At 40.0% G+C, this 60,948-nt stretch overlaps 1 protein-coding gene across 1 annotated transcript; it reads left to right on the top strand.

The window, feature by feature from the left end:
• Nucleotides 1–2,386: 2,386 nt before the first annotated feature.
• gabrb1 (gamma-aminobutyric acid type A receptor subunit beta1) lies at nucleotides 2,387–60,623 on the top strand. Its single transcript, XM_051383932.1, has 9 exons — nucleotides 2,387–3,116; nucleotides 3,206–3,297; nucleotides 3,440–3,507; nucleotides 28,011–28,231; nucleotides 44,057–44,139; nucleotides 50,733–50,876; nucleotides 51,838–51,990; nucleotides 53,241–53,494; nucleotides 54,476–60,623. The coding sequence occupies exons 1-9, from the start codon at nucleotides 3,037–3,039 to the stop codon at nucleotides 54,815–54,817; spliced, it is 1,437 nt and encodes a 478-aa protein (XP_051239892.1). The 5' UTR covers nucleotides 2,387–3,036; the 3' UTR covers nucleotides 54,818–60,623.
• The last annotated feature ends 325 nt before the right edge of the window (nucleotides 60,624–60,948 follow it).

Here is a 60,948-nt window from a genome sequence, read left to right on the forward strand (position 1 = left end):
CAGCGTTCGTAGACAGAGGGAGGAGCAGGAGGAGAGGAGGCAGATGGAGGGGAAAGTAGGAGCAGAAGGAGGAGTAGAGGGGGGGCCGGAGCACAGGAGGAGCAGCAGCTGGTGTTATCTGCTCATGTGGGTGACGCCCCTGGGTGCCTCACAGTGATATGGAGGACAGAATGGGAGGGGAGAGGGGGGCATGTTATACTAAAAGATGCAATGCACAATCCTCACAGGATGCCATCTATTAATAAGATGTATGTATGTCACAGAAAGAAATAATAATTACACTCTGTGGTCATCTGTCTTTCTGTGGTTGTTTTGTTCGCTAATAAATGGCATGACATCGGATGCAGCAATATAGGCTGTGTCAGAAACATTTCCAATACTGGGATCAGACATTTTCTTTACAATGTCATTTCCAATCTAGTAAAGCCTTAAATACACATCAATTAACAACTTCTGATGCCTTTAGGGTCAGGTCTGTGATGGGTTAGATCAACGACTGATTCTCACTGATATTGTCATGGAGAATTGTTTGTAGAGTGCATCAAGTCCTTTATTCTCAGTCATTTAACTACCTGTAGCCATCATATATGTGCATGTTTGCATTAGCAGTTTCCAGTTTTGCAGATACACTTTGCAACCAGCTGAAACAGCACGGGTACTATACTTTCATTAACTGCTTGACTCTTAAGGCATGGCACAGGATTCTAACAGTACCTTTTCTATGCACTGGGGAACTGTTTCACACTCATCAGAGATTCAGAAACCCCCTCTGGACGTATACCTCACCACAGCCTTGCATTCCCCCTAGTATAATGTCAGCATTGTGCAAATGTACCCAGAGATTAATTGAATGGAACCTTATTAACAGGTAAAATGAAGTCAATTGATACAGGTTTTTGCACTACAGCATACTGTAGGCTGGAAGTATGTTCCCTCCTTGCTTGAAAAGTGTTTCATACCTCAAAGGACCATGACCACAAGCATATCCATCCAGAAGAAGATATGACAGATATTGTTCAAGGTTTCTAATCTTTAAATCAACAGATGTATTTACAAACACTGCTAATCCACAAAAAACCCTCTTCCATCAAAATCATTTTTTTTACTTTAGCAGCCGGGATATTCTCTAAACAGACTGACCTCTTTACAGCATCGTTGCGGTGATTGAGGGTTTGTTTCATTCCACCATCAGAGAAACCTCTGTCCTAGACAGCATCCAAAAAAGCCAGCTGTCTTATGGGAAACTGCTGCCATCAAGCCTCCCAACAGTCAGTAGCTAACCAGGCTACTGCTGCTCAGCTTCACTCAGTCATTCGTTCTGAGCAGAGCTGCAAAAGCACTCCACTGTAAACACTATGGAAGGAGAACAGCTGAGCTAAACCAAACACCAGCACTGTGACCAGACCTACATGAAAGCAAGGACTGGATCTTATAGATCTAGTTCTAAAATTGACACTTAATGTTCCTATTAGTACCACTGATCTTTCAAATATTTTATTTTCAACCATCTGTTATCACAGCACAGAAACCTGGGAGCAGATAGTGTTCCTGGTTGTTTATGGGTCTCTGTGCATAAGGAAATTGCCACACAAAGGACAGGTGTGTGTGTGTGTGTTGGGGGGGGATCAATGGGGGCGCAACATGCACAGCCCCCTGACAGGTTCATTCTGCCATGTAAGAACACCCCTACAGTGTTTATTATTAATCAGTTGCCTGTGAATACCAGACCAGAACCTGTCAAAGCAACCACTGGGAAAAGGTCAAAGGTCAGTTGCCTGCAGTCAGTGGAGGATTGGAGAAAGATCAAGGAGGACACTTGCATGTGAGACTAGGTTACCACCTCCAATATACAACCACCTGTTATCATGTGACTGAAAGAGCCAGTGCCTGTTGTATCCTCCTTCCATCCAATGTCTCTTTCAATCAAGGGGGTTAGTGGGTATAGCCAGTGGCGGACTCGGGCTGTTTCAGGGGCAGGGGCGAATAAAGGAAAAGGGCGCCAGTGGCAGAAAGTTGTGATGCATTTATAGTAAAACAGCTCAATCAGGGTTAGAATTAGCACCTTAAAGGGCATTTTGTTGTGTTGTGTCCGCTGGAAGGGTACTTTATTGTGCCCTGGATGGGCTGGAAGAACTGCATTGGTCCTTCAGGGGGTTCCAGAGGGCTTCCTAATATAGAGATGTTTCGGGAGGAATCATTTTATTTCATTCATCGAATTGTGATTACCAAACATTGTAAAAATAAACATTATCAGAGTGCCATCATGACAACAATAATAATCCTGACAGCTAACTGTGTAACTCATGTGTTCTGACGGGTTGAATGCAGAACACTTCTTTATTCCCTTCACGCCCTGCAGTCGGAGCAGAAGCCATTTCAGCTCCCATACAGCGTGTCTTATCTCCCCTCCCATCAGCTAGTCGTGCGTTGCGTTCTCTAATGCATTTTCTGGGATTTGAAACAATTAATTAAGCCGGTGTGCAGCCCGTGACGCCAGCTCAACGAGGTCCCGCTGCCTGGCGGAGCCCCGAAAATGCGCAGCGGCTCCTCGGGATGTGCTAGTGTTGCATGACTCTCTCTCTCTCTCTCTCTCTCCCTCTCTCTCCTCTCCCTCTCTGTAAGGTGACCGGGGAGCCGCGCGCTCACTGCTCATTATTTAACGTCTTCAGATCGAGCGGCAGCAGCGGGGAGACGAGCTTTGACGCAGATCTGCTCCGGACACTGTTGTGACTGCTGGAATAAGCCGAGAGGGCTGCCGGAGGGGAGGGGGGGTCTGTGTACTGACATCTCAAGTGCCGGGAGCACTGTATGTACCGCTTCATGCGCCAACCTCCACTCTTCAGGTGAATCCTCCGCACCTATAGGCTGTGTGGGCTTTTCTTCTCTACATTTTCATCCAAATTTGCCTGCACCTCGCCGCTGACGCTTGGATGTTGGTAAAACGACGCGCATGCGTTGCTCTCGGAATAATTTTGCAGCCTAAGTTGCATCCCTGAGATCTTGTGTCAAAGTCGTCGGCGGGATCAGAGTTTAGCGATGTGGAGCACTCTGGACCGAGGGCGCTGGGGGGTCTGCTGCTTGTCCCTGCTGGCCACTGTGGTCTGCGGGGCGCAAAGGTGAGAATATCATCATGTGTCATGTCTTTATTTTCACACGGGCCCTGCGAGATTTGCTCATATCCTGACTTAAAATGTTCTGTCCTCAGTGCCAACGAGCCCAGCAACATGTCATACGTGAAAGCCACCGTGGACAAGCTGCTGAAGGGCTATGACATCCGTCTGCGGCCCGATTTTGGAGGTAAAAGCCCCCCACACACACACACACACACACACACACACACACACACACACACACACACACTGTCCGCTGTGCCCATGTTTGTGATGCTCACCGGGCTGCTGTAATGCTTGCCAAAACTCTGCTGTCATATTTTCCATAGGCGCCCCTGTGGATGTCGGCATGAGCATAGACATCGCCAGCATTGACATGGTGTCTGAAGTCAACATGGTAAGTTGTTCCCACTGTGGGCGCGATGCTGCAGTGAGTTTCTTGCCTTTTTTCAAACACATGGAGAGGAGATCCGCGTCAGTCCCGGTTCGCCTCTTTACTTGCTGCAGCGCCTCTCCTGAAGGAAACTAAAAAAGATCCCCCCTCACCCCCTCCCGTGCCCCCCCCCCCCCTTCAGCACCATGGAGAGATCCGCAATGTGTCAAATAGCCAATCCGTATGCATCGAGTACTTCCCCGCCGGTGTCACAACCGGCGCAGGCTGAGAATTAACAAGACAGAGACCGACAGCACATAGGGAATGAGATGAGGGGGGCTGCTTAGTGATTCCGCACACGCGTCTGCGGCCCCAGCATGCGCGGAGAGCCCGAGAGGCTTCAGCGGGATGGTGGTGGTGGTGGTGGTGGGGAGGGATGGATGGACACAAGGAGGAGAAGACAGGAGGAAATAAGACGTCTCTGTGCATGTTTTTGTCCGGGTTTTTTTTCCCTTTTTGGCCTGAGTGCAGTAATTACATAACGGCTGTCAGTGAGTCAACGGGAGGAAGGAGGCCCAGAGAAGCAGAGAGTCTGCAGAATATGATTTGACCGCTTAATACAGGGTATCAATGCAGCGCTGCCGAGGAGCCCGGGGAATACACACACACACACACACACACACACACACACACAGTAGCGGATGTGTGAGGTCGGCGCACGTGCAGAGAAAGTGTGTGTGAGAGATTCGGACTTTACATTAATGAACATATGCTGGTGTACTGCTGCTTTACTGCAGCCTCACATACAGCTCTGTCCCTTTATCTGCCTGTTTAAGTCTCTTATATAAAAGATATAAATAAACTTTTTACATAAATAATTCATTAAAGGGTTGACTGCAAAAACCTTTAATGAATTATTTATTTAAAAAGTTCCTGATTCAAATTGGATGAGAATGGGGCTTTTTGATAATGTTTTTGCATTTTCTGAATAGAGTTTTAAAGCTGGGTATGGGAGGAGAAAAGTAACATAATTCCTCAGACTCTATGTGGACTTTAGACTAATGGTTTATGAGCTTGATCACATATGCAGTGGTTGGAACTAATGGACGCAGATGTAGTTTTTGTTTGCCTTGTGCTTTAAGGGGTTTGTGCATCTGTTGTATTTGCATTGTGGGATATCTCCTGGAGCGTTTTCTGTGGGTGGTTTATGTCTATGTGTGGATGATGTTGATGCATTGTGCTGTTGGATGGCAGTGGGTTAATATGCCAGAATGTTTGGTTTGCTGTTAGCTAACATGTCTGACTAATCCCATGAAGGATGGGTCATGTTGTGGTTCCCAACCCTTTTCTCTAACCCTGTCTGATGAACTAAAGTACCCTTTCATCAACACCACGTTGAAACAGAGTTCATTTGACTCGATTTTGAACTGAAAGTGTCAGTTTAGACAAGTTTACATTTGTGAATACCACTTAAAGTGTTAGAAACAGAATATTCTGCCATTTCCCCATTACTTTTAGATTTTTCAATGGCTTTTAGCTGACTATTTCAACTGTTTATTCTTAACTTAAAGCCCCCTCCAGTCAAACATCAGTGTTTCTTCTTGGTCCTACAGTGTGCTGTTTGAATGCTGTCTGTGCAGTTTGACACTAGAAGGATATTTTCACATTCATCTGCTGAAAGAGGAAAGTTTCTCTGTGCTTAAAAAAAAATCTGACTTTAAGGGGCGGGGCCTACCAGCTGGATTTGTGACATCACAAATAGTTTGGAAGTCAGTCCTGGTCCAGTATCAACTTGTACAGTGTGATGTAGAAACTTGAAGCCACCAGTGCACATCCACTGAGAATGGACTTTACAGTGAAGGAGGAGACATCTTGTGTCCAGCAGCAAAACTTTACAAATCAACAACATTTGTATATTCAGATATTCTGCAAGTTTTAATGAAGTAAAAGGAGTAGATTACTTTTTAAGGATTTTTATTTATTTTTTTTGTGGAAAAAAGATATCCGACACACAGTATTGTTCCAAGCAGACTATTTGTATAGAGGGTCTTTAAAGCAATCTACATTATCCACTATTTTGGTCTTTCACAACTATTAATACATTCAGCTCACAAATTCAACCTTAAATCAATTAGTTTTAGTTATATATTGAACCATTTAGGCATTATTAGAAGTTGTGGATAAACCATTGATATATAGTCAGCTGATATTTAGCTGTCCATTTCTACTTAGTGTTCATGTGTTACAGCTGACTCAGTAAATGGATATATACACACATATTAGTTGAGCTTCTCTTCACACACAAGATGTCTCCTACTTCACTGTAAAGTCTATTCTCAGTGGATGTGCACTGGTGGCTTCAAATTTCAAACAGATGAATGGGAAAACATCCTTCTAGTGTCAAACTCTGCACATACATCATTCAAACATCACAATGAAGGGACAAGAAGAAACTGGAGGGGAACTCAGCCAGTGCAGCAAAATAATTCCAACCTGTTTCCAGCACCTTGTTTCCAGACTTTCTCACTGGTGACTTTAATCTTTGACTACAAATGGCTTTATTAAATAATACTGGCAGTCAGCAGCCTCTATCAGGACAAAGCCTGCTACATTATTTACATTCATAGCACTCATACATAAGTCATCTTTACACGAGACTGTGAATTTGCGGGAGCAAATACACACAGTGTTTGTGGAGTTAATGATGTGCTGTCATTGTGAACCCTGGTTATGAATTGTTTAGTAGCTTGACTTGGAGCTGTCAAAAGTTCCTAATGGGAAATGGACAGAGCCCAGTGCTGAGATGTGATTGGACCGTGTTATCCATGCCCGTCTTTATGGGTCACTGATTGGACCCTGGTACCCTGTCTGATTTTGCATGTCAATAAAAACAACGGCGATGGGGAGGGCTTGTTACTGCTCTGTTTGAGAGGAAACTCTTGGCAAAAGATGTTGCTTGAGTAGGTGCCAAGCTAAACCAGAAGCCTAAATGGTCTTATGACTTAGAGTATAGATGTGTATTGATTTAAGGTAAAACTCTCCTGGCCTCAGGAGAGTGTAAAAGTGAGAATTTCTTTTTAAAAGTGTGTTTGAGCTCACCCCATTCTCTTCACCACAGTAGTAGAGATATTGTAGACAGGCCCTATCATTCTAAATTAAATCTCGGTGCCAGTGGAAAATCTTCTGCACATAGAAAGTAACAAATTGAAACTTAAGAGTGAAAGTATCACTGACACAGCATTGACTGGGTGGTCCATAGAGAGAAATCCCATTCTCTGCCTCTTTACCACCAGAATGGGGTGCAGATCCATTGCAGGTGATCAGGAACTGACGAACACACAAGTCACTATAATATTAAAGTTGCACTCATCAGTATTTTTTTATATTAACAATTGATCAAAGACTGTGTGTAGTTTGAAAGGGGCTTTTCAAATCCACAGAGAATTATCACCAACTTTACCAAACATTTTAGCCTCTTTCAGCTCATTGTTTTGGTTTTAAGGGCCCGAATTCTATAGTTTTGCACCTGATTGGCCTTGATTCCAGTACATAAAAAGCTCAGATAAACACACTGTACACTACCTAGCCAGAACCAAATAGCACACAATAGACACAGTTAGAGACTAGAGCAGTGAACAGTGGAGCATTTAGTAGCTAAAAAGCCACATATTTCTTTCAGTTGGTGGGACTAATGACTGAGCTAAAAGGAGAGTGACATTTATCCGGAATGCTACTGTTTCTCTGTGTCTGCTGGATGTGTAAATAGGCAACAGTTTGCTAACACATCATAAAAACCTCTGCCATGTCAGATTTTTTAGCTTGTTGAAGAATTCTGCCCCAAATTAATAACTGATTAATGCAGCTTCAATCCTAATTCCACTAACATACAAGGACCGGAAATTTAAACTACTGTAAGAAACAACCATCATAGTAAATGTTGACTTATTTCTTCTTAAAACAACAATTACAGTTGCATATTGTGTAAAACAAAAATTGTGTGTGTTAATTGAAATGAGGACCCATTGCAAACATGAACCTCATAAATTGTTCCATCTATTAAAACTGCATAGGGTGGATTGACATTCGGGACATTTTAAAAAAGCACTAGTTAAAACAAAAACAGAAAACAATCATATGAAGTCATGAGGAACAAATTGATTGACCAAGTCATGACAACCTGGGGTCTGTGGGTACCCCAGTCTGTGTTAAGGTTAACAGCTGCATTGCATTACGTTGCACTAATTGCACGAACAGAGCCATCATTAATGTTATTAGTTCCACCTGTGTCGGTAATAATGAAACAAGATTTCCCTGATGTCAAAAGCCTCTGAAGATTCAGTTAGCAAGATTTATTGAGGAAAAAGTACATGTGAAGTACAAGATGGACAGACCTTTGGGAGGGAAGGAATGACAAACTTATGATGCTCAGTCAAATCCAAAGTATGAAGAAGTTCTTGATCTAAAAGGAGGGTTTTGTGTGGGTTTTTTGGGTAAAAACCTTGACCTTTGGGGCAAAATCAAACTTTGATTTTTCACTTGCACAACTGAAACTGATAATTAGTTTTCCTGTGCAATGAGGGATTATTAGCAACATTTCACATGTGCTCACATTAAGGCAGGGGTTTCCAAAAACGTAATGGTGTGTCAGGGGCCAAAAACAAACTGAACTGTATTGTTAAGATGTATAATGGTTCTAAGATCCCACGTTATTAGTTATCTAATTAAACGTACAATATGTTATTTCTCACATTCAAACAAGACCAAAAGACAGTAACAGTAAACCAGTAAAAACACTGAATAAAGCATATAGATACTGCTAACGTTAACTCAGCTTGTTTCTCTGACATCCGATGACAAAATTCTTCATCTGGCCAACTTTGACCCTCAGGCCTCACTTCAGGCAGCTGTGCTTGGCTGATTTATTTACAACCTGTCTGATAATCTGACTGCTCATGCTTGTAGCCCCCTCACACTTTGTTATAGTGATGTCACAGTGTTCCCAAATCTCAGAACATTAGCCATAACAAACATAATTAAATAAGGCTGAAGTTGGAATAAACCAGGGTTATTCTAAGAGGTCCCATTCATACAGACCCACGATTGTATGTAAGGTGCAATGCAGCTGACGTCTTCCGCCTCTCGTCCCTCTTAAACTGCTGATCCTCTCAGTTTATGCTTTGTCTGCCACCTCTCTCGCAGCTTCCAGCCACCATTTCTCAGTCACCTCGCATCTGCTAGGACGCACCGCCATCCCTCAAATAACTTTCTTCACACTTCTCCGCGGTGGGGTGCACTTCATTGTTCTCACCTCTGATGGGAGAAAATGTGTTTCCGTCACCGCCACACAATCTCAGTGCATCTCATTGCACCTTTATCATAAATCATGATTTAACTGACAAACTGACTCTGCCATTCTCCCCTCACTCACTTTTCTTCACAGGGCTTTCTCGCTCATACTCCGTAAGTTGACTTGAAGGTCAGACACAGTTACATGGCTCTAACAGAGTGGATTTGGTAATCCTGTAGAGGTGACAGAATACACTAGTGTCCTGGCAACAAAGTGTTCAGAAGGAATTATGTGTCCGGTTTCATTTCATTGGAATGTTAACGCTACTCTCACAGGTTATCCAAATGTCTAAACAGGTATGTCTATAGCTTACTTTTGAAAGAATCCATGGAATCTGCAGACCGCAGAGCATTCTATAGAATAAAGCTCAATCACCATGGGTCTTAAGGCAGTGCTTTTTTCTATTGTCTCAGACTTGTTGGGATTTGCACTCAGACTTGTCTCAGTCTTGGCCATTGGTCTTGCCCAATACTCTAATTGGTCTCGACCAAGTCCAGCAATATATTTATATTATATTTTTTCTAAACATATAGAAATATATTTTTTTTAAACAAAACTATTGATGAAGCACGAAAATGGGTATTGGTTTAATTCAAAATCCATCTCAGCATTGACTATGGTTTAACCATGGTTAATAGGCTCCAATCAGTGTCACTTGCAATCGTATGCTGGTTTGCAAAACTCTATTCATTTGCAATGGAAAAATGTTTTAATTTTTTTCTGCCTCTGTCTTGATTCTGTCTTTGTCTCTGTCTGAGCTCAAAATTAGCCAGCGGGCGCAAGAAGTAAACGTGGCTGCAGAGAACACTGGCAGGAAGTGAGGTTGATGGTTCAGTTGGTTTGCATAACAAACAAGATTAGACTCATACAGAAGACCAGCAAAGTCAGACACCGACCCAACCCTACCCAGAGCCAGTTTCATTAAAATGCAGCCATTCACATTATTCAAAGGGAAGGAATTAGTTGACTGTAGCACTGGATCAAAGTTCAGGAGGACATAAGACTTAGAAGGATTCATTCCACGGGGACCATGAATATCCATACCAGATTTCATGGCGGTCTGTCCGGTAGTGTGCCTTTGTTACTCTTGACCAAAGTGATCGACAGATGGACCAACATCCCCGTCAGTGTTTGTTTTCTGCTTGTTTACATATGGACAAAAAGTTAGTTGGAAGCTGCGGCCTCCTTCAGATTTCCCTGAGGACACTTCTCATGTCACATTGGGACAAATCAAGCGACCTTGTCCCTGTCATTGACACAAGGCTGGCAGACAGGGCCTGTATGCTTGTGAAGCTCTACTGAACTTGGCAGTTAGTGAACAGATTACAGGGAGATTTCAGATCATTGTCAGGCCCGTACTGGCCTTAGTCATCAGACATGCTGTATTATCAGAAGCGAAAGCAGCTGGTGAGGTAAAGCGGCAGTGACACGAGGTTTTGCTGCTCACTCGCCGAGGTCCGGCCCGTATAGACTGATCGTCTGTGGCATTGTTTCTGCCTGGGTGACGCTGTCTGTATTCACGTCTGAAGATACATTGTTATTTGTCTTGTGAATGTCAAACACTGGTGGTGCCGCTCGAGTTCGACCATTTGCTATCCCAGAATTCCTTGCAAACACAATGGGTATTCAGCATGCAACACAGCTCATGTGGATCTGTTTCTTTCTTTCAGTTTGTAGTTCATCAGCTGCACAAAGCTGGCTAATTCTTTGCTATCTCACTGCAAGTTGCTAAATATTGTTGTCCTAATTTTCTTTTTTTTATCGTAACAACAGCAAGTTACAGCTTCAAGTTACACAACTTCAGCAAAAAACTAATTGAACTTAACAGTGACAAGAACACTCTTGAGATACTGTAGGTATAGCACAGGTTTTTGTGAAAAAAAAGACGACATCGTCAAGGACCTCAGAGACATCAGTGCATGATTTTTAAAAAGATATATTTATAATTATTGTTAAAGTTATTGTTCTTGGTGTAGACAGTTCTTGATTCATAAGTCTGGAATCTTAATTGACTTAGTCAATTACTGAGTGTCTGTTATATGGGTGGTAGTGACTGATTGAAGCAGGTAGTGATAAGTCATCTAACTAACAAGGACTCAATCGCGTACATAGTGATAAAAGAATGTATGCCGGCTTCCCAATGCCAGTCTGAGCTTTTGAATCTCAATGCATCTAGGGTGCATCCATACCTCTATTTAGAGCTGTGAACTTGTAATCGGATCACCCAAGATGCATGTTGTAGCTGAACTCTAGCTTCTGTTCTGATGAGGAATAGTAGATCTGTTATCAAGGCAACCACAATGATTTGGTCTGACTCAGTGTCGCAGTGAACTTGCTTGGTGATTTTGCATGAATTGTGAGTGCTATGTATACATTGATGACACTCCTCTTGATAGGAAACACCATGCCCGAGGCTGTGGAAAGCTTGCTGCTGCCAAAATCAATCAATAGCATCAGCACACAAGCAATAAGCAGCTCATCAGCTTTTAATGAAAATGTGCACACTGCCTTCAGTCCCATCAACATCTATCTGTGCATTACGCTGACAGCCAACTAATGAGATTACATAGTAGTCTATGGATCTGATATCTTTGTCTATTAGTGGCCAATTAATCCATCTTAATAACAGCAAGTAACTAGCCTGTGATGCTTTGGTACAGACCTGGTGTTACTGCTCTCTAATGAACTCTTATTTTGTATTGGCTGATATGGTAAAATTAAACTGATGACATTTAATCCTGCAATATACATTTAGGAACTTGACAAGGCTTAAGCCATATAATACATCTTCATTTAGATTATGTGCCGATCTGTTTAAATTTCAAGTGTATTGATTTACTTGATTGACAGGTGAAACCCACCCACATTCACTGTGCTGTGCATTTAGAGAGAGTCAGGTGTTATCAGTTTATGTCCTCCTAGCAGCTGTTATCGATCGGCCCGGCAGAGTGATGCGTCCAGCACCACCTCAGGATCAGGATTTATGAGAAGCTCTGCAGACGGCACTTCATCTCTGCACTGAGAAGATATCAAGGTGCCAGGATGTGTCCTGCTTTCCAACAGCTCATTCAGGTCTGGGGTCAGCGGGGGTCACACAGCTCCTGTGCTCCACATTAGTGTGGGCAGTTTAACTTTATAGAAGCCTGCTTAGAACTGAAAAACGCCAGTGACATAGTAAGATGAGGGCAACCTACAAAAAGTTTTTTAAATAGTTTACAAAGACATCTTTTTTCAGTTCTTCTAGTGGTACTACGGACACCCTGACAGAATATTTTAAGTATTGGTGATATAATTCCAGCTTGTTCCATTGCCTCGTTTTCTTTACATTAGTTCTTTCCTAATTAATTGGCTACTATTTGGAAAATCAATTAATTGTAAATAATATATTTTTTTAATCATATGTCAGCTGTTTTGACAGGTAAATGCAATGATTTGCTTTAGTGGAAGAATCTGAGTAAATTTAATGTAAGTAGTAACATTTGTATAAAGAAGATCCATTTAAGTTAGTCTTACTTTATTCAGATAAATTCTGTTAACACGTTTTAAATAAGTTATGCTGAATATGAGTGTAATTTACTTACTAGTTTTTGAGTACACTTAACTAAATAACCTTACCTTATCAATAAATTAATTTTGTTGGCGTCAATAAATTTGAACTGTTTATGGCTTTTCCTCAAACAGTTTCAGTTGAAGTAATTCATCAGGTTTTACAGTGTAAAGCTTCACATAGACGCTTTTAGAGCATTGTCTTGGAATTGCACAGTTTTACCATAAAAGCTATGATAAAGTCACAGTACACAAAAATGCATTAAACATGTTTGTAGACCAAGGCTATTCACAGTTTGCTTCGGTCAGAAACAAGAAAAATGGAATATAATAATTATAGGTATGTTTTCATATAATCACCATTTCGTATAATCACCTGAAAAAAAAGGGGAGGGTAAAGCGAGGGAGTAACTAAACTCCAAAACTGGTCTCTGGTCCCTGTCTTTAGTTTTGTTGGTTAAAAAAAAAACCCCAACACAGTATTGACTTTAACAGATAGAACAATGACATAAACAGGAATAAACTACACAAAGACAGTTAAACAGTGACTGAAGAAGTCAAACAAACCACCAAAAAACACACAGAGCAGAGCTTGACATGGCACGTATATGAAAAACACAAATAGATGGGGGACAGTTATAATAAGTGCAATAATGATGCGGATGTAATTGGGTTACTGCAGGTAAAATGGGTCTACCAGGGGGATTAGTTATAATGATGATTGATTTATAATATTTAAAATGTAAAAGCTTTAATTTCACATTTGCTTTAATTAAAGTGTTGCTGCAGTGTTTTTCAGTCAACACAGTTTTATAGGTTTTTTTGAACTACAGCTGCCTGGCTGAAGTTGTTAAAACAAAAGAAGTAACACTTCAGCTTTCCTTTACAATGAAATGAAATGTGCCAGCTTTTAGTCTCCCATCTAGAAACAGCTTTCATGCCCGAGCCTTTTAGCCCTGACTTTCACTTGTTAGCCTGTCCAGACGGACATAGCTATTAGATAAGAGGTTAATGAAGCTCCATTTGATCACATGGTCAGAGATGGCATATCTGAAGAGAGATGAAGAGCGGGACCGACCCGAGCTGGGCAGGGAGGTCAGCCAGCTGGGCGGCAGTGAAATATGAGGCTGTGGACAACACAAGGCTGCGGTTGAAATATGAGCCTGTGGGTTTTACGATAAACGTTGTCCTGCCCTGTGTGCAAATCACACAATGGGGGAAAGAATCTGCTGCAGCCTTACAGCTCCTTCTAAGAGTTTGAATCAAAAAGAAGGAAAAAACTGTGATTGACATATTCTGCACCTCATGATTTATGTCGGGATTTCAGTGTAAATGCAGGAAGTAGTGTGCAGGAGTGGAGTTCCCACTCTGTCAAAGAACTACTGTTACTGTATCTTTCCCAAACCTTAACTTAAATATTTTATTTTCCTAACTAAGTTTATTTGCGATAAACCTAATCTTTCCCTAATATTGTAAAGACAGATTTTTTTTATTCTGACCATTAATATAATTAAGGGTTTTGCAAAATTGTCCAATAATGACGTTCTTGTCTGGGAAAACTGTAATTGATTAAAAAAAGCAATTGATGGAAACTTAATGTCAAACTTATTTTTGTCTTACTGCAAGCAATGATCAATTGTTAGATGTAGTATGTTTACATTCATCCCGTTTCTATCGAGACCACACATCCTATCTTTATCTTTTTCTTATATTCTTATACATACAGACTATATAGCCAGTTCCTTAGCTGTGTTGTTCTCAAGGGTTGAGCCTGGATGGGCAACCCTTGATGGATGCCAGAGCACATCTTGGACCGTACTGGCCCTTAACCGGGTCAGTGCCACACACGGTTAAAAGCAGGTCATAAATCAACAAACTGGCCTAAGTTCGTCATCAGCTGACACTCAACCTTCCGTTGCTCATCCTCCGTGGGTCCTGCGGGCTTGTTTCCAGAGGCTTCGGGAACAGGAAGGTTAAGAAAAGTCCACACGGTTCTCTGTGAAGGGAGGAAAATTCCTTCTCATCACGCTACACTGCATTCAAGTTCATTCTGTGGCCCTGTGGGTTTTAACCAAATGTACCCAAAATACTGTGTAATAGAACACTACTGCAATGAAGAAAATACTAACAGTAATACAAAAACAGTATTACAATCTGGTAATGTCGTAGAATGACAGTTATAATAACCTGAAATGTAAACTTTTGTTTGATTTAAATTTTACACTAACGTCTGTCAGTTTTAAGAAAGCTTTCAAACTCTATTCTTTTCTTGTTTCTTGGTGGTGGGAGTCATTCCTCTCGTCCTTGTGTTCACTCCTGCTGGAACCTTGACTTGCACTGAATTGTCACTTTCTACCTGTATGCGAGTGTATGCTGGGGTTGGCATGGAAACAAGGGGAGAGATGGGAGCATGCTGGTTGGTTTGGCAACAGCAAAAGGCCTGATTGGTCACAGAGTGTCAGCATTTGTGTTCCTTTGGACTATCATATCATCCATCATTATTATAATTATTAACACTTGAAATGTGTACCTCCCTTATGGTGCAGTAATTGTAATGTAAAAATGGGCCGTGACATTATATTGGATACAGTTTTCTGCTGAGTCAGGGGGACATTTTGTACCACATCATAACATAACAGCAAGGCAAAACCTGTGTCTGATTGGCTGAGAGGTGGCCATCAGCAAGCATTTATTAGGACACTTCAAACTAAATCTCAAAATCTAAATCAGAGTTGAAGGTATCCTGCAGGTAACCATAGCAACAATGCTGACGAATCATGTTAAATTGTCAGGTTAACACAGCCTACTTTATACCTTTAATAAGTGGCCATGGTAAAATGTGGATTTCAGTCCCAATGAAAGTGAGACCTGACATGCAGCTTTCACTCCTTTCTCACTTCCTTTCCTCCTTTCGACCCTCTTCCAAGAATAGAGTGTAAAAACAAACAGCCAGAGCAACCTATTGTTAGCTAAGCTGTGAAAGTCAAACTAACATTGGTAATACACTGATTGACTAGCTAACATTGCAAATGGTTATTTAAGATGATTAAACATTAAAAAACAAATGGTAAATATTAGGGGTGTACAAAAATGTCATATCAGGACATTTTGTTTGTCGCTTCTCAAAAACACTGTATCAGTTTTTGTGTTTGAACCCCCAACCTCTAGATAGCAGTGTTGTTAATGTAAACTGAGGGCTGTGATGTTGGATGTTACAGGCTGTGATAAATACAAATACAAATCTGGTTGCTTTTTTTACTTTATCGCAATATATCCCAAAATATTGAATTCTAACCCCAGTATTGTGATACGTATTGTATTGCCAGATTCTTGCCAATACACAGCCCTGGTAAATACTAGAGTTATGTGAAAATGAACACCACTTTTATGATTTTTAAAGTGTAAATGCGATCACCAGAAGTGAAAAGCTAATGTTAGGCTATAAACAAATTACACCACAGTCGCATGACAACATCGCCACCACTAAACTTCCAACTTTAATCTTGGAATTAAAATCTATACAAGTTGTGAAGTTTGAGTTAGAGTAGTTTGAAAGTTAAACACAATGAGGCTGTAAAAGCAGACGAGTGAGTAGATTATCTCCATGTTTGGTGTCACAGACAACCTCTGTAGTCTCATTTAGCCAGCGACTGCCTTTTTAAGACATAAAAGAGTAAAAATTCACAGGCGGGCTATTTACTGACTTACAACAAAACATAAAAATCGCTTAAGCTTGTTAACCCCTGACCTCATTTCAGGCATCAAACAAAAACCCAGTCAAAAAACCCACTGACTTTCCAGGTGAGGGATTCTCAGTTCTGGGTTTTCGGACTCATTCCTGCAGCACTATGCTAACGACTACATACTTGTAATTTATACTTAGTATATAGAGTTTTTGATCATTTAATCACCTCAGTACACAACATTACACATTGCAAGCATCAAATGATCAAAGTATTCCAATCAGTGGCCGAGTGCCGCTGCCTGCAGCTTCAGTTTTTCTTAGATCAGAAGTTGAATTAGGTTGCAGAAGGACTGCACTGCTACCCCACCCCACCCCCTTTCTTTATGATGTCTTCCAGGCTGCACCCAGAGATTGCTGTGGGTAGGGAAGAATTAGGTCAGGCAGGAGCACACTGCAGTGGGGTTAGCGTGGCATAGGTGCCCATATTCTGCTTGTTTGTTTGCTGCTGTAAAATACAGACAGACAGCGGCGGATATGGACGTAGACATATAGAGAAAGAAAGAGAAGAGGTGCAGCAGCGCCAAAAAGATCGCCTTCACACATTAACACAGACTATTGGAGGGAAACAAACCAAGGGCATTTGCTGGCCCTGTTCTGCTGTCCGCCTGGAGTGCAGTGCAGTGTGGTGCAGCAGCAGCGGTGGAGCTTTGCCTCTCCCTGCCACCGTGCTTTAGCACAGCTCATATGCATAACCGTATTCAGCTCACGTTAAGGCCATCGCTCTGCTGCGGAAACACCGAGGTACCATAACGATGATGGCGAAGTGGGTGCTGAGGGGAACAGCTGTTTCTAATAATAGTCTTTTAGAAAGTCTTCGTCCCCAATGGGACTGTAACTGTAACCCACACCCACACACACACACACACACACACACACACACACACACACACACACACAGGTTGTCCTCTTTCTTATTCCGTGTTCTAAGCTTTATGAGGCAGCAGTTTCTCACTGCTGCCTCATGAGAGGTGATGTCATCTCCAGTTTATTATTGGCTACTAACAGTTCCAGTGGCTGGCTAAATGGCTAATCCTTGTGTTTTATTACTCAGTGTCCTACCGCTGTGCTACACAGAGTGGGACAACTGCTCTTATGTTACTGTAAATACATTTTCATTCCAGCTCAGGAATTCACTATATCGACCGACGCATTGTGAATTGTTAATCTGCGAGCCAAGCACAACAACTGCACACAGCAGAAAAAATGGCCTAATGACCTTAATGATATAGAAATAAACATGACAGGAGAGATTTTTGGAAACTGAAGAGAACCGAGCTCACAGGCTGCACTTTGAAGCCAATTTGACATAGTGGCCGAACCAAGTAATGACAGCAATGGAGACAACACGTGATGCACAGTGGCACAAAAGGACTTAATCTTATAACTCCCATAAACTTAACTTGTAGAGGAACTGCTTACAACCACTGCAAAATGACTTGTTTCACCATCAGAAAATGCAGAAGATGCTGGTTATTTGTTCATCTTTCTTGGCTTCATGAGGAACTGAGCAGCTTCCACAAGAATGAACAGAGCCCTGCCTCCAACACTATATTCAGTTCTCCCATAAAGGACCAGTGTGTAGACCAGTATGACCCTTCTGGGCTACTGTAGAAACATGGCGGACTACATTGAAGGCAACCCACAGCGTCTGTGGATACAAACGGCTCCATCTACGGTAACAAAACAGTTTTTTAAAGGTTTTTTTTAAGGTGATTATACGCTAATAAAAACATACCTATGCATATTATATGATATTTCTGACAATAGATCCTCCTCAATATTACACACTTAATACATCCATCATACCTCGGAACAGTCGACCCCCTGCAAGCGGATTGACATTCTGGTGAGTAAGCTGGTAGCTAGGCAATTTAGCACTATGGTTAGCATTGAGTCAGACACTTTAATTCTATTAAATTTCCACTTTAATTACAAATTTAAACGTTTTTCCACCAACATAGGCAATCTTGCAATATTATCAGCTCTTTGTGACTACAGCATTATTCAGCTTTTTGTCTTGCACCCCTTCCCCCTCCCTGCGGCTCCAGCGCGGTACATAAATGTAGTGTTTCAATCACTCAAAGAAACGTTGTCTGAACATAATCCAGGCAGCGATTACATTGTCATGACAACCTTATTATGAAAACAATTTTGTTACACACAAACGTAATTTCGGGTAGACTGGGTTGCAAGTGGCGCTTCATTATAATGTCTTTCCCTTGTGGTAATTGTTCTTTATTTTTAAGCACATTTGTGAACTATGGACAGAGATAAATCCACTCAGATGTATTTGTGTCAGTGTATTGTTGTTAAAATGTAATATTATTAAGATGAATGTGTTTTTTTTCAAATATATTTTGGCCTTTTTATTGCCTTTAATTTATAATGACAGCTGTAGAATGACAGGAAAAGGGCAGGTTGGATTCGAACCCATGGCCACTGCAGCAAGGACTCAACCATGGGGCACCAGCTCCACCATGTGAGCTACCAGGACAAGATAATTGTGTTTTTTAAGGACATCGGAGTGAATATTAAGAACTATATGTTTTGGTGAACTCTGTAAAAGGGACCTATGAGTGGTTACCTTGCACATCTTGTGCAGGCTGTTTTTTTTATTTAGGCTGTACTTCAGAACAAACTAATTCCCCCACCTTAAATTCAGTTGGCCTACTGAATAATTCACATAGTCATATTAGGCCTGCTATTTGTATCTTTTGTTCAAATTCTCATTGGTCTGAAAGTGTGGCAGTTATATTGTGGAAAAAGATTGAATATACACAACGTGTACTGTAAATATACGCCAGGTTGTTGTTCAAATTACTAAAAGACAGTGAGACAGAAAATGAGAGAAATAATATTACAGCATGTTTTTGAATTATTTAGGGGAGGATTAAGTATGTCACGGTACTCCATTAGTCTCCTCTTATAATGTAGACAGTAGACTCCCCCATGCTAACTTTGTCAACTCAGCAAAAGTGTCAGCAAATCTTCTCATAGAGGTATTCTGAATTATTGCTGGAGATTTCATCTTAAAACTTTTATTACTGGAAAAAAAGAAAATTTTAAAAAGAATTTGCTTGACTGCTCTAACAGACTGGACTGTACCTGCAAGGAGTACAGCAACATTGCGTAAGGAAATAAGCTATTGTATGTGCACTGCAGCCCTTTTGTCTTTTTGGATAGCAACTGTAACGTGGCCTTATGTGCATCTTTTAATTAGCTGCCATATTCTTTACTACTTTGAATAATTCAAAGTGTTACTGAAGACAAGCCAAACCTTCCAGATCAAACAATGTTAAAAGTTTTACAGCTGCTTCTTCCAGACATCAAATTTCAGATGCAATTTCATCTAACAGTTGGTGAATGATGAATCAGGTTCACTGGTTATTTCTACACATTTCCATTTCCTCCTCCCTAATAAGAATGCCTTAAAATCAACCTAGGGTTGTCTGTGGGCAAGAATCTGGGGATATGATATGTATCACGATACAGGGGTTACAATTCAGTATATAGCGATATATAGCGATACTGCAACCAAGGCGATATATTGCATTACTTTTTATCACATTTTTGGGAAATGTCATAGTATAAACAATACACCAGCATTAAATCTAAGTAAATTAGTTTTCTTTTTTTTTCACTTGAGCTCTGTGCTCTGCAGGAACCAGTCTAATTACTTTGGATTCATCTATCTGTAGTAATGTTACTAGCCAGCTATAGGTTTGATAATGCTAGCTGTTTCATAGGCCTGTGTTCTGAGTGTTCTTACTTCTTCCTGTCTCAATTTACATTTTTATGTTGGAGTGGAAGAATCAAATGACTGAAGTTACATTACAACACTGATAGTGGGCTAGCGGTCGGGGTTTAAACACAAACACAAAATGAACCACTTCCACAAATCTTTGCTTGTAAACTATTAACAAAAAATCAGTGCTGACAATAACTGTACCGATCTATATACAGTATCAAAAAATCTATCACGATACTCAAGCATATCAGTATTTTCTGACATCCCTAATTGCCAGGTAAAAGTGACAATATGTGACAATTACACTTTTTTTGTACATCAATGCCAACGTTTTTTTAAATTCTAGCTTTTGACAATATCTGCTCATGGTGACTACGGCACAGTTACAGTACGACAAAGTTAGGAAATTGTAGGTCTGTGACGAGACGCAAACTGGTGTCCTGCATGAAAGTCAGACACACTACACACCTATCCACCACCCCGGCCACCACACCCTTACCTTCCTCCTTGCTACAAGGACACACTGCTTCCTGCATTGACACTGAATGTTGGCATTAAATCATAAAAAAAATAAAAAAATAAATCATGAGGTGCTGAATCATCCAATATTGAGGATACTGGGCACTGAAAATACATATTGTAAGCAAATGTCTGTATCTATCTGAAATGATTTGTCTGAATCATTTGATCCAATAAAAAAAATTATTTATCAATTTATTTTCAATTCAGTTCAATTTTATTTGTATGGCGCCAATTCATAACAGAAGTTATCTCAGGACACTTTTCAAATAGAGTAGGTCTAGACCGAACTCTTTATAATATTATTCACAGAGACCCAACAGTACCACCATGAGCAAGACCTTGGTGACAAGGGCAAGGAAAAACTGCCTGTTAAAAGGCAGAAACCTAGGACAGATCCTTCGGCTCTAGGTGGGTGCCATTCATGTGTGGGGGAAATCTGCAATTTAAAAAAAATTAAAACGTTTGTGGCGTATTTATTTAGTGAGCAAGTTTAATTAGAATAGGTGGGGTTTCAACTTGGAATGTGTTATCCATAAAACAGCCACAGTCGAATGAGAAAGTCGAATGCAAAAGATATTTTTCAAAAAACCTCAGGGTAGCTGCATAGTTAATATGCATTTTCACTGTGCAGTCCCCAAATACAAGGCTAAATCAGGGTTTCCACGTGTCCAGAAAAACCTGGAAATTTAGACACAGGCTTTCCAGTCATTGAAACATCTAGAAATTGATTAAAATGACAAAATATCCTGGAAATAACCTATGTTGTCCTGGAAAATTTTAATTGAATTTTAGCCCCTCACTCAGATCAAACTTGCAGAAATCTTTTGTACGTGCAACAAACGTGCAACAAACACTTTCTACTTTTCCTAGTGATGTATGCAATAGATAAAACTGGGGTTAAACTTTTCAATAGTAATAGTAAGTAAATTATATGATCGCTTGATAGCAAGTGCTGTCCTGTATAGTCAAGAAAATTCCATGAAAATGTCCTGGAAAATGATCTCTTAAAACGAGTGGGAACCCTGTACATGTTTGCTCTTTCATTTTGTGTTGGCCCCTATGGACAAAAGCGGTAGTGCATTTCCTGGGAACCTTCCCATTACATTAAGTGATATTAGCCTGATGGTTTTATTAGGAATCATCCTCTGGGGGTCAATAAATGTTCGTACTGTAATTCATACAGTCTCCTTACTGTCAATTGTACAATTGTATTGAAAGGCTTGTGATCCAGGGGATCTTGAGTTTAAATATTTGTTCATTAACTACCTTCAATGATGTATTTAAGTGAAGTATTTAGCAGGTTAAAGAACTAACAGTGGTTGTCCTTTGGCTTACACCATCTGTGTCTTCATCTTTGGGTACGACCACAGACTGGAAGTGTTGAGATGTGCCTCAAGTACATGCATGCCTTTTTTTCACAAAGTTTTTTCCCCCCTCCAGCTTGTTGGGAAATGCAGGCATAAGCATCTTTGCAAACTGCAACGAATGCTGGAAAGCCGAGAGAGCTGTGAGTGGAATCTTAACTGCAGCTTTGCACCTCAGATTAGCTCGATAGAAGAGCAGTGATGCAACATTCTCCTGGCAGCTTTCTCCAAAGGTTACCTGCAGTCAACTGAAGCATTCTGATGAGTGGTTCATCAGAACGCCTGCAAGGCTTTTAGGAGCGAATATAAATTACATAAATGAAGCCCCCTTATTTTTACATTATTTTTATGCCTTATTTCTTTGTGCTTTATTACCTCCGTCATGTTTTTTCTCAGTGACCTTGAGCAGATTTCGAAAACCTCCACCATCGTGCATCCTGTTAGCTAATGATCAGCCTTTTTTTATTCTGTACCTGTCCTTGTCTCTTACTCCACCCTCAGGACCAATCAATATGCAAGTGAAGGTGACCAGGGACCTTAGATTGGGTGTTTAGAATCTACCAATGACAATGATCTGGATTTTTATCACCTTTTCTTTCCACTTTTTACCAAACAAACAGCTCCATTAGTCAAACAGTATTATTGCTTTTACTCAGTAATTGTCCTATTGTCTGACTGTCTGAGTGTCCTTCCAAGATTTCCAGAGCAATATATTTCTATCACTGTTTTAATCCCTTTATTTGCATGCTTATGACACAGTTCAAAATGTCTTTGCCAAGCATGTACTATAGTGTTATTTCCACTTGGGCCACTCAAAAATGACTCAATTTGCCATGTAAATGGTACGTCTCAGCCCTTCTGGGATAGTTTTTTATGAGATAAATCATTTTACACAATTCTAAATTATTTGGGTTTTTAACCTGTCTACAGGTCTTCAATCCACCACCCACAACTAGAGAGTGACAGGACATAAGAACTAGGGTTTAACAGGACAGATAGTATTATATATTAAATTATATTACATATTATCAGAGCAAAATCTTTTATAACTTTTATTTAAAAAAAATTCTATATAATTCTCTTACTCTTGGATCCGAAGCTCAGTCATGAGGGTGTTCTGTAAATACTTTTCTAAAAAAGATAGCATCTTCCGATCAACCAATATCAATTTCAGGCTTAGATTAACAATTTCAAATAAGCCCTGCCCACTTCTGGTTTAAACACCACCCACGTCCGTCATAAGCCCTACCCACTCCGAGTGGGGTTACAAATACAGATAATTTAGTAGGTTGAACAGATACAGTTAATGGTGTGTGTGTGAATGGAACATTGCTAGCCTTAATTTGATCAAAAATGTATTAATAGTGTAGAACAACTTTTATCATTTTACTCTAAAAATAAGCCCGGGCAATTAATGGAAGTTTTACAATACTATCATTTTACTATACAGCCAGCATATTAACAAATCAAGGCAGTTTAATATGGAGAGGCCCTGTAATGTTACAATGGGCAATATGCTGTAAGGACAGTTCTACAAAAACATTTTTTAAAATGCTTTCTACTTTAAAGGATAGTTGAGAATGTCTGGAAAGAGAGAGCATGAGTGTTTTGCCTCCGTGATGCTGAGTACATGCAGGCCGTCCTAATGTGCTGTGACACGATGCATTTCACACACCGTACAGTGGTATTGTTGAAATGCAGTCTGAGAACGAGGGACAGCAGCAGAAACACATGTTCCCTGAGGCTCAGACACCACACATCAGCTCGCAGGGCAGCAAAACAACAACACTACAAAGAGACAATACAGCATGTTAAAGCTCCTGAAAATCCTCTTTTTACCCTCGTTTTGTCTCCACGTTTGGAGCCAAGCACAGGAGGCGCTACCTGACATCACCAGTCAGTCAGTATGGTACATACTGGGTATGCACTGTACCATACACTGTACACTGTCCTCCTAAGAAAAACATCACTAGTTGCTTGTTTAAATGTTTAATTTGTTTAGTTTGCAGGATTTGTTGTCCCAATTAAAATTTTAAATCTTTATGTTTAAAGATTAATAATACAAATAACAGAACCTGATAGTGGATCTGAGGCGGATACCGTATTGATTTTTGAGAGTTAATACATTTTTACGACTATATACTGGCCAGTATTGTGTTAAAAAAAACACAAAACACAAACAATGATCCCTGAAAGGAAAACTTTATGACCGCTAGGTCTATCGGTTGTTATTAAATTGTTCTATACAAAGTAACTGTTAAATTCTGAGAACATGGTGACATACAGCCAAGTCTAAAAGGGCAAGAGACACAGTTTAGTAACAGTTTATCCAGATTATTGTAAAAACTTAGTTTAGATAATATTTAAGGGTTATACATACAAAATTCACTTGTCACTGGATGTCGCACTAGAGCATTAGCATATCAATCCAAAACAATGGGCACCACGGCCCTAAAACACACTTCAAACTGGACAGATACAAAATAAAACTCACCAAAACCATCTTTGTTAGTCTTTCCATAGTCTTTCCAGCAATAAACGTGGTTTGGTCAAAATAAACCCTTAATTCATAGAGTTAGATGACAAAATAGCTCTGACAGGCTATAATGGTTGCCGTGTAATGTTAGCTAATCCATGGGGTCAGTCCACTAAAAGTTGGTGTTTTTGCCACTGACAGGCTCAGATTGTTATTCTGTGTCCGACAACATTATGGAAAGAATCCCTACAGAGACAGATCTTTTGTTTAGCCAGAAACAACCGTAATATCGTTCTCCACCACACTCCATAGACAAAAATGTCATACCATCATAACCTCATTCAAAGTGGACAGAAACCAAATAAAACTCACCAAGTCTTTCCACTGTTCCAACAATCACCAACTCTGGTTTGGTGGAAATAACTCCTTAATTCACAGCCGTAGATGATAAAAACAGCAGTTTCAGTGGCTCTATTCAGCTGAACACAGAGCAGACCGCCAATGGAAACAAACCACAGAGAGGCTGCGATAGCAACACAGGCAGAGGGAGTGTAACACTGTATCTTTACATAGGTAGTTGTTTGCTGCTATATTAATGTTTTGAATCTTATTTGTATAACCTTTAACATAACACAGTATGTTGTGTTGTATTTTTTTATGAGAGCTATGCCAATGGAAGGCTGTGTAGCTAGACAGGAGGAGACAAAAGCCTGCTGTCCATCATTCCTCCAGCCTACACAGAGTCAAAGGGTTCATTAACTAGTCAGTTGCTGTGGTGTTACATCATAACCTCATACATACAGTATATGACACTTCCAGTGTTATACAATAGAAATACAGACATTTTTTTGTGAAATCAGCAGATACAGACAGTAGCTTTGTGTTACACCGCTAATACATAAAACAAAAAACATGCATGCATGCATTGTGTTTGCATTACAATTTCTACTGCACCCTGTACCACTACAATACCTGACTTATGAGTGTTATGGGTGAGCTCCCAGCAGTACTGCTACAGGTGATGCAAATCAATATCGTGGGCTTCTATTTTTAAATGTGATGTTTGTTGAGTTCATCAGACGTAAAACTCGTTTGACCATCCAGTATTGACATTCTACAAGTCATTGTAAAGAATTATTGGGTGTTCTGTGATGTAGCATGTGGTGCAGGAGACAGCTGTCAGATTATTCAACTCAGAAAAGTGGAAGATACAAGGTTTTATTGTTGTCCTAACACTGACTGGAAAACAGACACTTATGTCAAATTACATGAGCTGTTATAACATTATGATGGGATGAAGATGCGGAGGAGCAGCAGCGGTTCCAGTGGACTTTGGGAGAGGGTGGATGTGCTGACCACAGGGCTGCAGCAGGGACAGTTGAAGGGTTGAGGCAGATGTGGTGACAGGAGCCACTCAAGGGCAGGTGAAGGAGGGAGCTCCAGCTCTCTAAGGAGTAGTGGAAAGAATAGGAGCGAGCAGGCCGGTGACTGTTCCTGCTGCTTAATAAGAACTGACGTTACACAACATAATCCACCTCAGCAGTCTGTGCTGCGGCTGGAACAAGTTATTTTTGAAAAGAAGGTACAGGCTGCATGGAAAGCTGCGGCACTCTGCCCTCTGACAGCCCGGACTGTGAATCATGGCACACAACTCAACTGTGAACAGACACTCTTTCTCTCTCACACACAAGGTCCCTACTATTGAGGCACTGTCACACAGCAACACTAATACAAACACACTGTTGTCTTACTGCTTAATACTTGTGTTGCCAAACCTTGAAACTTTCTCACTGGACTAACTCTGCTGCAGGGCTATTCAACTGGCACAAAGCTTGCCATCCAGCCTGCAGAATGCCCACTGATGAAAATATGTCAGTATATATGTATTTACAGCGTTATATAATGTCACATGCACAATGATGCAGCAACTATATAACAGCGTTGAAACCGTTTAAAGGTTATTAATATGTCTGCATTACATTTCCAGAATTACAGATTTGAACCATCAGTGGTGAAGGTCTAAGATTTTCTAGTATTCAGGTATCATTATGGATTTCACATGTTTTTTAGACTGATATAGGCTAATAAAAATAACATTAATTTTGTAAGAAAATGAAAATAATAAACATAATAAATCCTTTAATTTGATTTTATTCTTATTTGTTTTGATAGTGCCGCCCCCACAGTGTCCGCTTAGAACAATTCTTGCCCTTGGACAAATGTAGTTGAATACCCCTGCTCTACTGACTCACATCGCCTAAGCCTGATTATAATCTTAAACAACATGATATTATGGGATGGTGTATGAAAAGCATGCCACTTTTAAGATCTTTTGTATGTTGCATTTTAAGCTCTCTCTGTGCCATTTAAGGCTGTTACAGGTGCTGCATTATGAGCTCTGGAGTGCAGGAAAGGACAAAGTCAGGGGACTGTCATCATAGTGAAGTGGTAACAATAATAAACACACTTTAGGAAAAGATCATGGTTTTGGTTAAAATACCTACATCAGTTATGTTACGTACTAGTAAAGTTACGTATGTGATGTAACACGTTACGTAACTTGTCTTGTTGCCCTGTATTTGCCTCTGTGAAGGCAGCTATGTTTTTCAGGTTGTCTCTTGCAAAAGCAATACTTAAAAAACGCGTTGAGGGAATTTCTTAGAATTTGGCACAAACGTTCACTTTGAGAATTAATTGATTACATTGTATGACCATATTTCACAGTTGGTCGGACACTGAATTGGTAACGTTTATCACTCAAAGGTCAAAGGTCTTTGTGACTTCACAATAGGTTTTTGGCTAATTACAGAGCTCACTCACGTTGACTGGGACGACACAATGAGTTTCATCTCTCTATGTCATCCATTCTGCCTTTCACTCCCAGCCTCATTCTGAGCGTCATCAGAATCACGTGACTGCAAACAATATGTTAGAGTGCGACTAGTTTCACCTACAGCTCATAGAGAGGCTTTACATTTAATAACGTCAGGAGAAAAAGTACACGTCAAACCCATTTTTCCCAAAGATAGTTCCTGTCATTTTAGGTAGGTCTTATCATGCTGATGTATGTTCAAGTTTTTCTGATAAATTTGGTTTTAATTAGTTATTTGAAGCTATAAGAAAGGGGTTTTACATCATGATTGACAGCTGAGCCCTGTGCTCATGAGTATGGGCAGGACTTTGAGACTGCGGTGCCAACCCTGCGGCTGTATCTAGGATATTTTGTCCCATTTTTGTACAGTGGAAGGAAGTGGACGTACATCTTTTATATGTCGATTATCTGGGCAGACATGGATGTAAACTGATACTTGACTAGTTAGCTCAGGCATACAACCACGTTGTTGGTCCACTTGGATGGTTAGTGGCCGATTGAGACCAAACAGTTTTAGTCCTTGGTTTTCCAGTCTGTCTAGCAGTATTGTATAGTCAGTGTTGTCAAAGCCAGCAGTAAAATCCACCAGGACTATGACTGAAATCTTGCCTAGATCTGTTTCGCTATGAATATCATTCCGGACCTTAATGTCAGCAGTTTCAGCAACGTGGTAGGGACAAATTCCAACCATTAAAAGTTATTTAATACTGATACACAATTTTTGCAATAATTGTACTTATGAGAGGAAGTTTTGTTCAGTATCTGCTAATCACACATGTCACAATCTGAAGATGTGAAGCTCAAACTCAACACACAGGTCATTTCACAGGGCAGGAGAGATCTATGAGTCATTGTTCCGTTCATGTTGTTATGCTAACCTTCCCTTCAACCTGTGTCATTCCCGCAGGACTACACCATCACCATGTACTTCCAGCAGTCCTGGAGAGACAAGCGCCTCTCCTACACAGGCATTCCTCTCAACCTCACTCTGGATAACCGGGTGGCAGACCAGCTGTGGGTCCCTGACACCTACTTCATTAATGACAAGAAGTCCTTCGTCCACGGGGTGACAGTAAAGAACCGGATGATCAGACTGCACCCTGATGGAACGGTGCTCTATGGTCTCAGGTGGGAGCTGTTTCCACTATTCACTTCCCAACCCCTTTCCAACCACAAAGACTTAATAACCTGTAACATGGGGCTTCCCAAAACCTGAACTGTTAAGAACTTTGGTAGGCTTTGGTGCTGTTGTTTCATGTATTTCCAAACTGAGACCTTGTGGGTATACATCATTAAAATGTCTATTTTGGAGGGTGAAAGAAGTAAGCAGGACAGACAGACAGTGTTTTTATAGGGGTCAGACATTGGAAACCACTGGTTTTATTTCAACAATCTGAGATATTATGAACCTATTATACAGCATGCTTTTTTAGCTTTATCTGTACAAAGTAAAATATAATATAAAGTACAACATTTTCCTATGTAATATAGCTGATTAGAAGTATAAAGTGACATCTCAAAATTGTATGTAAGTACAGTTCTGCATACCACTGCGTAGTAATACCCCCCTCCCCCCTCCCCTCTCCCACAAGACCAGCATACATGTGAAACCTTTTCAGTTAAAAACATCATTCATATATTTTTTATTAAGCAGCAAAACAAATAACAAGTCAGCAGTTTTTACAGACACATTTGAACTAGCACTGTCTGTAAGCAGGTGTACCTTAGGTTTACTAGGCACCACTGCAGTTGATAGCATTCACAGCTGGCTTCCATTATTGTTATTTATTAATATTAAAGCAATTAGCTTTCAGTGTACAGTGTATTTATTACAAGTTAATTTTTGCTGTCTCAGGTTTGGTCATCTCAGACTGTATCAGAATTTTATTTAGCTCTATTTATACTGACAAGTCCTTCCATCACTTGCTCTGACAGTCACTATTTTGGACTGCTGTGCACCAGAAAGTGTGTTGCTTCACTATGGCAACGTGCAAATATCAGCCGTCCTGTCAGCAGTCCTTGCTGTGCCATAGCAAACATGCTCTCATTACCAACTCGTCAAATACTGCAGCTTGCTCAGTGCCCCGATGCTGCACAGGCAAGTTAGCAAGAATAAATATGTAACACCCGGTTACACTTTCAAAATAAAACTTGCATTGGTAACATGAAATGGTCATTATTAGTTCTATATAAAGTGAATGTAATTGCTCTGTTTTTATGTGGTGGAATGTGAAATGTCAAATATTATAGAACAATATTGTGGCATCCTTGGCCCATCCTCAGGGCATTGTAAGGTGTAATACCCACTTTGGGAGGCACTGCAGTAGGGAGGGCTACAGTATATCATGAGAAACTGGCACTCATTACAGTGCCTGTCAGCCAATCACAGTGCAAAGTTAGAACAAAGTGTTGTGTAATGAACAGTTAATAAGAAAAAAATGGCTTGCTTTCAACCAATAAGGCTAACAACTCTGGATAAATAATAACACGATGTTTACCTCACATTTTAAAGCTCACTGGCATTCCCAAAGAGTGGCAATATTATTCCCCACACAACCTGTGTGTGTCGGCTTGTGCTTTTCTAGTCTTCTTTTCTCAACACCAACAAATTCTAATTAGAATTTGACTTTTGGCCATGTTTTCATACAAAAACTCTGCAGAGTTCAATCAGGAGCAGCTGATTAGTGTGCCGAACATTCCTCAAACGCTTCCATCAGAGGCTAAGAGTTGCTCTGTCCGTGTCTCCTCTGGAGCTTCGAGGGAGAACCAGCTGGTAAATCATTTATGAAGCCTCTCCTGGCGCAGTGTACACATGGCCGTGCCCTCTGCAGCAGAGCACAGCCACGATGAAGTGAGCTGCGTGGAGTTAACTGAGGAAACAGTGGGCCGGTCACTGTCAATAATTCAGTCCTCCGAGTTCAAAGGCATCCTGTGTTTCAGAGGGAGAGGAATGATGACTTGACAGTTTTCAGCTGAGAGATTTCTTTGAGGCAAAGCTGCACATTTTAATAAGGTGCTTCGGCATACATCAAGGCCTGTCCTGGCTCAGCAGATAATTCTGACATTTCAAATCACTGTAACATACCGTGGCTCTCAGTGTTTTAGGGTTTATAGTGTCACTGACCATTTAGGCTGTCATTTTATGTGGACTTTCCATGTTCTCCCTAGTTTTCATCGACCAAAGAACAGGGATTGAAGCTGAGAGGGGACTGCAGAGATAAAAACTATAAAAACACCCCCTCCATGAGAAATAAAAAATTTAGTTTAGGGCATGTACTGTGATATAACTAAATTATTAAAACGAGAAGTGCCACTAAAATTAGTTTTTTGTCATGGGTCTGAATCCAAGGTTTTGCAAAATTTCGAATATTTGAAATTTCTTACCATTTTCCTGTCTTATCAAAGGATTTTTTAAATTTTTTTTTATTACTTGAAGTTTCTTTTTGTGGAAATAAGGAGTATAAATGCTATGCTAAGAATATAGGATCCATTTCAATACACCACATTTGTCTTCATTTGGTCTGTAGCTAAATAATATGTAATCAATAATCCACTTAAATTATAATAATGTACCATAGTTCCACCTCACCTATTCGTCACATATATTAATTTTTCACATAATATATCTTCAATATTTAGTGGCAATATTCTACATCTTATCTGTGTGCAAAGTAATCTTTTTACTTTAAGACAGAGTAAACTTACAATAACAATACTTTTTTTTTTTAGATTCTAATCTTTTTTAAATAAACAACACATTTTCAGTTTTGGCTTTGTGGACAGATTTCCTGTGCCCATGGTACTGCCATGGTACTGTGTTACATCAAATATTCAGCGATGTCCAGCGATTATTGAATTATGGACGGGGCCAAACTTTCCAAATTGGGCCCGTAATCCACATCCACTCCACTACCACTACCCACCCACCCTTAGCACTAATACAGACAATTTCAAGTAAGCCCTTGGCCATTAGCCTCGAACAGGTTGCAATATAGTAACTGTATAAGGTTTGGCTAGACAGACGACCACCCACCTAGAGCCGAAGGATCTGTCCTAGGTTTCTGCCTTTTAACAGGCAGTTTGTCCTTGCCCTTGTAGCCAAGGTCTTGCTCATGGTGGTACTGTTGGGTCTCTGTAAATAATGTTATAAAGAGTTCGGTCTAGACCTGCTCTATTTGAAAAGTGTCCTGAGATAACTTCTGTTATGAATTGGCGCTATACAAATAAAATTGAATTGAATTGAATTGAATTGAATAGTTCAAGTTTTATTTGCTAGTCTGCCTAACTCATACAGTTAGTGAAATTCACCTCACATCTTCACTAACTGCTAAGATAGGTGCCAGTTTGAACACCCACAAAGAATCTACTTGCAGTATTATGGGCAAGTTTACCTTTTATAACCCCATATTGCTGACACGTAGTCTACAATAGAACAGAGACAGCTATAATATGGAATATGCACAATTTCTCTCATCACTTTGTTTTTTCGTACATTGAGAAAGGTGACCACAGCCGTCTCATGTTTTCCAATATGTTTGCCACATTTGTGTTATGCCATCTGATCATGCCCTTGTGTGTACTCATATTTGGTTGACATGAACAGTGTGTGTTGACGGTTTTGGCTTGCTTTGGTCAGCACCATCATGATGCACAGGATTTGGTGATGGTGTGGCAGGTGGCTGAGCAGCAGGCATCTGACGCTGACCAGCACAGGATGGCAACACTTCATTTAGAGGAAGACACTATGGTGACTGTAAATCCTGTAGTACACAGCACCTGACACAGCACCACAAGATACAAAATGAGATACGGTGTAATGATTTACTGTTTGACATGGCCCTGAGTGTACAGTATGATTCAGTGTGCAATATCCTCTTCACTTGAGAGAAGCACCAAGTTGATAAAATACATATATAGTCATCTAGTTTGCTTTCAGGTATTAGTCCACTCTGATTGGTGATGATTGTTGGAGACAGAAGATCTGCAGACAATACTATGCTATGTCTTTTGGGAAATGTTTCATTTAATCTATATTTTGACAAGGTGACAATGTGTAATTAAAATATTCTCCAAAAAAAGACACTAAAGTTGAACATCCATTACAAATAAGGCAGTAAAGGAAAGTGCTCTTTTTGGTAAATATGCAGCAACAACATTATATATCATATCAGGTATTAGATGCATACAACTTTGTAGATTCACAACTCAAACTGTGCACAAAGACAGAAATATGCAAACACATTAGGATTTATAAAGCCACACAAATGCACGGTTTTGGCTTATAAATCTCAGTCACTATAAAACTGTGAGCACAAGCCTCATTTCCACTCCCACACTTAGCCATAAATGGACGTAGAAACAAGTTTGCATATCAATAGTTGTTACCACTCCACCACTCGTTAGACCTGTCAATGAGAACAGCACAGAAGAAAAAATGCAATTCAACAGATTGTGTCGCATGAGCGAGGTTCTCCAACAGCCCAAGAACAGCTGTCATTAGGCATGGCTGTGGCTATTTATAGCACCTGCACCACTAATTCATCACGTGTACCTGCAAACCATTATCATGGCAAGATTCAATCACCATTTTAAACATCAGAAGGATGATCAATGAATAATTTATATTGAATATCAAAACAGACTTTACAAAGTGCTTCACGGTTCAAGATGAAATTAAAAGATTATTAACACAGAGAAATGATCGCTCAAATATGAGTAAAAAGTGTTAAAAAAGTTTTTAATCAGTTTAAAATTAAGTTGATAAATGCACATTTTACATAGCGTAGTGTAGACTGCAAAAACAATAATACAACCAATGAAATTGGCAACCAACCTAAACAAAGTTTTTCTATAAGGTTCCCCTTTCATCTTATATTTCTTGTCCACCTCATTAAATGAAAATGATTGGTCGGTAGCAAATGCCCTATTACAAGTAACTGTCTGTATTCAAAATGCTGTTGATGTTTAAGTTAAGTATTATCAGCAAAAAAAGTACTATTATCCTTGTTACTCGTGCATTTACACGTTAAGAACAATTTAATGTTGAATTTTGAACTTTGTATTTTTAAATACAAAGTTAAAATTACCGGACACTATACACTTATTGTCTTTAAAATAAATAAGGTTTGATTGGATGTGGCTGTTAACAGCACAGCAAAAGTTGTAGTGACTCTGAAAACTGGAAATTGCTTATCGAAAAAGTCCGGATTATTTCCCATGACTGTGGCTATTGTGGCTCTATGGATCATGCTATGGTTGCATTTATCATCTACATTGTAGAGATTCAGCAAAATGATGACTCACACAAACCAGTATATATGGTTCACAGACGATGAGCTAAATCAAATGCAAGAGGGAACATGAAGAATGGAGGCAGATGCATCTAACTAGAAGTGCAAAAAGCACTACTTGCAGTAATGTGCATATATATAGTGGTATATATTAATAAACAGTAAGGGGTACATAGTAAGGGGGCGGTTGTGGCTCAGAGGGAGAGGGGGTCGTCCACTAATTGGAAGGTTGTTGGTTCGATCCCCGGCTCCTCTGGCCACATGTCGAAGCATCCTTGAGCAAGATACTGAACTCCAAATTGCTCCAGATGCTGTGCATCACTGAGTGAATGTGTGTGAAAGGGTGAATGTGGCATGTAGTGTAAAAGTGTGTTTGAGTGGTCGGAAGACTAAAAAGGCGCTATACAAGTACAAGTACAGGTCCATTCACCATTTAACATTTACATATGACTGTGTTTCAACTCACCATAATCAACTGGAATAAAAGAGAGAGTTTGTCACAGGCCAGTTGGACCAAGCAGTCAGCTCTTTATATGGTATGAAATTCAATTACAACTCAAAAGCACTATGTGAGGAATTGCAATATGTGTGGCCCACCAGCAATAAACAGTAGCATCTAGTTATGCAGTGTCCTGGACCCACGACAATCCGAAAATTACTATGGTACCTGTGAGAAAGAGTCACAACTGTGTTGAATAATATAATGAAAAAATATCAAAAAATAAAGTAGTACTAAGTAGTGTTTGGGTCAATATACAGAGCAATTTGCCACAACTGGAGTCTCTACCATCCGGTGGTAGCTGCACGCTGTGTGTGTTATTCAGAAGCTTCTGGCCATGCGACCTGGAGAAGTTGCAAAGTTTGACTGTACTCTAGACCTGGCAATGGTTGACCTGGCCCTGTGTATGGTAGTATATTGTATGTGGATGATATGCTTTTTTACTCTAAAAAGAGCTGCTATCCCTACAGATTCAATTCAATTCAATTCAATTCAATTTATTTGTATAGTGCCAATTCATAACAGAAGTTATCTCAGGACACTTTTCAAATAGAGCAGGTGTAGACCGAACTCTTTATAACATTGATGAGCATGAACATTGAACAGATGAGGTGCATCACCCTACAGGAAGTTCCACACGTCTACTTTTATGTAACGTAACACGTTACATAAAAGTTTTACATTCATTTTCTGGAGACATACTGTAACCCCACCATAACCCTAGTCTTAACCACTACTTGCCTAACACTAACCCTACCGTAACCCGCAACTTTAACTACTGAACCAGATATACTCTTTTTCCTCTTTTTTGTCCCCAATTGGACAAGCTGTCCCCACTTAACCTGGTTTTTAGTCTTAAACCCCACAAAAGTAAGTAAGTCAAACGCAGTGGAGAGCTGGTTTTCACCAGATAAACTCAGCCCAGGTGGCACACACACTCACAAAAAGAGAGAGACAATGACACAGAATGCCGGAGTGCTTTCCATTTAAGCCCAAACAGGAAAGAGCATGTTGAAAAGGACAGAGAGCAGTGGCTTGATTTGTCCAAAAACAACACTGGCTGGCCCAGTCTTCATGGCTGAGTGAGCACAGGCCTTGTGGGCTGTCCTCACCATTCCCTCTCTCCTCCAAGGTAAATACTTCTCTGTGTGTCCAGATAAGCAGGGTTTGATTCCCCCTAAGTCAGTTCACACACAACATATCCCTTCTGCCTCACCCGAATCCCCTTCAGTTTTTCCTCTTTCCATCTTGCTTATTTGACCCCCTCTTTGAATTTTCATCCCTCCAAGGAGGCTGTTTCTAGATTGGGAGAAAACTTTAGCGTGATGAAAATGCAAAAAACAGGCAACACGCTGTCAGTCCTTTTTATGGGGACATTGTCAGCTTGATGGTACAGTATCCATCTGCATCTCTGCCCCACAACTCATGATGTAGAAGACACCCATATGCCGCCATTCAATGTATCCATCAATAAAGGACAGCTATGCTACTACCACGAGGAGTCCTACTAAATGACAAAAAAGTTGTTTGTCAGTGCCCAAAATGGTTGTTAAAAAACTATTCATATGGGCCACTTCTATGGTTAAAAGAAAACCAACTGTTGGTAGTACACAGGATGCAAACCATTTTCTTCAGTATCAAAATTTAACCCTGAGTCGTCATTTGGTTAGGTTTAGGGACAAAAACTACTTTTTTGGTTGGTTGAGTAAAAGAAGTTATGTACCTGAACTTACATAAGTTTACTTACTGTATGTATGTAACTTAAAATAAGTCAACAGAGACTTCTGGTTTCATATGGGACACAGATAGCAGTCTCCAAGGTTAAAGTCCCATGTCCATGGGATGCCTGGATAGCTCACCTGGTAGAGCTGGCACCCCATGTACTGAGGCTGTGTCCTTGCTGCAGCGGCCCAGGGTTCGAATCTGCCCTCTGGCCCTTTCCTCTTGTCACCCCCTCTCTCTCTCCCCCCTTTCCTGGCACTCTTCAGATGTCACTACCGATTAAAGGCAATAAAAGCCGTCACCTGACATTTTTTCCTTTATGATATTCACACATAAGATGACGTGTTGTTTCTGCACAACATAAGTCAGCATTCTAGCGTATATCTTGATAGGCCCATTCAGCAAAATGTTTGGGAATGATGTCGAAATCAAGTGACATAGTATGTACAGCAAGAGAGTCCACATATGGAGAATGTTGGGGTGGATGAATGGGTCAAGGAAACACAGGGCGTCATGCCATTTAGTCTCTGCTGACTTATATTGTGCAGAGGCAACGTGTCATTTCACGTGTGAATGTCAGTACGTAACGTCACTTCTTTTCCTAAACCCACTCAAGTAGTTTTTGAGCCTAAACCTAGTTGCAACTATGCAACTCATGCTAATTTGACCACAGAGCCCTACGCATCCAGAAGTGAAGCTAGGGGGATACCTACAGCGTCATATGTAGAAACAGAGAGCCACTGACCAAGCTGCAGTATTTGACAAGTTGGGAGTGAGATGTGTTGTTGCATCCCCTTTTAAAAACACCCATTCTGCATTTTATTCTGACTGATACTGGATTTACGGATTCACTAGATAAAAATGCTAAATAAGTAAAACCACATGGATTTGATTTTTTGTTTTATAAGATTACAAGTTAGAAATTCAAATAAATAGAAGGTATACTAACCACTGAGCTTACACACTTCTGTTTATCAAATATGAGTGAGCTGCTTCCTATAGTCTGGCAGGTAATACAATAATATGCTAAAGTATTTGTCATTAATCAGCAGCGTACTTTCTGCCCTGAAATCACTTTCTCAGATACTGGAAGGACATGTCTCTTTCCTCCACCACTTTGGGTTCAGCTTTTCACAGTTTCTGGAGGAGCTGGGAAGATTTCTCTCACACTGGCATGCTGCAGAATCATTATCCCCTGCAGGCTCCCACAATTATTCATCCAGTGTGCTCGCTGCCGACACAAGGGCTATATTTAGGTTTTCCAAAATGACCTCACCGCTGACTGGCACATGCACATTTGGGTTGTTAGTGGCTCAGCACCTTGGTTTGGCAAAGAAGACACACAACACACATATGGTCTGTGTGTTTATAGTTAGTTTCCCCCACCCCAGCGGCATCGGACCTGTTTCGCTGTGACTGATGGAGGATGGCTGTCCTCAATAGCGAGAAAAGATAAAAGAGAGACAAAATGACAGAGTAGCCAAATTTAGTCTGTGCTGCCGGGCCTGTGCTGATGCACAGTTTATAAAGCTGCTTGTCATGGTGGTCATATGTGATTGTATCACATTAAAACACAATGTGACGCGATAAATGAGCATCTATGCACATATTGTTTTCGGACATGTCAGGGTGTGAAGACAAAATTAAACATTGCTTGTTCTTTGCAAAGAAATGGATATTAATTAGTGAATTAACTTGCTTATACAGGTGCTAATTAGTAGCTATCACAATACAGTTATTCATATTTCAGGGCAATACAATATCTAACTGTAGGGATCTTGATTAAGGGGTATAAAAATATATATATTTTTTTTTACTTACAAAAATAGGCCTATATCTCAGAAACACTAAAGGATTTTTTTTTTTTTTAATTTATTCAATAAGATATTTAATACATTAAATTATTAGAGGCGCCTCTCTGGGCACTCGAGGACACCGTACAACACAAAAAAAAAAATAAATATTTAAGATCTAAACTTATCATTCTGCATTAGAAAAGCATGCAACAACCAAATACCTAATATAACAATGAGAAGACAACACTGATTTATCAAAAAGAAGAATAATAGTATATAAGATTGTTGAAAAATAAAAAGCACATAATGCAGGCATTAAAGGTTATTAAAGGTTCCTAAAAATACACAGGAAATAATCTGCTCAAAATCCATCCAAATCACTCGTTTTACACAAACCTCCTATAGTTATTGTGTTCACTGTTTCTGTGCATTGTACAGTTTATTCTGTTCTATTATTGTTATACATTGACTTTAATATGAAATCTCCTTATCATAAAATATGTAACTCATTTACTTAATTATAGAAAAGGGGTCCCTTAAGGAAAAAGGTTGGGAACCAGTGCTCTATACTGTGTCCCAGTTGGAATGTGGGGAGCCCATGTGGAGGATCTTATTTTGTACATTCAAGACTGACTGGGGTTTCAACATAGGATAAAATGTCATTTTCAATCTCTGTAATGATAAACAGTAACGGGTTAAACACAGCATACAACCACCACGGCCAGTGCAGAAGTGCCTTGAGCTGCGTTTCTTCTGCAGGCTGCTACATCCTGCCTCCAACAAAACTCTGACTGAATGAATCATCATCAAGGACTGTGAAGTTTGTCTTAGTTTCTCTTCTTGTAGTCTTTTGGTGTCACTTTCAAGAGTTATTAGGGCTTATATCAATACAGGGCACTCAAATTTCCCCACCTACCCAAGTCCATCCTCCAGAGGAGAGGAGGACATTGCACGACAGCAGCCGTCTTGCTGACATCACTGCCAGCTCTGGTGATAACAGTTCATGGCAAACAAAATAATAATAAACTATACTCCTCTAACTAAGCATATGGCGAGCTTTCTAGCACATTGACCATGAGAGGCAGTCGACAGACACACCTTCACTGTAATGTACAATAACACAGAATGTAATGTCATATACTAAACATGAGCCTTAACTAACCTAAACAAACCACTTAAGCAGCAACAAATATTAGATTTGAACTCTGAGACAAAATTTTATCTTGAAAAGGAATTGTGTTTTATGATTAAAATGGTAGACGTCAGTGCTCCTCAGAACCCATCGGCTATCGTCTGACAACTGCTTAGCCTCTGGGGGCAGGGGTCAATGTTTTGGGGCTTCCGGTATAGCCAGCGGATATCTGGAAAACGGGTATTGAATATCCGGGCCAAGACTTCCTCTGCAGTCCAATTAGCAACTCGATACATGAGAATGATGAGAAAGAGACATTTTAGTTCATCTCTTTGAACAGATATCACATTTTATAAAAAGCTAAATCGTTGTCAGACGATAGCCGATTAGTTCTGAGATTGCATTTGCTCTCCACATGGACTGTCCACCTGAATGCAACCAAAGGCTGCTCAAATGTGATTGCTGAGCACTACTTGGACTACAAACGGAAATCAGAATGCTTCAGATGCCAAAATCTTGGCTACATGGAGATTATGCATTCATATGCAGATATCTGCTTATAGAGATTAGCTACTGGTAAACTACCAAAGGGGTGCACACCTGTGACCTGTTTGAAACCATGAGTAGTTGACCGGCTGGTCATCTTGGGAGTCGACCTCTTTGCTCAGGAGATGTACGGCCATTCTTGTTTGACCAACTGGAAATTTTCAAGTAGGCATTATTTGATAAACTGACCATATATTTATATTTATATATATATAACAGCAGTTTTTGCCTGAAAAAATCTCCACGATCAGCAGTGATGAGCACCAATTTTATTCCTCAACAAACAGTTTGGTAGGGAGAAAGCAGTGATTTCTGGTTTACCCAGCACCTGTAAAGAATTTAAGGATGTGTGTGCATGTGACTTTGAGGCTGAGTCAACAGACTTTTTGGATGATTCAAACATATAAATCCAGTTAGGCCAGTGAAGACTTAATGATTGCCATTATAGAACAGCTGAACTGCAGCATGCTAGCGGTCCATCCTGAAAGGTTAAAGAGCTGACACTTTCTATTTATACTGTCCATCCATGCTCTCTGCACCTGCTTTATAATTAATCTAGAGCTCCCCTAATGCATTCAGTGTGGCCAAGACATGGATCGACAGCCCCAGAATATTCAACAAGGTAAGAAAATAATGAATATTCATGACTTGAGGGGCTTTTTACATCCTGACACTGTAACAGCTGAGTATGGAGAGAGGTGCGAGTAGCTGGACAGTCACTGTCAGCAGAGTGAAGTGAGATGATCGAGGAGGAGCATAGTGGATTTTTCTTGCCTTCCCTTTTCTCTCAGCAGCAAAGGTTTGCTTATTTTACAAAATAGTTTCTAATAAGTATTAAAAAAACATAATTTCAGCTCAAAATAAAATGTACTGAGCTCTGCACAGCCACAATGAGAAGAATTCCACGCCATGGCCACATTTAGCACCAGGACAGGCAACGTATTAAAGATGCAGGTGATACAGAGACATGTTCAGTACATTTCCGACCCCCTGTACTTTTGTCAGGTCCAAATAAAACCATCCGGTGGACTTTGTCGTTTAAAGCGAGAACCTTTCACCACTCATCCAAGAGGCCTACCACTGATGGAATGTCAAGGTGGATTTATGCCTCTGGGCCACAGAGGCATAAGGGTCCAGCTTGCTGTAGCAGCTTCTGCTGCAGTGACTGATCTATATTCCAGGGTTGGATTTCGCCACCAGAATGTGTTGTGGCTGGATTTGGCGTACATTTTTTGAGTTTAAATAAAGGTAATATATAATGTGACCATGGTGTGTCCTGCTGTAATCACACACACTGACTGCAGTCCTAATTTTGGCAGCTATTAGATTTAGTCTAAGTCTTTGGACAAAAATGCTTACTAGTTTTGGTCACATTTTAGTATATTTTATATTTATATCTTGCCAAACCTCAATAGCAGTGGCTACTAGTGTCGAGTCTCCCTAGCTAGGCTAGCTATGGATTCAAAATCGGAGGGAAAAAATTTAATTTGTAACCGAAACCCTAACCCTTTTTCAAAAATGGCAGTGTAATGAATTTTGCTGACCCCTGAATTAGGCTAATACATGTATCAGAAATCGGTAACAGTACGAAGTGTTGAAATTCTGAATGTGCACATTTAATCAGTTACAGGGATGCTTCAGTTCTATTTTGATAGAAAGACTAGTTGCACAATTGAACTTGAACAATTGAAATGAACATCCACTAACCTTTTCCATACATTTCGGAAAAGGTTTTATTATCAAAGATCTATTTTTAGCTTAAAAAAAAGCCATGCACAGATATTTTTCGTAAAAGGTTTACGAAGGTAACACTGACAGTGTGGAAGTTCATTCTCAGTATTTGGATTAATATCTCTTAACTCAAGGTCCACTTAATTCAGTGGTTCCCAACCTTTTTCCTTAAAGAACCCCTTTTCTATCATAAAGTAAACAGACGACCCCGCCACTCAGTGACATATATTATATTCAACACATACAGAACAAGGGATAAACTGTACAATGATATATATAATATATAATATGAATGCAATAACTGCAGAATGTTTGTGTAAAACAAGCAATTTACATTAAATTTGAGTATTATGGTATTATAGTATTATATTCAATATTTTCGGATATTTTTTGTAACTTTTTAAACAATCTTCTGTCTGTATTATGTGTTTTTTTTTATAGTCTTTTTGACAAATTCAGTGCTTTCTCCTCCCTGATACATTTTTTAACTCTAATGCAGGATGAGACTGTTTATCAGAGAGTGAAGGCTCTGTGAACGTTTGTGTTCAGGTCTACACTTTAGAAATGAACAAAATGCTGCAATATAAACCTATTGTGTACATTTTTAAAGTTTTCTTACACCCCTTAAAATCAAGAAGGCCTTGTGACCGCACATGAAGCTTTGGTGACCCATAGTCAGGGTCCCGACCCCCAGGTTGGGAAGCACTGACCCATCACTCAGACACTGCTATTCATCTTATGGAACTCCCTTACAACGCCAGAGGCTTTGGCAGTAAACGGCATGAGTGCTAAATCCCCAAAGACTTTTTAATCCCTTTCAGTAAATGTTTAATAAAAATAATGAATTTGTTTTTTTTGTGACCCTGAAAAGATTTGGTCAAGTTGCTTTCAAGTAAGACCAGTAGGAGGCCATGTGCCTAAATTAAACAGGTAGATGGTTTGATGGAATTTTTTGGAGCTCAGTGATGCATGATGTGTTATGGCTGGGGAAATGTGTCACAGCAGCTAGAGGGACTGTAGACAATACAGCTGCAGTACTGTACACACACCTACCCTACCAGCCTCTTCGTCCTTGTGCCCCATATTTTCCTCAGCCCTATCCAGAGGGGAAGAAAAGCCCGGAATTAGTATATTGAGTGTTGTACCACTGACATGCAAATTCACAGCATTTCTAAGTATCCAAAAGAACATATGGCATGAGGCTTCATTATTACTGTAATGAAGGGTGAAACCAAGCAAAATAGGAGGGCGTCCTTTATTCCTACACATTGTCGACATTCTGCCACATTACATGGCTCCTTTGGTAACGTAGGTCAAAAAATGAAGTAAGGCCAAGGTATAAACAGTAGCATGTGTGTACAGAATTTATAAAAATGTAAAATGAATGTACTAAAATCAAATAACAAAAAAGGCACACTGATTAATAGATGCATCTTCTCCCAAAAGAAAAAAAGGGGCAGAGTGAGCCTTTCATCATAACCTCACGTGGACTATACATTTCATCCCCCCCAAGAGAATCAAGCTGCAGTCTGACCTGTACTCTGTGCTCTGTGCTCTAACACAGTGGTTCTCAACCCCCTGAAAAAAAACATTTCTGGTAGAAAAACAGGCCTATATAAAGAGGTACAATGCAGCGCTGCACCATCAGTGTCCTAAATGCTTCATTTTAAATGTTTAGAACCCGTCACTATATTCACGTAAACCAATGTTTTATCATTAGGCAGTAATACATGCATAATGATGCTGCATGAAGCTGCATTGAACTGCATCCTTTTAATACGTTACATAGAATTTAGTGAGTAGATGAGTTTCACTGAAGAGGAATCTGCAGTCACCAAACTCTTTTCCAGAGGTTTTAGAGTAGTTAACGACTGCATTGAAAATATGACTACTGAATATAAAATCTGATTTATAAAAGTTAACATTTACAACTTTTATTGAACTTATAGTATGGTTAATGACAGACATGATCATTTTAGGAATTAGGCATGGCTGATATGTTTTTAATTAATATATTAAAAAAGGTAAATTACCCCATGCAGTACTCCAAAGTGCCCCTAGGGGAAACACTGCTCTAACATTAATCCCACCTACAGGCTTATAACACATTTGAATGAAGGCTACATTATTACAGAGATCCATCTTTCCAAAAAGGAATGGCTAATTTTGACTTAGAAATTTCTCCTTTTGAGCATAAAATTTTAAGTTTTTCACAAAATGTACTTTTAGTTCTTCTGATGTTTTTTCACTGAGTATATTGCTGAACTCCCTTTGGTACAGTATGCACACCTCTCTAAAGTATATGAGGCGTGCAGGGATCGTTTGCCATGCTGTGCTGCCAAATTTGCAGTTTAAATGATTACTCTTTCATAACCCCTGTAATATATTTTCCAATTACAGCATATTAAATGTTATGTGCTTAAATGGTTTTAGTGGTTAGCTAGGATAAGGTTTAATTATGTTTGCTGTTTTAAACAAATGATTAAGATGACTGACCCTTTCACTATACAACAAACCCATAAGCAGCTGCACAAGGCTGAAACCAGGGCCTGCTTCGGTTCCAGGAGACGAAATGAATGGAGCTGATGCAGTGAACGACTACAGCCTCTCTGACTCTCGCCAAGAACTGTTAGTGGCTCTCATCAACACAGAGCTCCGAAAATTAAAAAAACAAAATGACTCAATCACTAATTCTCTCCTAAACTGTCAAACTGAAGTGTTTCCTCCTTCAGATGTAAGACTTCAAAGGGGGGAAGTCGCGGGTTTCACCCGATTGCCTGGATTTTAGTGTTAATTCTTAATTACTCATAGTCGTAATTAAGATTGAACACGAGGCTTTTCTCCCCTGCAGTCGTGACTTCAGCAGTGCAAAGGCAATTATGGGAAAGAAACAGATAGTTCAGTTCCAGTCGAGATGTAAAAGGATTTGTGTGATTGAAGGCTGAGTAGGTACAGGAAGTGTGCTGAGGGATTCAATGCGTGTGTTATGGGTGAACTGTATTGTTCATTCTTTCATAAAGCGAAGTGTTTTCCCCAGGCATCAGGAAATGAAATGTTTTCCTCCTTTATAACTTGAATGCTGGATGTGTTATGGTCTGGACTGAATTGCCTGTGTGTGCATATAAATGAAGATTTCTACTTGTGGTAGTGCAATATATTAAGGTCGCAGTGCATTAGAGCTTGCGGTGGATTTTTCATCTGATATCAGTATATGACTTAAAACCTTTTCTCTTTTAGGATCACCACAACAGCTGCCTGCATGATGGACCTGCGCAGATACCCGCTGGATGAGCAGAACTGCACCTTGGAGATTGAGAGCTGTAAGTGGCACTGAGTGTGTGTGCGTGTGTGCATGAATGTCACAGCCCCAATGCAAAGTTTTGCCTCAGGCACCGAATATTCTTAAGGTCTCTTTCACACCAATTTTAGTTGGTACAAACCAAGGAAATAAACAATACACTGTTGCCTTGTAGTAATTTGTGTTCTGACTGACTGTAAAGTTGAAGTCATTAGGGGTGGGTAAAAATATCGATCAATGCATTTGCAATATATTTTTTCCCAATTCAATATCGATTCATTAAATCCTCTGAATCGATTCAAGCCCCTGGCCAGTGGAGGTGCGGTGAGTAACACCTTTGTGTGATTTGCGTTGTACGGACGGAGGCCGCACTGGACCACACGACAACAACATGGCAACCGAAGCAGGTAGCAGCAGTGTTAAACCAGCAACTTTAAAAGCAGATGTAAACCCAGAGCACTGGAAATAGACAAAAGTAAGGTAGTGTGTAAGCGGTGCCAGGCAGTACTAAAATACTGCAATAACACAACAAATTTGCGCAACCACTGAAGCCGACACCATGCAGATGCTCTGCAGCAACCAGCGGCTAAACCTGTGGATTCAAAACAGACACAACTCGACAGATCCTTCCTTTGCAAACTGCCGCCAAACTCTGCCCGCGCACAGAAGATAACGGAGTCTGTGGCCGTCTTCATATGTAAGGACCTACGACCGTACAGTGTCGTGGATAACGGGGGTTTTAAGAAGATGGTATACACACTGGAACCACGATACGCCATTAACACGCAAACACATGACGGAAATCGCCGTCCCAAAGCTGTACACAGAGGTAAAGACAGCGGTTTTGGAGTCATTGCAGTTGGCACTGAATCGATATCGAAGCATTTAAATCAATATAGAATCGAATCGATATCTAATCGAATTGTGACCTAAAGAATCCAAATCAAATTGATTTGTGAGGTTCTTAATAATACCCAGCCCTAGAAGTCATATGGACTGACAGTTTTAGTGATGTCAGTATGCATCATCAGGCTACATGGACCCACACAGGAAATTCAGATTCCAGACTGTAATTTGACCTAATCTGTTAAAGACCCCATAAAACAGAAAGCAGAGTGCTGTGTGCTTCTGCGTATTCACGTATTTCCTGTAAAAACAGGAAGGTAGATAGGGACATGTCGCGGTAGCCAATAGCGCTGAATGTATGGTATGTCCCCCATCAAGCAGTTATTGTGGTCCTAGCTGACTGTGACAAAATGTGAGCTCCCAGTGAACAGCATGGCCAGACCAGGACCCAATACTGAGGCCGACGGAGGCCAGTTTGATGACAGGGGATACAGTACCGAGGTGGTTTTCCTAACTTCTTCTGCTCCTGGCAGCCCAGGGCTGAGTCAGCTAACATTAGCTGTATGAGAACTTTCTATCTGCAGCTAACATCACCGTTAGCAACAGTTAGCTACTTTTAGCAACACGTCCATCAGGAAACCTTGGTACCACTGTCCTCCAACAACTGGCCCCTGCCTGTCTCGGAGGCTGAGTTCAGTGTCGGTCCGGCTATGTTCGCCGGAAGGCCGCTGACCCCCATTCTGTCACGCTAAGCGGAGTTGAGGCAGAGCAGCCGGAGGACGTCAGAGAGAAAACCAGACAATATTTCCTCCATAAAATATGATCCAGTCTCATTAAAGTCACTGATAACGCTGTGGTTTTGTACAGTTATCAGTGAACACTGCTGCTGATGCTATGCTTTTGCTAGCTAGCTAAGTTGAAGATTGAATGATGGCTGGGTGACATGATATTAGTTGGTTGAAATTGGTTCGCGCTTACGTAAGCACACATCACATTTTGTTTCACAGGAAGAAAGAAATGATTGAATTTTGATATAAAAATAAAAAATGTTTGGCATAAATTGTTAAATAGGTGTACAATATGAACAGAGATGTAATCTACAAGGGTAAATAGGGTTAAAAAGGCAATTTTCACTTCATCTTGTTGCTTATGTTTTAGTAAGGGACTGCAAAAACAGTATCAGAGTCACATGTTAACATGGTTATGAAACTATCAAATCAAATCAAATCAAGTTTATTTGTATAGCCCTTTACAATAGCCGAAAGGTACCCAAAGTGCTTTACAACAAAGCCATGAAACAATACATAACACATATATAATATACAAATACAATTTAAAGTGCTGTAGTGCTGCAGCACTGCAGGGTATTAAAAGCCTTCCAGAAATGCACAGAAAGGAGCAGATAAAAAGAGTACACCTAAGAGACAGTGCTGTCCTAGTCAGAATTAAATGCTAATCTAAAAAAGTGGGTCTTAAGCTGCGATTTAAAAAGGCCGAGATCAGTAGTGGTGCGAATGTCAGGGGGCAGTTTGTTCCACAGTCTAGGAGCAGCGACGGCAAAAGAACGATCGCCCCACTGTTTAAGTCTGGACCTAGGGACCTCTAACAGAAGCTGACCCGAAGAGCGCAAGGCTCTGCCACAATTGCGAAAAGTTAAAATCTCTGACAAGTAAGAGGGAGCCAAGCCATTAATGGTGTTAAAAACACAACAACAAAAGTTTAAAATCAATTCTAAAACGGACTGGAAGCCAGGCATAAATATATCCTTTTCTACAGATCACTTCCTTGACAGTTCACAATCAGCAGATGGATTTAATAGTAGTTTGGCTAAAATCAAATATCTACTATCAGAAAATCCTGTCAGACTGACTGAAAAGACCCAAATTTTCAAGTGATCTATGTCCGGTTGTTTGGTTGCTGACAGCTGTCACACCAACCTAAACAGAACAAACCAAATGGGCAAATATAGCAGTTTCTTTGAACCGCCAAACAGCTTATGTGTGAAAGCACCCAAACATCCAAACATGTTGAAACTGAACAGATGTTAACATATTGGCCTCCACCAGGTTGGAACATCTAGTAACATAAAGGCTGTCATTTGTGTTGTCTAGCAACTAAGGCAGGCGATGTCCTGATCAGATCCCCAGACAACTTCCTCTCAAACCTTTCAACACAAAGAAGCAGCAGTTCTACTCCCTCTGGATGTCTTGTCTCATAGGGTTGAGCTCAGCCACCCAACAATGGACTCTCATTTCGGCTGCTTGTATCCATGAGCTAATTCATTCAGTCCTAACCCAAAGTTTGTGACTATAGGGGAGAGTTAGATCGTAGATTGACTGCCCTCAGGTTCAGCTGCCTCTTCACCACAACAGTCCGGAACATTGTCCGGATCACTGCTGACATTGTACAAGGAGGGATCCACCTCAAAATAGATGTGATTTCCACACTCAGCTATCACTGCTGGATAGAACATGTTAAACAGATTTACAAGTATTCATTTTCTTTTGCTGAATTACTCCAAACCTGGTTAAAAATTACGATATATTTGGTTGGAAACAACCAATAACAACTAATGTTATCTTTAATCCTAGTCAATCAATAAATAGACTACATCAGGCAGAGCTTCCAAGGAATTTCTATGATTGATTTTTTGCTTCTTTTTTTTTGCCTTGAATCAAGCTTGCATGCTACACATACAATGTGACGATGCATAGGTTTTAGGGCGAGTATTACTTTAATATGCATTATAAGCATTCTAGGCTTGTGGCCTTACCAATATGTGAAGATGTTGATGTTGATGTTGAACTTTACCACCTCCAGCAAGTCAAACACTTGCACACACTGAAGGTCTCACCCACAGGGACAATGTATGATTCACACTGATTTGTCCATTGTATTTTAATATGATTACTAATTAACATGCAGATTAAGTACACAGACTTATCAGCCACGCTGGGGTTGTTCAATTTCATCAAGCTTTTAATAACTTTAAATGCTCCTCTTCCTCCACCCATTGTTCTTGTCCACATAGTACCTCGGGTCAGAATTCTTATTGTAGCACTCCCTCTTAAGTCTCCTGAAGAATGTGCGGTATAGGGTTCTTTGGAGGGCTTTGTAGGGCTTGTCTGAAAGAGATGGAGTTGTTGAGAAGAATTTTTGTTGTTACTTCAGTTTAACATTTGAGCTTCACTATACAGAATGATGTTTGTGGAGAGTTTGCTGAAAGAGAAAGGTTTGTCCTGCAGTTAAAGAGAGAAGTCGTACATTTTAAGGTAATTTATCTTTTTAGTAGAAAAATAACATCAGACACAAATTAATATTCCGTGCAGAGTATTTCCCTATGTCTTAAAATGTCTGGAGGGTATCTTTCAGAATATGCCCTACATGTCACTTACACCTGAGTGAGATCGTATCACAAAGGGATTTGAGCATTCCGATTATCTTATCATTCTGATTGCAAGGCATTTTGCATGCATTTAAACCTGCATGTTTTTTTTTTCACGTTTGTTTTTCTGATCCTGATATCCAGATACAGATCACATGGAATGGCAGAAATAAAGTTTACTCAAGTACTGCATTTTGGTCAGAGATACTTATGTCAAGGAATTAAAGCTGCAGTATGTAACTTTTATAAAAATAAGTTTTTGTCATATTTTCTGTACAGTATTTGCAAGAATCCATCGGGTCTGAATGAAACAACCAATCCGAGCCAAGCAAAATAGTTGATTTTTGAGTCTCATTCACAGGATGTCAAATACCGACGGTGGGAATGAGACTGAAACGAGGCTGTACAAACACTACCACTTTTGTCCACAGGAGCCGCCAGAGTCACAAAACAAAATGAAAGTTCCTTGTACCTGCTTTAAGAAATTGCAATTTTAGGAATTTTAATTGTAATTCAGTATTGTGGAATTGGTAAACTGCTACAATAACATCCAAGATATCGTGTTTAATCATCCAAGATATCTGTTTTTCTGTGGTGAGAATTGGGAAGGTACCGTTAAATGTATTTGTATGTATTTATTTATTTCTCAAACGCATATTACCAGCACAGTATTTGGTAAATGGTAAATGGACCTGTCTTCCGACCACTCAAAGCGCTTTTACACTACATGCCACATTCACCCTTTCACACACATTCACTCAGTGATGACAAAGTCCATCGAACAGAAACTAACATTCATACACATTCACACACCGATGCACGGCATCAGGAGCAATTCGGGGTTCAGTATCTTGCTCAATGATACTTCGACATGTGGCACCAAGACCCGCTCTGCCTCTGAGCCACAGCCGCTCAGATTGTGTCAATGTGTTTGTATTTTTTAAATACTACATGAATGATAATGAAGAATTTCTGCAGTTAACTCAACCTAATGATTTTGATTGTCCACTCAAAGTACACTGTCATGTTTTAAACTAATCTCTAATGTCAAATTTGGAGGTTTTCTCCCATACATTAAGTGGATAACAAAACCAAAAAAAAAAAAAAAAAAAAAGAGGGCAAAATCATAATGAAGCCCCTCCAGTAATGAGAAGTAGCTAATTCCCTGAAATCCTGCAGCTGCCTTTAGATAAGATGGACAATCTGAAGACAGAGACTAGCTGGCCCAATTAAATCGGTCTAATTACTGAAAGGGCAGCAGGGGCCTGTTTCACTCTGGTTCAGGCTGTAGACATAGCCCAGAGACCTGCCAGGAAAAGTACAGGGAAGGCTTTATTGTTGTTCCAGTTCAGCCTGTGGGAAGCTGGAAGATGTTCAGCAGTTGAGCAGAAAATGAGAGGCCTACTTTTGGCTTTATCAGTCTCACACTAATGATTTAACGATGATTTATTATTTCTTCAATTCCTCTTCTGGAGGACATAGTTGTAACGTATCCTGTGGATGATGTTACATCTAGTTCTGGGCCAGTATTTCACTGTAATTATTTTTTGATCCAGGTGAAATTAACAAGACTGCAGTGTAGTTTTTGGGTTAAATATTGCTTTTGTTATTACTGTTACTCCTTATTAACACAGAGCCTGACATTTTGTGTTAGGCATAATAGTAGTTAAGCACTTAAAATTGGATTTACAGTTATATTACTACAGTGGAAAATATCAAATCTTTTAGGGAAATTAATGGAGAAATTGTTTTCTTTTTCCTAATTTATTTTCAGTTTGTGGTTATTTGTGTTAAATGACCTTCCATCCATCCATTTTCTGTTGCCACTTATGTTCAGGGTCATGGTCTAAAGTCTTTATCCCAGCACAATAAATCTGAACTTAAATTATAAAATGACTTTGGCCACGAAAGACTGTTGAATCTCACATTAAGGTTATTTTGTTATAAAAAAAACTTCTTTTGAATGTCGTGACTTTGACCCTCCAAGTTTGTGGAGCACATTCGTATGAGGGAGACAAAGTCTACCTCACTCAGAGTGCTCGCTCTGTCTCCAGGTTGCTGAGTTTATGAATACTTTAAAAACTCACTGCAACCTCCATATTTCCTGACAGACCTCAAAATAAATGTGTGTTTGTTCTTTTTTTTTTTGTTTCTTTGTCACTCATTTTTATTTGGTATGGCTGAAAATATATACTTTTTGGTTGCTTCTGTGACAATCCAAGAATACATTCAAAAAGTAATACTTTATGTTCATAGGCATCCGATCTCAGCAGTCAAGTCTTGATGACACTCATACTGTATACGTCATTGTGCCTTAAGCCAAATGCACTTGGCCTTGTGTTTCCATTGAAATCTAACTTGTTGTGTTCCCCTGCCTTTCTCAGATGGATATACGACTGATGACATCGAGTTCTACTGGCAGGGAGGGAGCAACAGAGGCTCAGTCACTGGGGTGGAGAACATCGAACTGCCCCAGTTTTCCATTATAGACTACCAAACCCTCTCCAAGAAAGCTGTGTTTGCCACAGGTAAGTGTCAGTTCATTCTTTGTGATCTGTAAAATTTCGTTCCTTATACTAACATTGGTATGATTATTGAGTATACCTCTACATGTGATACTGTTGGAATCACTAATAAATGAGATGAATAGTAATCTTATGATAAGATGAATGGCGCTTTGAACAGAGGCAGGAGTTGTGCTCTCCACCTAACATACACCTACCTGTTATCACAAGACCAAAGTTCCACATGTTGGTCACATGATTACAGCTAGCTACAGCAAGCTAAATGGACCTTGAGTTAAGATTATTTTGTCAAACTAATATCCACACGGTCAAGATGAACTTTAAGTTAAAGAAGTTGAATCTTCTGAAATTGTGAGAGGCATTTTGACAATGTTGAAAGAGCCAGAAATGCCTCAGCACAGCTGGGAAATGAATAAAAATGATCACTTTCGATGAGCACTGTGATCACATTTAGGCTATATTGTTTCAGTAACCGCTTTAACTCTTGAAAACTTTGTTTTTTTCATTAATGAGTGTCGTATCTCCAACCACACCATTTATATCAACGTGACAAATCAAAGATCACACCAATCAGGTTGTACTGCTAACCTCAGCACATGTTGCTAATGGTGTATGTCTAAAGGGTCAATGGGGCTGCTTCTCCTTTAGGCTGTGAGGTTGCCCAGACTGATATTATTCTATTATTAACTTTACTGTTGACATCTTTACACAAAACAAACCCAGGTCAGATCAACCAGTAACGCAGTATAAGGGAACAGTCACACATGCGGAAATTCGCCTCTTCTCTTTGCAGCGAAGTTGCAGCCTCAACCAATAGCAAAGGAGGACCTTGTGCGTTCGCCTCTGCAGGCAATGGTCACTCTCTTTCATTTGCGCATGGGTGACATATATGTACCTTGTAATTAACATGGCTTCCTATATTTATCTAGCCTACTTCAGCCTTCCTGTACTTTGTCTTTCCCAGGTTCTTATCCACGTCTGTCCCTGAGCTTTAAGCTGAAGAGGAACATTGGCTATTTCATCCTGCAAACCTACATGCCCTCAACCCTGATCACCATCTTGTCCTGGGTCTCCTTCTGGATCAACTATGATGCCTCGGCTGCCAGAGTAGCCTTAGGTCAGTGACTTTTCCATTTTTTACAGATTGTATTTGATGATTTTTAGTCATGTTAGTGCCTTGGCTCTATATTGCAATGTGTGTCTGTTGGCTGTTCATTCCGGACTGAGATATGTCAACAAATACTAGATTGATTGTCATGAGATTCTTTTCTGACATTCATGGTCCCTGGGCAATGAATCCAAACAAACTTGGTGATCTTCTGACTTTTCATCAAGCATCATCATTAGTTCAAAATCGTACTTTGTCCATTGGTTTTTCCTGCAAAACTGGCATTGCTATCAGCCTCAGCTTCACTTTGTGTTTAGTACTTTGTTAATTAATTAGCATGCAAACATGCTAAACTAAAATGACGACAACACAGATTGCAAAATGACAACTTTCTTAGTGCAGCTTTAAAATAAACTCTACTAATTATTCTGGACTTTTTGTGGAAGATTAGAGAGTTCCAAATATTGTTTGTAGGCTTGTATAGCTTTCCTTTCTTAACCTACTTTATTTATTGGATATATGTGTTTACAAGCATTCCCAGTGTTTGTGTTAATCACTATAATGAAGACTAGTGAGATACAGCCATGCTAGCAGCTCTGTGAGGCTGTACTAAAACTCCACAGTGCTTTGAGCTAAATGCTAAAGTCAGAACATGCTGATGTTTATTGGTAATGTTAACCATGGGCACCATTTCAACGTATTAGCATGCTACGACTGAAGCTGATGTGAGTTTTGCTGGTATTTGGTCATAAACTAAAGTCATGGACAAATTCTGACCTCATGCTAGATGAAAAGTTAGTGGATTGTCAAAGTATTGCAATTCATCCTGAGTTAAATTAGTATCTCTGCTAAATTTCATGGAAATCCACCCAATAGCTGTCCAGTAGACATTTCAATCCGAACCAAAAAAATCCCACCACTTTAATCTAGTGTCAGGGAATTACCAAAATCATTAAGATACATCACCTGGGGTCCTTGAATGTTAATGTATCCAATATGTGTCAAGATATTTCAATCTGGACCAAAGTGATGGACTGACCAACCCACTGACCTACATAGAGCCACGACATTACTAAAACAGAAAAAGAAATTGTCAGAGAATGTCATGGGGACTGAGATTGTTTTGAAAGCAGGCTAGTACTCACTGGATATGATCATCAATCCTTTTTAACAGTCACAGACTTTATATGATGGTTGTTTTGTAATAAGGGCTAATAAAAGAACTCCTAACTGTCCTGTCCACATCTGCTTGTCTGCAGGTATAACCACGGTGCTGACCATGACCACCATCAATACCCACCTTAGGGAGACTCTACCCAAGATCCCCTATGTGAAGGCCATTGACATTTACCTCATGGGTTGCTTTGTCTTTGTCTTTCTGGCCTTGCTGGAGTACGCCTTTGTTAACTACATCTTTTTCGGCCGAGGTCCTCACCTGCAGAAGAAGGTGGCGGAAAAGGCTGCCAAGTCCAACAATGAGAATAAGAGCAGACTGGAGAGCAACAAAGTGCAGGTGGGAAAGGGGCTCGGTGCAGGTTTCATACTGTTTGGTTACTGATCATAGACCCCAGACACACCAAGCCAACAGTTGTCCATCAGGTGTTGTTGGGCCATTACTGATAACTGTATAAGGCTACCTGTCTATATTTATATCATTTATTTATATTATATATTTATATTTAAACTACAAATTCATTCATATGAATGCAATTCAAGTTACATGCCAATAAGAACATATTTGATCATACAAGTGATTCTTGCATGACGCCATTGAGTAAGAACTTTCAGCCTGGCATATCTATAATCCACCAATTTAATGGGTGTCTTCTTATTTTCACCTTTATAATCAGGCAGATTCTTGGTTAGTATTCCAAGCATGTGATTTAAACAGATTTACAGTGGTGTGAAAATGGTACCTTAGTTCGTTTTTGGTTTGTCTTTCCATTCTTTTATGTTCTTCGAAGAAACAAATACTATTTCTCCTCAAGCAAATGGAAGTCAGCTGACAGTGTCAGTCATGTGGTATGCATATCCACATATAAAAAAACATGCAATGCAAAGCATTTGATTAGTTGGCAGTTCTTTGAGGTGTGTCAGGCCCTTACAATTACGACCACTAAAGGTCAAACTGGCCCACTGTAACACTTAGCCAATCACTGCATAAAGTGGACATGATTGTTGGATTGGGAATTTCGGAAAAGTTGCAGATGCAGGTATGGGAGCAGAGCATTTCAGATGCTTTGTTCTACAACCAGCTGCTCGGTGTTATGGGATTTGTGGGAATTCCAACTCCTCTAAGAAAATATATGCTTTCTTCAAAATTGTCCAGAAAAAAAGGTTTCTTTAAAGAAAGAGCTCTATGGGCAGTCCACAAAGTTATGTTTAAATTTGGAGATATTTCACCCAAATAAGTGACTAAGTGACCTTTGTTATTGCTACTTATTTGGGTTTTGGCTTCAAAATGATAATGAAATCTGATGATCTCTTTCCTCAGGTTGATGCTCATGGCAACATCCTCCTAACCAACCTAACCAGTGAGATGAGTGGAGCAGATATGATGGGCGCTCTTAACGACCCTCGGGCAACCATGTTCTCTTATGACAGCGCCAGCATACAGTACCGCAAGCCCATGACCAGCCGAGACCTGTACGGACGACCGGCCATTGACCGGCCGATGGCCCACAAGAAGGGCCGCTTGCGTAGGAGGGCCTCGCAGCTCAAAGTCAAGATCCCCGACCTCACGGATGTGAATGCCATAGACAAGTGGTCTCGTGTCGTCTTCCCAATCGCGTTTACCTTCTTCAACCTGGTCTACTGGCTTTACTATGTCCACTAGGGTGGCAGTAGTGAGCCTGTGTGGCAGCACCACTACTCATGATTTGTTTGAAAAGCTACCTAGGTCTTGTACAGCGATGAAAATAGAGGAGCATTCAGTCCGTTTGTATAAATCCTGTTTTGGAATGAGTACTGGATGTCTTTTCAATGTAAATACAATTTAATATATAATATATAAATATATATATATATATAACAGAGGTATAATTTATTAAAAATTCTATCACTTTTGCTGTACTCATCCATAAAAAATAGATATAGATAAAAAAATACCGCGGAAATAAAGACACAGTAAAGGTATGGTATTGTATGGTATTTGTCCAAACTTGCCAAAAAATCTTTGGTGACTCAAACACTAGGGGCAATGATCTTTCATTTCTTCTCTTTTTCTTACCTTCTGTTATCTCACTTTTTGCATGTGAATGGAACACAAATTTTATTTGCTTATAAGGTCAAAAAAACAAGAGAAAAGGAAGCCCAGTGCAAAACAAGTAGGTAACTAAAACTGTTTTTACATGATCTTGTAATTGATGCTCATCCAGTTAATTAAGAGCAGCTGTTTGGTTGAATTCCATTGTAATAAGGTAGTCCTTATTTGGTTTAAGCTCAGTGCTCTAACTGGGTGAATATCATTGTGTTGAAATCCTTTTGCACTGTAAACCAAACTCACTTTCCTTTCGTTTATGTAAAAAAAGCTTTGCATGGCTCTACTGAGCCACTCTGTATAATAATCATTATACTGTATGCTTTGGAACAATCATTGCATTGCATTTAAGGTAAGTACAGGACTGATGTTAATTGGAACTCCACTAATTTCTCAAAAACAATGTAGACAAATTTGTATTTGATATTCTCACAATGTCTGTGAGCATGTACAATGTAATTTTCTTTAAAAAGAAATCAGGTAAAGAATGACCAATGATGTCACCACACTTTCAAAATCACATTAAAAATTTCAAGCCCTGATAAAACACGCTGCTGGTGTTGAAACACCTGGTGTTACAGATTATTGAACATTTTTGTCAGATACCAGATACTGTACATAACTGTTAGAATTGCACAGAGCTTCATCCACCTCAATGTGTTACATAATTAAAGGGCAAGTGCGAGGTCAACGTTACTCTTAATTTATTTTCCAGTGGATTGCCTTTCAGCTTATTATCAAGGCTTATGTAGTCATTAGGGATCAGTTGTAAGACCGAAGTTCAAATTTGCTCCAGCTCCAGTGCCACAGCCAGGTTCAAAATACACATTTGAAGACAAACTAGTGGTGACGACAGCAAGAGCAAGTATGACCAGCAATTAGCATACACAAAGTATATGTAACAGCCAGCCAAGTGTCCCTAGAAAGGACGTCCATATTCACCCAATCTCAACCCAGGTCGTCAAATACCAAATCTGCCTCGTCACTCCCCTCACCATCATGTACAGAAGCACAAGTTACCCTTTAGAGTCCATATGACACCCTGTTTTAACACGCGGTTAACATTGTGAAAACGTCTAGGCAACAAGACTATTGTTAGGTTTAGGAAAAGATCATGATTTGGTTTTAAAATGAGTGAAGTCACTTACCTATTACTACATGTTACCTGATGTAATTTAAAAATTTAAATAAGTCAACACTGACTTTTGGTTTCACACAGGACACTTACCCCAGTCTCCTGGATGAAACTGTGCTTGCACCCAAACCACCTCTATTCACTGTGTTACGCAGATGGGTTAAATGTTGAAGGGGCAGGATTAGCACCCTAGAGAGCACTTTATCATGTCTTATCAACCATAAGGGCATCCAAGAGGGCACTTCATTACGTTTTCTCAACTGAAAGGGTACCCTAACGGGTAGTTTATCATGTTTTGTCCACTGAAAGGGTACCCTCAAGGGTACTTTATTGTGTTTTCTCAACTGGAAGGGCTCCCTAGAGGGAACTTTGTGTTTCATCCACTGGAAGGGCACCCTGAAGGGTACTTTATGTTTTGTCCACTGGAAGGGCATTGACGGGTACTTTATTGTGTTTTCTCCACAGGAAGGGCTCCTCTGAGGGTACTTTATTATGTGTTGTCCACTAGAAGGGCACTTAATCACATTTTCTCCACTGGAAAGGCCGCCGAGAGGGTACTTTATTGGGCTTTAGCTACTGGATGGGTGATATTTGACGCCCTGGGAATGAGACAGGGCTGCCATATTGAACGGTTCCTCATCTCATAAATTATGTTCATTCCCAATGCAGGAAGTAGTGTGTTAGTATGTAGTGAGGTATAGAGGTCATGGATGGGCATGGATGGGCATGTCAAGCAAGTCTGACTTTCTCTCACAGACAGCCAGTAAAAAAATTGCATTCCCCTAAACATAATGTCTCTCTAACCATTACAGTTTTTTTTTACAGAATTGTCCAGGCGTGTCCAATATTTGTTTCATGAAAGACAGGACTTAACTTTATAACAGTTAGGGGAAACCAATTTGAAACAAAGTGATGTGCTGTTTTGCCTGCTGGGGAGATCTTATGTGCTAAAAAACTGTAAAAGAAGAGGAAAGGGGTGCCTATCTTCCTTTTCCTCTGCTGTACTTAAGTCTCCCTTGCAAAAGAGATCTTCAATGAGATAACCTGATTAAATAAAGGTTATATAACAGCTGTTGATTATACAAGAAAAGTACAAGAATTCTAAACGGAAACACATTCACATGTTGGACTTAGAAGGCTTCCCTTCCAGTACATGAAAGTTCATGTCTAATACTATGTGAGTAGGACATCTATTTCATTTAAGGGAAACCTAACATAGTGCATTGTTCTTCCGCTGGATCCTCCAGAACATCATCTGTGCTGATGTTCAGTTGGGTTGAGATCTGGTGACTGTGAAAACCATAGTGTATGATTCACACCATTTTCCTCAAACATTCAGTGATTTGAATAGAAACATTACATTCTTTATGTTCCCCGCTCTTTTGTTTAGGTTTTCCTTTAATATATCTGCCTGTACATTTATAAGCTTTTATCATATAAGCTGAAGCAGGCCTACAGCACAGACTTTCTGGATAGGACTTTCTGTAATTTGCACTCAGTGAGCAGAAAATTAGAAACCATTCACTGTAAGTACCATGTTGGCCCTGATAACTGCTACAAGGTGTAGCGTGACTTATCCATGGCTCTGTAGTGTACTTGTGTTAAAGCTGGCGCCAGCGCTCTATTTTACTAAGGTTGATGGATGGACCTGCTATGGAGGCTGCATTTGTGTTCATTCTAAAGGTGTTAGTAGGATCTATTGAATGACTTGACCTGTTGTGGCTTGGTCACTCCATCTGAATGCTCCTCAAACAGTTCCTGGACATTCTGTGACATGACGGAAAGTGTTACCATGTCCAGGTCTTCTTGTGATTTGATGCTGCTATCAATGTGTTGATATACAGGTTACCTAGGGTAAGCCAGTGTAGGATTTAGCGGCATCTAGTGGTGAAGTTGCAGATTGAAACCGACTGAATACTGCTCGCCTTGCAAGTGTGTAGGAGAAACTGTGGCAAAACCTGCGGAAAATAGAAAATAAATATCTAGAATCATTGTTTGGTTTGTCCATTCTAGGCTATTATAGAAAAATGAGGGTGTAACATGGCGGAAGAAGACCTGCTCCCTCTGTAGATAAAAACATATTATATTATATTTCTGCCAATAGAACATCCTAAATGTTACACACTGTACCTGCCAAACCATTACCACGTCACCCCCAGGAATGTACAGTTGTAATCATCATCATCATCAATCATTGTTTCATGAACAAACTGTTGGAACCAGTATTAATCAAACCAGACTACACTTGCCTAGTCATTCACATTGCATCAGTGATGTTTCTGAACCATCCGGTTGCTAAAGTCGTCAAATGCTGCAGCTTGGTCAGTGTCCCTCTTCAAAATATGACTGTAGGTATCCCTCTAGCATCATTTCTGGACACGCATATTTAATCTTGCTAACATGACCACAGAGCCCTGCGCCTCCAGAAAGGAGGAGAGTGATATACATTGTCATACTTTGAAGCGACGGCCACTGACCAAGCGGTGGTATTTGAAGAGTTGGGAATGAGAATGTGTTGTTTGTGCATTGGCACTGAACTTGAAATTGGACAGATATTGTGAGGTGTCTAATATGGGCGTAACTTCTAGGGATACTGAGCTGTTCTGAGCCCAAACACTAGCAGTTTACCACTGACAGGAGAGGCACCCTGTGTGGTTGTCTGCTGTCACACCCCCACACAGGTAGACAAAGACACGTTGTGTGTTTGTGTAATTGCTTGTACTGGCCAGAGTCACTTGATATCTCCCATATTCGGCTTATCTTGGTAAACCTAAGAAGGCAAACAATTCTTATGAGTTTTCTTTGTGATTTGGTCCTTTCATTGTTTAACTTTGAACCTGCTGCCTTTAAGCCCACAAATAAAATGGGAAATTAGAGTTGTTGGCTTTGATAGTAAAGGAGGGATCACGTCTTTGGTTGTGGAAGGGTTTCTGGTTTGGTCACTGAGTGGGATACGAAATGTTCACAGTGGATGAACAGCTCTGAAAGAATAATTCCAGTGTATTACATTTTGGCCATCATTTCTATCAGCTAACATCGTGCTCACTAAGTTAATGGCTGCGATCTGTGGCCACGGCAACAAACCGAGACGGGTCAAGATACACAAGCAGTCAGGCGATCAGATTTGGTTGTAACCAAACCAACTATTATCCAGATTATATAAACCACATATTTGGAGGTAAACATGAGAGTGCATAATAAGAAATGAGGGACAAAATCAAGCAGGTACCTATCCTTTAAAACCTCTCTTTAGAGATGTTCCCACTTTCTGAGACAGTATTGCTGATAGAAGGTTGGACTAAAAATTAAAAGAAATACTCTGAAATGAATGGTTCAAATAATGTTTTTCTTCCTCAAAGATTCCCCAGCTGCAGTATAGTAATTGCAACTTGATGATTAGGACAAATGTGAGCTGCTTGTTTTATCAGGGCTTTAAACAAAAAAAATAATAAAACCAGACAGGACACAATAGTAGCAGTGTGCTCTTTCCTCATGGCTGAATATTGTGCCTTTACCAAGAATCTCAATATTTTCACAGGGTTTAACTTAACTTCTATCTAGTGAGTAGAATTTAAAACGAATCATCTTGTACTTTTTTTAGATTAAGAAGAACAAGGAGAACCAAAAACAGAAGCGGACTCTTTAAGATCTTTTCTGGGGCTCTAAAGTACAGTACCATTATCTAAGCGTAGATTGTAGTAAGACATTCCAGCATTACGATGACAATCTTTTGAATTCAATGCTGAAAAAATATCCCCTGCGAGGCAGGTCTCCATGCCGTCAGCGTTGGACGGACGGGAGGTGGAGAAAAAAAAAACGGAAAAATAAAACAACTTTGCTTTCTTCACAACAAAGGACCTGGAGTAGGTGGACACATGTTTTCTGTGGACGGACGAGCTAATGGATGTCCCGAACAACTGGTTTGCCCACAGGCTGTGGAGGGGAGGACATGTGTTGGACTCTTATTGTGTAAAATTACTGTACAATTTTTCTCTCGTGCTCTATATGTGCTCTCAAGTGGAATGGGGTGTGGGTGCGTTTGCGTGTGTGTGTCTTTCTGCTTGTTTACGGGCCAACATAAGACACTGTGCAGGAATGGGTGTGTGTGTATGTGTGTGAGAGAGCGAGAGAGGGAGCATATGGATGCATGTGAGAGGGAGAAAACACAAAATACAAATTATTTGTGTCAACTTATAGAGACTTCAAAGAATAGAGTTTAAATAAAATTGCTGACATCTCTACCAACTACATATAGTTTTTTTTTTGCTTGCTTATCAGAGGATTGGTTAGTTTTTTGTTGTTTAATAAACCTCCAAACCGATAAACACTCAGAAGATGGGGGTTGATGATAGGGGCCAAACAAAAAGATTTTGCCCCAGGGCCCCCTAATAGGTTCCATCCATCCATGATAATATGAACGTCATACAAATAACTACGGTTCAGTGCGTACCCGGCTGAAATTAGTATCTGGTGCGGATAATGAACTTTTTACGAGTGTCATGTGTCAATATCTACACAAAACATTGCTCTGAATCTCAATTGAGGTTGTTCTGTAAACCGTTTTCTAATAAAT

Source organism: Dicentrarchus labrax, unplaced genomic scaffold, assembly GCF_905237075.1.
Source record: "Dicentrarchus labrax unplaced genomic scaffold, dlabrax2021, whole genome shotgun sequence".
Taxonomy (NCBI): Eukaryota; Metazoa; Chordata; class Actinopteri; family Moronidae; genus Dicentrarchus; species Dicentrarchus labrax.

Coding starts and splice junctions, on each gene's coding strand:
- gabrb1 (XM_051383932.1), top strand. CDS start 3,037: ATGTGGAGCACTCTGGACCGAGGGCGCTGGGGGGTCTGCTGCTTGTCC. Junction 28,232..44,056: donor ACGGTGCTCTATGGTCTCAG/GTGGGAGCTGTT, acceptor TTTCTCTTTTAG/GATCACCACAACAGCTGCCT. Junction 44,140..50,732: donor CACCTTGGAGATTGAGAGCT/GTAAGTGGCACT, acceptor TGCCTTTCTCAG/ATGGATATACGACTGATGAC.